The sequence below is a fragment of the Sinohyriopsis cumingii genome, chromosome 14, assembly GCF_028554795.1.
Source record: "Sinohyriopsis cumingii isolate HCF-2022 chromosome 14, ASM2855479v2, whole genome shotgun sequence".
Lineage (NCBI taxonomy): Eukaryota > Metazoa > Mollusca > Bivalvia > Unionida > Unionidae > Sinohyriopsis > Sinohyriopsis cumingii.
Genome location: NC_142974.1, coordinates 28469187 through 28541275, shown reverse-complemented (window position 1 = coordinate 28541275; position 72089 = coordinate 28469187). Strand labels below are relative to the sequence as shown.

The window sequence follows — 72089 nt, the reverse complement described above, 5'->3', positions numbered from 1 at the left end:
AAATGAAATAACATCTTTATGATCGTATTTAGTATTCCATAGTCCACCGTGTCCGTATTCGACACAGCTAGATATTATGTCATTGAGAAAATCAAACCTAGTTGGCTTCCACAAATTTTTCTTTCTAGCAAAATGAGCCGCAACTGACGGAACAGTAAAACAGTTGCTCAGTAGTTCGTCAGTGTCATCAGTATATTGCAGTGCAAGATTTTTCATTTTTTCGTGGAGAAGATCTGTTCGATAAATAACACCATTTTGTCTTACAAACTGATCAAATTCCTCTATGCATGATTCGTCTCTAAAACTCTGAAATAACCATACTGACACAGGATCGATTTTACTTATTTCGTTAATAAAATCAAACATATCTCCGGGATAACATTTAACGGTTCGATCTCGTGGAAACACTGTTACTGTGTTAGTCCACGCGTGTGCGTTATGATCAATAATTTCGATCGAAGCTCCTTTTGATTTATATTTCGATTCATACAAAATCTCTCCTGTTATCGTAGCTACGGTTATTGGAAATTTTAATCTTTTTCCTAACTCAGCGACATCTTTGATGGACGCCCCGGTATCTTTAACCGTTTCTCCCCACGTGTTTATTATTTTACGTCTTTTATCCGTTAGACCGTTTCCACGGGCCGCGTTTGTAAAATGTTCTATTACTCGTTCAGCCACACAATTTATTTTTGAAAATTTCATCGGCGCCAGTTTATCAACGTTAGGTTTTTCATTCATCACATACATTCCATAAATAACCGCGATCACAGGATATGCTCGTTCATAATACAGTTTGTCAATACCGGTCACGAGACCTGGTTTGGAATCTCTACTTAGTATGACAGTTTTTTTATCACCGTGGACAGGATCATATTTGTCACGGATAATCCAATCATCTGTTTCTGTCAACACGACAAATTTTATTCTGAAAAGATATTTGCGATTATCAAGATGGTTGATGATAATTGCTGCTCGTTTGTCGTTCATCTTAGCGTCGATGATATTTTTGTCGCGTATAATCTTGAACGTTGACCAGACATGAGATACACCATCTGCGTGAAATTCTTTCTTGGCGTCTGAATTTTATTAATCAAATTTTTGTTTTTCTTATCAACTAGATGTTTTATTGGTAAATCAGGAGATATGCTGTCGATATTAAATTTATCTACGCTCCAAGGCTTGATTTGGGATAATCTATCGAATTCGTTCATATTATATTTCAAACAAGTATTTAAATTAAAATATTATATTTCAAATAAGTATTTAAATTAAAATATTATGTATACAATGTCTCGATGCAAATGGCTCATGGTGGATTCATTGACTCGTTGCAATAAATCCTGTAAAAGGGAATTTTGCGGACAACACATGCAAAACGTTCATCGTGGAAGCTTAGGACCAATACCATGTCTGCGATGTGGTGTTGGAGTACGAGGCAAAACAGAGTTGTGTGCGTGTGGTGGTGGTAAACGATACAGAGAGCTTAAAAGATGTTATGATATAAAAAATGATGTCAGTGACGGAGCTATAAAATCCGTGGAGGATTATCTAACTAAGCTTTCAGACAAATTATGATTTAAACAAATGATATTATTATATAATGGAGCAAAATACATTTGTCCCGCATCCTATAATAACAGACTACGAATCAAATATTGATGGTATGATTAGAAATTGCAGGTTGAAGAGACCACTTGGTGTTATTAGTAATCATGGTTATCTATTGTTTACTGCAGCGAAGAAAACTTATCTCTGTCATCGTTTCACAAACGACTATTACAAGGGGTTGATCCAAGACGGTCTTGTGATCGCTCATATTGACGGGGATCCTGAAAATAATTATTTATCCAATCTTCGAGCTGTTACAGAGAGCGAGAATAATACACGCGGTAATATTGGGAGATGTAAAACAACCGGAAAGAGGGCGGTAAAATCTACAAACATAGAGACGGGTGAAGAGATTATATTTCAATCAATGAACGCGGATGCGAAATATTTTGATATTAATCCGCCTTCAGTACAACTTGTCGCGGAAAATACATATAAATCCACTTTTTCCATGAAATATAAGCAAAATATCACCTTCCAATATTGTTAGTGAGGTAAACTATCATCACTATCAAGTAATTACGTAGGATTATATTTATTAACCATTTTTTTAATTATTTATCCTTTTAGGCAGCATTTCCACCTTATACTACTGATTTTTCGATCATGGGAAACAGAGATTACCGCTGTAATATAGTTTTTCTTCGTAGATTTTTGATTTTTATGGTCGTAATTGGTTAATTAATCATCTACGTCGTAATTAATATCAATAATTATACCAAAGAAAGATATTTATGGTTTTTAGCTTACAAAATAGAAAAATAAACGTATTTCCCATCATACAGTATAGCGGAGTTACTTTTGGATCTGTTACGAGAAATCAAGGCAAAACACGCTGTCTTTAATGCAGATATTTACAATCTGTTATAATACAGAAATATTTAAACCGATCTGCAGGTGGTAAAACGTTTGATGGTGCCGTGGTAGTATTGTAAATACAGAACACGCTGTTTTAATGCAGATATTTACAATCTGTTACGAGAAATCTTGGCAGAACACGCTGCTCTCATTTACATATTTACAAACCGCAGTTTTAATACAGAAATATTTACAATCTATTCAAAAACCGCTGTTTTAATGCGGAAATTTACAATCTGTTCAGAAACCGCTGTTTTAATGCACAAGTATTTACAATCTATTCAGAAACCGATCTGTAGCTATATAATAACCTCTGAAATGTATATTGTTAAGAAGGTTAGATAGCTCAGTCGATAACGTATCTGGCCGTGATACTCACGGTATCTGGATCGAATCCCATGACTGACAACCGTCGGTGGTTACGCATATTAGCGATTTTTATAATTAATTGGGGCACCGACGGCCCCTCTACGCATGATAGAACCCCTCCAACCACACGTCACTGGTGGTTGATACATGTTTTGTATCACCCACGGGCTGATTATTGTGGGTGGGGTGGGGTGTTCTGTTATGCATAGAACATGGCATCAGATATGTTTGTGCCGTCATTCATTCATTGTATGTTTGTGCCGTCCATTCATTCATTGTATATACTCATTCATTGTATATACTCATTCATTCATTGTATATATTTCATCTCATTTATTCATTGCATGCTTACTGAACCTGCTAAAACACTCGAATAGAGGTTCATTCATTCATTTATATATGTTTGTGCTGTCCTCCTTCTTGGGCCTCTAGACCGTTGTTTGACAGGTTAGGGGTTCTCATAAGGGGTAGTATTTCGTGTGCCAGTTGAACTTGGTAGAATGCGTTGGCAAGCTACGAGTTTTTGGGTTGTGCTGTTCTTAATTCATTACATACTTACTGAACTTGCTAAAACACTCGAATAGAAGTTCAATCATTCATCATATATGTTTGTGCCGTCCTTGAAACATCCTCGTGAGCTCGCTAAAATACTCGATTTGGGGCTAACACGAGGATATATTTTTTTTTATTTAAATAAATATATACTAAATAATGAACTACGAAAATATTATTGATGTAATTGTTGCTATTAAAAAATTAGAAAAATAGTTTCTGATTTTGAAATTTTACAAGAACGCAGGAACCAAGGAATACATACACTACCATTTGAATACAAGTTTATGAAACAGATTCAAGCGGCTATGTTTCAGTCGCTAGCTACCATAAAAGAAGATCAAGTGAAGGAACTCGCCCATCTCTCTACCGCAGTAGAAAAAATTAGATTGGAGTTATCCCACGAATACAAGGCAAAAAAAATAATTCGGTTGTTTCGGTAATTTGATCTCGCATAAAAACACCTCTGAGGTTTTTTATTTTTAATCGTTTAGCAGCATCAAGTAAATCAAAATTTGATGCTGAACGTCTAACGTATTCCTGGAAGCCTCAGGCTTCTCCCCCAACGAGATCCCGGCAATCTTAGGCCGCGCCCTTTTTTGTATCCCTTTCTTGTTGCTTTCTTTAGAGCCATTCCATCAGCTGTTCCAACAGCACCTAACGCGGCTGCTTTTGCTACGGCTGGAGCGGCAGCAGCTATTAACGCTGGAATATCCGCGAGAAGTGGAAAAATACCACCTGTTTTAACCATGTCCTCGATGGCGCTCGGAGAAAAGATGAAATTGAACGCCGGTTTTTGATTCTAGGGCTTTATTAAGATGTTTGATCTGGTTATTTGTCAACGATAATTTGTTTGGACCGCCACAAGAAATTTGATCTCGCTTTAGTGATATTTTTGTTCCGCGTTTGTTGGTGTTTTTTGATTGTAATTTTTTTACCTGACCAGGAGTCAGAACAACATTAACATGACTGTATGACATTTTATGATAAATACTTGCCACGCTCCAAATAATGATTAAACATTTTCCACTAGTGCATCAACGACTCTCATTCGACCACTACCACCTTCAAATAACATTGCTCTATAATCAACACCACCTGTATTTAACGTCACTTTAAGATGTATATCAACGACAGATTGTTTTGATAGATCAAGATGCTCCAGTGAAAAATAATAAATCGGATACAAGGTTCTGAAATCATGTTGTGATGTTTGCAACCCAGTATCTACATTTTGATCACGTCCCATGAATGACATCAAACGATGATATACACGTCCTATATGATTTTGTTCATAATTTAGTTGTATATTTTCCTTTGGTTCTTGTTGTCCGTTTATCCGTAAAGAAATATCTGTGATACCTAGTTTATCAAATATCATATGAGTGCGTTCTTGACTATTTAAACGATCATGGTTCTGAAACGCAATAAAAATATGCCGTGGTGCAGAAACACCTTGTTGTGATGCTATATGCCATATAAACTGACCGTTAACGTCAGTTTGTATACTATCTGTGCTTGTTGTTAACCATGACAACAGGGATTTACCACCTGTGTCCATGAAAGAAAGTAATCGCTGTTCTTCTGCGACCGTTGGAGTCATTACCGGCATCCACAACGATAGTTTCTATAATATTACTTTACCAGCGTCACCAGCAGGTCTCCACAAAGCATTGCTATCATCACCCTTTCTTACAAGAACAACCGTGTGTCTAGCTCCAAAAATAACCTTTCTGATATTTCTACAAAATCCAAAAATATGCGATAGTGGAATTGTACATGAAAAACTTCTATTGGCTCCTAGCAACATATTTTTACGCGTTGAAAATCCCAAGTTGAAATTTAGGTTAGCACCATGAACCACTGGCCACACATCAGCATCAGCGTTATCGGCATTGTTTCTTGGTCGTCTTATATTATACGGATCGCTTTCAGGGTGACCAGAATTATCTTTCACAAACATCATTGTGGGACCTGCTGATCTTGTATAATCATCAGAATATCTTGCTAATCCTATTATAGTTGTAGCAACGTCGACATCTTTCTGAATCGATTCGATATTTTTTCCATCAATCATATAAGTGGCGCTATCAAACAGTGCCATAATACCATTGTTGACAAAATCAGCTTTTACTGCATCTGCGTAATTAGCATTAGTTGTTCTTACAATTGTACCTTCTATCTCAATAAAAGCCTCAGCGGGTAGAAAATATCTACTTGTGTCATGAACTTGTAGTTCATTTCTTCCACGTTGATCTGGTATTCGTGCGTCATAAGAATAAAACTGATAATCACGTACCGATTCATCTTTAATGACAGGTGCTTCCATGTCAAATGCTGTGTCGGACATGCGTTTGAACATTTTATTGCAATTATTTTCGTCTAACACGTTGATTACCGCGTTCGGGAAATTCCACCTCGGAAAGTTCTACTTCCTGATATCAAACTTGAGATATTATTTCCCAATTCACCAAGTCCCCGATCTGCTAACGTTGCTAGTTTTTGATTTGCAGCTTGATTTATTATTTTACTGACATCTGCGGGCATCACTTCAGTACTTGGTAATTTTACTGGTTGTCGTTTTCGTCTTATTAAACGTGCTAGTCTATCTTTGATCGCCGAGAACGCCTTACCAGCAGCATTAATAATTGCATCAGGAGCTTTTTCACGAACAACATCGATAGCTTTCATCGATAATTGTTTTGCAACAGGTGCTACTTTTGGGGCTAACTTTGTAAATAATCCCTGAATAACATCACCAAGTTCATCTCCGGAAATTGCTCGATAGATTGGTAATCGTGAGTTTACCGGTCTGACCGGTACAGGTCTACGATGATTATTGTGTACGATCATGTTATCCTATTTATCATTTATTTAACAACTAGTCACTGTAATCATCAACGAGCTCATCAATAAGTTCTCGGTAAATACCGATATCCATGATACCACCCTGAAATAATCGCCGACAAATATCAGCTGCTTCATTGGTTATTTCTGGTGAGTTATTTCCGGCACGTTTTCCCCCTATGAGAACTTCTAACCGTGACACATCATTGACGATATTGTCAGGACATAAACCAGAACCTTTTTTAGGTTCATCTTGAGGTGTTTTAAATACTGGTGGTTGCATTACCGGCGAAAATGAGTCAGTGATGACCGGGTGTGTGTCAGGTGAATCACTTCGAAATCCACGTGGTGAATCTGTCAGTGTAAATGTCATTACCGGAGCAGCAGAGGGGGCGAATCGGACATTTTGTCCAATCGTTATTTGGCTTAATTATTACTTTCTGCACTCAACGATCTAGTGTCGTCAGCGCCTGGTAAAAAAAAAACGACGACGTCGTTGGGGGATCGTCGCGTCGTCATTTGGTTTAATTAACACCTTCTGCGCGCCGATCCCCAGCGTCGTCAGCGTCCGGTAAGCACATCGACGACCGCGTCGATGTCATCGCCCCCTCTGCTGCTAAGTGGTTATTTACAATGAAAATTATTTACAACTAACCGAATATTTGGTCAAGTCCGATACGATATCGTGTCCGAGGATCATGTAAATTTATCGTTATGAATCCATGTGGGGTCGACTGAGCATGACTAAAAAAGTTTCGAAAAACATTAAAGTCCATGTCACCGCCGCACCATGTCTGCCAAATATTTCGTAGCGTGTGTGTATCAACGCCGTTGAATACAGCAAGAATATTGCAGTTATCTCTGATTACTTTTGGAATCTGAGTGTATCGTTGAGTGACATATATCACGTCAGTGTTTTTATGCCTGCCTCTGGAAAATATCCTAGCTGGGTTCTTTTGATTGTCTAACATAACATCATCGTACACGACTAGATTGTTAACGTCGCCATCAATATCATCAATACCCGGTGCATCATTGATATCTGTAATAAACTCAATAACATTTTTTTTAGCGATCGCTGATGCATTCTCGTTGAAATCTTTCAACACCTCGTAGCATCGTTGATCATCTACGCTAGGAGCAACCAAATACAACTTATCCCACTTCATCCATCTCATTATTAAATTGAGTAACAATTGCGTCTTGCCGGATCCAGATGGTCCGATGATAATCATCCGGATCGAGTTTGGTAACGCTGCAACATGCTTAACTGGTTCTCTTGTTTTAGTCGCCGAAAAATCAATTATATTCATATTTCTATACATAAATTATGGATCTATATTGTGTGAAGTGTAGAGTACGTACTGGTACAAATGATATGACAACCGCTACAACAAGAAATAACAGATCGGCCCTTACTGGCAAGTGTGTACAATGCGGTACAAAGAAATTTAGATTTATTTCTATTAGACCCGGAGATGTTTTAAAAAAAAGCGAGGAGGTGACATCGCAGCCAAATTGGCAAAACTCCCCGGAACACCGTGGGCAAAGTATCCAGGAGAAAAACACCTCCCAGGATATAACTACTGTGGCCCCGGAACACGATTAGATATTAGACTCGATGATCAAAATCAGCCCAAACCCGGTGAGTATCCAATAAACGCTATCGATAAGGCGTGTCATGCTCATGATGTTGCTTATAAAAGTAGCGATCTGCAACAGCGCCATATCGCGGATGTAAAATTAATTCACGCGCTAAATGCTATTCCTGATAAATCCGTCAAAGAAAAATTGGCCTCATGGTTGGTAAAATCGGCTATGAAAGGTAAATTAATGATTGGCGCTGGTAATTAATAACAATCATCCAAGAAAAACGATGGATTCCATCTATTATTCTCCGAGAGGATACTGGAAGGGGAAGGCCGCAATTGGTAAGCTTGCAAGCGCTGCAAAGGTAACAAAGACCACTGCGGATAATTGGTTATCCAAACAGGCTATATGGCAAATCTATCTACCACCGCCTAAACAAATCAACTTCTCGCGCTTTGATGTCAGCGTACCTAATGAAGTTCATCAGGCTGATATACTATTTTTGCCGCATGACAACGGTTACAAATACGCGCTAACCGTAGTTGATGTTGCGAGTCGATACAAACAAGCGGAGCCGTTAAAAACAAAGTCGGCAACTGAAGTAGCCGCTGCGTTTGAAAGAATTTATCGAAGAGGCCCTCTGCGCTGGCCAAATCTATTACAAGTTGATCCCGGTAGTGAATTTCGCGGCGCTGTTTTATCAACGCTGAAACATCATAGCGTCGCGATACGACGAGGTCATACTGCGCTACATCGTGATCAGGCAATTGTTGAACGATTCAATCGGACTCTCGCTGAACGGTTATTTGGATATCAATACGCGAAGGAATTCATCCAAGAAAAACGATCTCGTGAATGGGTTAAAAGGTTGCCAGGCGTAATTGCAGCGTTAAATAACGAGATTACCCGAGCAATCAACATGAAGCCCAGCGACGCGATTAAATACGAGTATATACCCGGAAAATCAAAAATAAATAGCGTTTCCAAGCCGATTCTTGGCGATGTCACTGTTAGATATCTATATGAACCAGGAGAGCTTGAAGGCGGTAAAAAAAGGGCTACCGATCCTATTTGGAGTGTTACCACACATAACATATCAACGATAACACGATCAACTGGTAGACCACCGATCTACAGACTGGATTCAACTGCTCCTCAGCGCGGATTTACACGCGAGCAACTACAAGTGATACCTAACGATACTCAATTACCCCCACGTGGTCTTAACTAGCGCCGTTGCGTCTATTGCACTCAAGACAGGTCAACCTCACATTGTTTTTGACATGACCGAGACTGTTATCGATCCTATCCACGGTAAATTGGCGAGTGTCTTTATCCGAATAACGCCAACTCATTATACAATTGCAACTCGCGCAGTGATTATTCTGTTGTTGTCGTAGCGAGATTATTAATTCGGCATCAATATCAAAACGCCGCTGTTTTTTTTTATCCTGTTAGCGGTAACCCGAGAGTTTTCTATCAATGACGCTTGCATCGATGGTGACTTTGTCGTTGGTGACTCCGTCACTGACTTCGTCAACAACAATTCTTCGAAGCTGATTTATCCTTCGTACTCTGGACACTGCAAGATAGACTAGATTCGACCATTCGATGCGATTATCAACTATCCAAACAATTGTGTCCGTGATGGTTAGTCCCTGCGAGGAATGTATTGTTGTTGCGTATCCTAGCGTCCACGGGGATTTATCAGCACGTAGCGCGTCCTCGACGACGCTGATATCAACGAGCACGATATCATTCAGCACGAGAATTTGTTTTTTTGCCCCCGACGCTGTCGGGGCTGGAATTTCAACTTCAATGTTCTGCCGCCGTGTGTCCGCGGGTCTATAACATAACGGCACTGGACGCGTTGGAAACCTTTCCTTATGCAACGTAAACAACTTCCGCTGAAGTGTGTCTCTGACTATCTTTCTACTCGCTACAATTAAATCGTTTGGTCTCCATGTTTCCCAGAATTCATTTAACGGCGTTTCCGGAATCACCTCGCGAATTATTTCACATTGAATTCTATCCGGCTGTAATCTGATTAGTTTTTTAACCTCGCGCAGTTGTTCATCAAGTGCTCGGTAATCAGTATCGGTTTCTTCATAATAGTCCACGAACCCGCTCAACCAATCATGTGGACCCTCGCCGACAAATGGTGGTGGTTGGCCATGGTCCCCACACATGATTACCGCTGTATTCGCGCGCAGCAACCACTCAAGAAACATTTGTAAAGTATCTAACGAAACAGTACATATCTCATCCCAGATGATAATGTCGGGAATAAATTTTTCCCCCATTCGATCAGGAGTCCACTCACCACCGCTGTATCGAAAAAAGCTGTGATAAGTAACGGCGTCAACATTTCGTTGTTTTATCTCTCGCGCTAGTCTATGGGTCGGTGTAAGCACGATCATACTTGCCCGCGTTCGAAATAATTCAATTGCCCGAGTCGTCTTTCCTGACCCGCCACAGCCGCTTAAATAAACCGTCTTGTGTCTACAAATTGGATCAGAACACGGTGGTGCATTAGACCATTCTGATAATTTATCACCGCGTAAGTAGTCGTTCTCAACGGTGACATCTGCTGACGGGGAATAATCGCGTCGTATTTCATTTTTAATTCTCCATGTACCCCAACTCTCGTCCGGACTAGTAAACTCGGCTACGTTTCCCTTATACGCTACGTCAACATAAAACGAATCAACGGCTACTCTAACCGCGGTGTCAGGAAATCTATTTATCATCGAGAATAAATTAATAGCGGCATAACCCAGCATAGACGCCCTCAAATGTGGATACGCCGGGCTGTCTCCATCGCTGTAGGTAACAACTGTACCCAACCTCGTTCCATTGGACAAGAAAGCTGTTTTGCAGTTCACGTATCTATTTTTTGCCACTGCGTCCTTGATTACGAAATCATATTCTGCGTCATCTATAATCAGCCGTGAGCAATATCGTTTGTAATCGCAGTTTTTTCCACCTTGTGTGAACTTACCAATTATTCTTCTACCGAGATCTTTTGCCTCGCGGTTTCGTTGGTTAAATATCCTCCTGGACCATTCGACGATATATTCCTCGTCGGCATCGATGTGTTTTTTGGACTCGTCAATTATGCTATCTAGACGCTCCGGTTCTGGTAACCAGACTTCAGTCTGTGCCCGGTATGATATAATCGCGTCACTGACAATCAACGAAACTAGCATGCTACAATCAATCATATACCGTAGCAGCGCTATTGGCAGCCACTTCTTTTCAGCCATGTGTCTACCGATCCAAATATAGCAACAGCGATGGAGTCCTGCCGCGAATTCAAATGATACTATGCGAGCGAATCCGGTTAAATCAAAATCGGGCAGTGGTCCATTAATAGCAACACGAGTCATTTCATGTCTGGGGTGTCCAAATCGTTTGAAATACTCAGCGGCGGATCCATACCCGAGAAAACTCGCTGGATAACAGGCAACCATATCAACCGAGATCATAGCGTCGCGGTTGTATTCAGTGTTCCATAGTCCACCGTGATAGTATTCCAAACAACTGGATTGTACATCCGGCAGAAATTCCTTGCGCGTTGGTCTCCACGCATTTTTCCTTGCTGCAACATGAGCTACAACCGATGGAATCGTAAAACAATTTGTTAACAGTTGTTCATCATGCTCCTCAAATTCTATAGCGGTTTTTTTCATCCTGTTGTGAAATGCTTCAGTGCGATATAATTCGCCGTTTGGTCTTACAAACTGATCAAAGGTATCCGCATCGTTTTCAGCGCTGCGAAGTAACCACACTGATACAGGGTCGTTTTTACACAAGTAGGCAATAGCATCAAATAGTTTCCTCTCCGCGAGAAAACCATCCCTGGAGAATTCTTCTCCTAAAAATTCTTCGGGTATATACTTTACTGTTCTATCCCGTGGAAATATTGTGATCACGGGCGTCCATGCGTGTTCGTTATGATCGATAATTTTGATTGGGGCTCCCTTCGATTTATACTTCGATTCGTATAATACTTCACCGGTTATCGTTGTAACGGTTATTGGAAATCTCAACGACGTTTCTAATCTCGCTATGTCGCTGATGGTTGCTCCACGCTCTTTTACGGTTAGTTCCCACTGGTTGATTTTGCTACGTCGTAAATCAGTCAATTTGTTTCCTCGACATGCATTTGTAAAATGCTCTATTATTCGTTCTGCTACACAATTTATCCCAGTTGACTGTTTCATCGGTTTCAGTTTTCCGATATCAGGTTTCTTATTTAACGGGTATATTCCATAAACAACTGCTGTTTCAGGATACGCTCGTTCATAGTATGGTCTATCAATTCCGGTTAACAACCCCGGCTTGGAGTCGCGGCTGACAGTGACTGTTTTCTTGTCGCTGAGAACTGGTTCAAATTTATCACGTATGATCCAATCGCCTGATTCCACCCGGACAATGAATTTTACTCTGAAGAAATACCTTTTACCGTCAAGTTGTGATATTATCGTTGATGCGCGGTTGTCGTTCATGGTAGCATCAACAACACCATCAATTCGAAATGTTGACCAACTATGAGATGCACCATCACGCTTGAATTCATTAATACAATCGCGTATTTTATTCAACAGGGTTCTATCGTTTATTAACGCTTTTGGTGTGTCCTTGAGGACTCTATCGAGATTGAACTTAATATTTTTCCGGGGCTTAATTGCTGCTAATCTCTCGAACTCATCCATATAATTAAAACAAGTATTTAAATGAAAGAATATAGTATAATGAATCACTGCAAATGGTTGATGATTGGGTCGACAACCCCGTGCAATAAATCATGTAGAGGTGAATTCTGCGGATATCATTTACAAAGCGTTCGTAATGGTTCTCTTGGCCCCCTACCGTGCTTGGTTTGCCACGTCGGTGTAAGAGGAAAATCCCAGTTGTGTATTAATTGTGGCGGAAAGCGATACAGGGAACTAAAACGCTATTATGACAAACGAATTAAAAACGCCGTCATTGACCCCACCGCTGACTCCGTCATCAAAACCCCCCAAGACTACGTTGAAAGATTCATAATTAAACCAAATAATAAATTAGACAAGTAGTATTATTATACAAATGGACCAAGAATTTCAGCCGCACCCCCTGCTCGTCAATTACGAGGCATCTCGCGACGGTATTGTTAGAAACCGCAGACTGAAGAAGCCGGTTGGATGGAAAAACAATCACGGATATTTGATGTTTACTGCTGGAGGGAAAAAATATCTCTGTCACAGAATCATCTATGAATGTTTCCACGGATTGATCAAAGATAGTCTCGTTATTGATCACATTGATGGATGCCCTCAAAATAACAGACTGTGTAATTTGCAAGCCATCTCTCAGAGTGAAAACAGTAAAAAAGGCCAAACTGGTAAGTACTCAAAAGCAACAAGGGGTGTCAAATCATTTGATACAACAACTCACGAGGAAAAAATATTTCAGTCGATGAATGAGGCAGGAAAATATTTTGACATTTGTATCACCTCAGTACGATTTGCTGCAGAACGAGTATATCAAACAGCGATCTCAAAAAGGACCGGACACAGAATTCGATTTTCATATATAACATCAAAGGGAGATAACTCGTTTTGTGATAGCGTCGCATGACAAGAGTTACGTCCCTTGAAGTCCAATTAATGTTGCGATTAATTAATCATTTTACGATGAAAACTAATGAAATACACGCTGTTATCTAACAGCTGTACTCTTTTTTTTAATGTTTTATTTGAGTATTTGGTTTCATTTAAATGCCGTGAAACACCATTAATAAGTATTTAAGGATTCAAACGATTCAAGGGAATTCAAATTAACACACACCTTGTGACTGACGCCGCTGTATTAGTCACTTTATATATAAGATGACTCGTTATAAGCCTGGGGCTTTCGAAAGCCAATTCAACTAATCAAAACTAACCCACGCTCTTGACCCGGGCGTGTGGTTGTCTTTTGTTCACAATCATGCAACCGGGTTAATTTAATTGGGTTGCTTTTGATTGGTTGAATTGGCCGTAGAGTTCCGCCCCGTCGTTTTATGTTCGTGCTGTCTTGTGTCGTCCCATCATCCATCAATCATTTCATTGTAAATATATTCATCCTTAATTAAGTACATGTAGTGATGTCCCCCAAGCATATCTTCTGGGCGGTCTACGATGACGTTTGTCACCCTAGGCCTCCCTCTCGGAGATGTATGCTTTGGGGTTCCAAGATGTGAATGTCCTTAATTAAGTATATGTATATGCCTGTAATCTGCCACAACACTCGAGTGGAGATCTACGGCATTGTACTGTCCATGTATGCCTGTAATCTGCCACAACACTCGAGTGGAGATCTACGGCATTGTACTGTCCATGTATGCCTGTAATCTGCCACAACACTCGAGTGGAGATCTACGGCATTGTACTGTCCATGTATGCCTGTAATCTGCCACAACACTCGAGTGGAGATCTACGGCATTGTACTGTCCATACAAAAAACGGGGTCAAAAATGACCCCCAATAATTTTATTAAAATTTTTGATATTAGAAATAAGATGTTTATAAGAATAATGAATATCGAAGACATCAATAATATATTAACTGAGATTTCAAAATTAAAAAATCAAGGAATTGAATTATCTGATGGTCTCGACAGTGAAAAAATATTATCCGATTATGAGATTATTAACGAACAGTCGAAACGGGGGCGTTTTACCCTGGCCCGCGAGTACTTTTTTATAAAACGATTACAACATACGATTAATGAGAACCTGTACCACAATGACGCAAATGCATTCATTGGACTATTTACTGCCGTTGAAATAATACGAAAAAAACTCGGACGTGTTTATGAACGACGCCGGGAGATTTCTAGTAAGATCAAAAACATTAGAAGGATTATAGACGAAAACTCCGTGGAGCCCCCGATGGTACACTCGGCGGAAAATTAGAAAATTGCGGATCAATTTACAATAATGGTAGGTGAATCACTTACTACTCGGCTAGCCAGAGAGCGGCTAGCAGCGCTTAAAAAGTTCATACCGTTACGAGACAGAGTGAGAGAGAAACTTCAAACGCGACAACAAATGCAAACCGATTTTATTGTTGGAAGCGAACAACTCTTTGCCCCGGTAACTAAAGCGACTAAGGATGTTACGGCGGTAACTGTACCCGTTCTTGGTGCGCTTGAAAAGATAGCGGCAGAAACAGAACAAACAAAAAGGTCTTTAGAAACACTCCCTGCAAAAATAGCGGCTGCTACAACACGGAGGCCACCACCACTCGCTATAACCGAACCACAAGAACCTTATGTTACAATGGCCGACGAGGAAGAACTAGGCGCTGCTGCGAAAGAACCAGAAGAAGAAATACCCGAAGAAACACCAGAAGAAGAAATACCGGAAGAAAAAGAGGGGAATATACCCCGTATTGTACTCAAGAAGAGCACAATAGATCAAATTAGAGACTTCAGCAACAGGGAAGAATTAATTAATTTTGCTGCCAACAATTTTGCTAAGAGCATACGAGATAAGAAGCATATCAATAGCGGTTACGAGAAAAATATAAAGTCGTTAAAGGACTGGGCAAGAATAGTGTATTTAGCGAGTAAACATAAAGATGCATTACCACATCGTAGTAAATCCGATTACGACGCATTCCACAAGGAAGTTAAGAGTATAACACCAAAAAAAGGAAAAGGATACTCTGTTGGTAAAGAATCCTACGGCGTTACCTGCCCTAATAGTGTTCTCAGTGATATATCACGGCTGGAAGTACTAATCGGAGGAAAACGAGCCGGAAATAACTCTACGGAAATAATCAATGAGGCCGCTGATATTTGCAAGCGTTTATTTGCAGGCGGTATTATGGACATTAATGCATATCGAACGCTCATAGACGAACTCGTGGATGATTAATTGGAAAACTGGTGTTTTTAATAAGGATGATCATACACTACAACCATGATAAACCAGTACTCGTCTACGTGGTAAACTCGCGATTGCCTGTTTACCGCGCGTACTATGGAGATGGTCTCGGTAGTACCATTGCGGGGTTATTTACAAGAATGGCTCCAAAAGTAGCGCCGTTAGCCAAACAATTAGGAATGAAGGCTATTGATGTTATTCGTGATAAGGGTATTAGTGCCATTGGAGATGTTGCCGGAAGGGCGTTTTCTGCCGCACGAGACAAACTAATGTCGTTGGTAAAATCCAGGAGAAAAAAACAGAAACCACCGGTAATGCCATCAACGACAGTGATGCCTGCAAATGTCAGTAAAGTAATAAATAACGCCGTGGAAGAAAAACTAGAGTCGTTGGCGGCTCAGTCATCCACCAACGCGCCCATGAACGCAATAGCGGGGGAGTGGTCTTAAACAGAATTCAAAGAAAATCGCAATTGAAAACATCAACATGATAAATAATAAAATGTTTGCGCGAACCGCTGATCCCGCGTTTGATATGGATGCCCCAGTGCGCAGGGATGATTCTGTCCGCGATTATCAATATTATTCTTATTATGCAGCGCAACCTGACCTACGATCGCGAATTGAACTTCAAGTCCAAGATACCAGTAGATACTTTCTGCCATGTGAAGCGTTTATCGAAATTGAGGGAGAACTCGTGACAAATGCTGCCGATAATGCACCATACGCAGATAACGATCATGTTCGAGTTGGTTTCGTCAACAACGGTATCATGGCGTTATTTGAGAGCGCCAGATATCTTATTGACGGGCGAGAAATTGAGTCAATAGAACGCGAGGTTGATGTTGCAACGACGATAATTGGGTTAGCGAGATACTCGGACGATTATACGAGATCGGCGGGCCCATCTATGATGTTTGCGAAGGACTCCGCCGATAACGCTGATCATTTTCAGTACGTTAACGTGCTAGTGGAAAAAGATACCGCAGTTGACCGGGTTGAAGCAACCAATCCAGATCGCAGAGCAAAACCAGGCGCTGATTTCACTGTTATAAAAAGTCTTAACGATAATTACAATGTGGGATTCGCAGCACGAATGTCGATGCTAAAAAGACCACGCCGGCAGTTTTCATGCGCGATTCCACTCCATCACATATTTGGATTCTGCAGAAATGTCAGGAGGGTTATCTATGGGGCCAAGCACACAATCGCGCTGACGCGAAGGGGCGATGATAACAATGCAATATGGCATGCTGCTGGCGTCGCTGCCGGTAAAGTCGTTTTAACTAAAATGGCATTGTGGATGCCGGTGCTGACTCCATCAGTTACCACGGAAGCACGATTGTTATCATTTATGGAACAGGGAGGGAAATCGTTGTTGAGTTGGCTAGCGGTAACAACTGATGCTAAAGAAGATAACGTCGCCGATACGTTTACATGGCACCTGGCATCAAAACAGGGTGTTTCAGCCCCGCGTCATATATTCATAGCGCTACAGAATAGGAACCGATTGGGCAGTCAAGAACACAGCCATATGATATTTGATCAATTAGGAGTCAGGGATGTTTCGCTGAGAATAAACGGACAACAGGAACCATCCGAGGATATACAGCTTAATTACGGCGACAACCATGTCGCACGTGTGTACCATCGATTGCTGTCATATATGGGTCGTGATCAAAACGTCGACACTGGTTTGCAAATATCACAACTTGATTTTAAAAAGCTGTATCCGATTTATTATTTTTCATTGGAACATCTTGATTTAACGAGACAATCCGTCGTTGATATACACTTCCGAGCTCGTATAGCCCCGGGTAATGTTAATTATAGAGCGGTTGCTGTCATTCTCAGCGATAAATCAATGCTGCTAGAAGGTGTTGGTGGACGAATGAGAATCATTGATGCACCAGTAGAAAACATGTAATTGAAAACACAAACGCGTTTACAATAAAATGTCGTATAGTGTAGTCAGTGTAGAGTTGACTGATGGTCAAGTCAAGAAATTACGATCAAAGTCGGCTAAACAATGCGGAACCACAATAACGCTGAAGCCGTCGCAGATGGCGGGTGGTAATCATAAGATATCGTTGACGGCGCGTCAAATAAAACATTTCAATAATGCGATGAAGAACAGAAAGGGTGTTCAGGTAGATTTCTCGGCCGCAGCAATTAAAAACATGGAAAAGACCGGTGGGATATTTCCGCTGTTAGCTGAGATTCCGGCATTGATTGCCGCGGCGGCTCCAGCAGTGGCTAAGGCGGCTGCGTTGGGGGCCGTTGGTACCGCGGCGGGGATGGCATTGAAGAAGGCAACCGGGAAAGGCTACAAAAAAAAACGACCCGTGGCCGGAAAGGGTCTAAGACTACCGGGAACCCCGTATTCATGGTACTCGGGAAAGGGTCTAAGACTACCGGGAACCGTTTATTAACTCGGGAGTCAATGACTCCAATGTCTAATTTTGATTTAATAGACGCCGCAAACGCGCTAGCGATAAAAAACTTCAGAGGTGTTTTTATGAGGGATCAATTACCGGCGGCCCCAAGGAATACTGAAACAGGCATAATTAACCTCGATGGGTCCTCCGGAGCGGGAACTCATTGGGTTGCGTACGCGATTGATCCGCGTGCAATCGTCTATTTTGATTCATACGGGTTAGCCCCGCCGAAAGAGTTCATGCGGTATGTCCGGGCGTGTTCAGCCCGGGCGTGTTCAGCCCCGGTTTTTTATTCCACGCTGCCAACACAGCAGTTAAGTGACCCACCGATATGTGGCCGTGAGGTATTGAACGTACTTGCGGCGATTTCATCATCGCGAAAACCACCTCATATGGTTGTAAACGAATACACTAGTGGGGTCGTAGAAGCTCAACGGATTTTAGAGAATAACATTTACAATAATAATGATTGATATCTGGGGGCGACCGGTTTCGGCGCTGAAAGAATCCACGGAAACGGCCGCCGCCGACATAAAAAAACTAATTGAGGATGAAATCGCTGATATGTTGAATCTAACAAGTGTTGACCCGGGCGAAATAGTTGTATTTCAAGACCGCCAGGGTAAATTGAAATCCGGTAATGTGTCACTGAATGACGTTTTAATACGACAGCGTGATGCCGCCGAGGACACTATCGCGCTGTATACCAGCGACGGACGACTCAAACCGGGTGAATCCATCTTGACGATAAATGGAAAAATAAGTACACTTGGCGACAATTATATAACCATGTCAAATTCGTTAAAAGGTTTACGTAGTGAATTTAACTTGCATGAAAAACAGTTCATGTCGACGCTAACGCATTTCGACGATGTGCGACACATTGTCGATAGTTTTTTTCGGGGGCCCCCGACGGCAACCGAACCGAATTTTATAATAATAACAAATGCTATTTCGGATCTTATGGAGATGTCGGCCAATTTACCCCCGTTGCGAAAAAATGTTAACAGGATCGATGACAACTTTGATAAATTCTTTGGTAAAAAAAATACCAAGCCGGATGAGATTACAATAACTATAAATGATATCACTGCGTATGGACAGGAAATAAAAACAATCAAAACTGATGTTGCAACAAACAAAAGGAGTGTAGACGCGCATGAACGGGAAATAGAAACAATCGGCGCTAATGTTGCAACGATCATAAATAATGTAGACTCGCATGGACGGAACATAGAAACAATCAAAACTGATGTTACAACGATCATAAATAATATGGACGCACATACACAGGAAATAGGAACAATCAAAACTGATATTGAAGCGAACAAAAAGAGTGTGGACGCGCATACAAAGGAAATAGGAACAATCAAAACTGATGTTGAAGCGAACAAAAAAAATGTAGACGCGTATTGGCGGGGAATAGGAATAATCAAAACTGATGTTGCAGCGAACAAAAAAAGCATAGACGTGCATACATATGAAATAGGAACAATCAAACTTGATGTTGCAGCGAACAAAAAAAGTATGACCGAGAATACACGGGAAATAGAAACAATCAAAACTAATGTTGTAACGATCATAAATAATGTAGACGCGCATGGACAGAGAATAGAAACAATTAACACTAATGCTATAGCGAGCAAAAAAAGTATAGACGTGCATGAAGGGGAAATAGAAGTACTCAAAATTAATGTTATAGCGAACAAAAAAAGTATAGACACGCATATACAGGAAATAAATACACTCATTACTAGGGTTGCAGCGAACAAAAAAGATGTGGACACGCATATACAGGAAATAGGAACGATTAAAACTGATGTTGAAGCGATTAAAGACGGACTACCGAGAGTAGCAGAGCAATTCGAAAAAATAAAAATCCCTCATGAGAACATCATCAACACAGTATACACAATTCGGCATGGATCATTCGATTGGACTCCTACACAGAATACAGTAAATATTACCGCAACTGTCAAGGGTATTTATCGATTGACACTGGTTTCAATGATGCAGTTTAATATATTATCGTCGAGTTCATCCGGGTTTAACAATACAATATCAACAATTATAGACAGGAACGCAACTGAACAGTTTACAATTTATGCCGTTGATAGAAATCTAGCCCGGGCAAACATTACATGGTATGTGGAATTTGCAGCGAATCTAAGTAATTAAAAACACTAGCTCTTTTAAAATAAAAATGACCACCAAGGAAATTGAATCAGAGGTATCACCGACGTCACATCAATATCGATTCGATACCGCAAAAGAATTTTCCGCGAACTTGAAAACGCTTTCCGAACAATACCGTGCAAAAATAAAAAAATACCGCAGAAAAATAACCGCCATCGACGCGGTCGTGTACTCGGTATCGGGTATAGTAGCTGGCGCCGGTGTTATTTTATCCACGGTGACCACGATAACCCCGATCGCTGTTCCAATCGCTGTCTCCGCAATGACAACAGTTGCTGGAGTTGCCAACGCAATCACTAGGAAGATATCATCGTGTTTTCAGAAAAAACTCAACGAGTATACAGTAAAACATCAAATAGTATCCGACGCATACTCGAAATTATCCGGGTTGATCTCGTTATCGATTGATAATTTGTTCGTATCCGATGTTGAATTCTCCACAATGGTCCAGTTGTATAGCTCCGCGATGTCAAAAATCGAGGATTTTCAACTGGAAGCCGGAACCACCTGGTTGTTAAAATTAGACACTAAAAACAACGAATAATAATAATGTCGCTGAACCCCGAAGGGTCTCAATTACTTCAGCGGATCGCGGAGAATACCACTCCGGTACAAACAAATATGATATCGATAACATCAACGAAACCCGAATTCAGTGTAAACTTTCCATCACCGGTTCCAGTAAAGGAAATAGCGCTGGCAAAATTGCGAGTATATCACAGTTGGCCTAATATCCGAGCGGACGCATTTAACGGACAACAACCTAATAACTCGCTGGTTTTTGCACGGAAAAATAAACCCGATGGGACCCCAGACTGGGAGGAGGTTACAATACCAACTGGGTCATACCAAATAGAGCAAATCAATAAAGAATTTCAACGCAGAATAAAATCGATCACAGGAAAGGAATCAAAAATCGCTATTACGGTTCATGAACCGACGTTATCGTCGACGATTGAAATAAGCACACCGGGGTATATGGTTGATATTTATAACAGTTCAATAAGAACCATACTAGGATGGCCTAAGAATCCACCCGCGGATGCCACCCCCATCAACTTATATCCTCAGACACGATAACGGAGATGATGGTAGGCATATTGCCCCGTACAACGTAAATATCGCATCGGTGATAGCGATTAATCTAGTGTGTGATGCTATCGAAGGAAGTTACCAGGTGGATACCAAGCAATCAAATCAGGCTCAACAGGGATATATCCTTTATTCATTTTCACCAACAGCCCCTCCGGGATTTTTAATCGTTGAGAGTCCGATTAATCCGGTCTATATGCGATGCCATGATCGGTTTTTAACGAGAATTAATTTTAGAATTACCGATCAGTCAAATAACCTAATTGATCTGCAAGAGGAGGAGTTAGTGATCACTCTGTTTGTAAGATCATTGTAAATAACCACTTAGCAGCAGAGGGGGCGATGACATCGACGCGGTCGTCGATGTGCTTACCGGACGCTGACGACGCTGGGGATCGGCGCGCAGAAGGTGTTAATTAAACCAAATGACGACGCGACGATCCCCCAACGACGTCGTCGTTTTTTTTTTACCAGGCGCTGACGACACTAGATCGTTGAGTGCAGAAAGTAATAATTAAGCCAAATAACGATTGGACAAAATGTCCGATTCGCCCCCTCTGCTGCTACCGGCGTAGAAATTGTTCTACGTTGTAAAGGTGGAGGAAGCTGATATGAAAATTCCTGCTGCGGTGGAGAAAGTTGATATGAAAATTCCTGCTGCGGTGGAGGAAGTTGATATAAAGGTTCCTGCTGGGAAAGTTGTTCTTGCTCTAGTTGTTTCAGTCTCTCTTTATAAAGTCTTTTTACTTCTTTATCAATATTTTTGTATTCTGGACCTCTAGCCTGTTTTTTGTTTCTATATACGCGATATATCCATCTAATAAGATTATCATTACTTACTTTTTTATGACGGGATTTTAAAATATTATATTTATTAAATATACCAAATAACATTATTTTGGGTAAATCAGCTTTTTCAGTATTTCTAATATCTTCGATAAACCCTTCGTTAAATTTTGCAATTAATTCTAAGTTTTCTTCAACTGGTTTAGGTTCAGATGCAAGTTTTTTTCTCACGTCGGAGACTTCAGTACGAAGTTTTCCAATACCTTCACCACCGGGTGGAGGTTGAGCTGCAGCTATATCAGTTGGAAGATCTCGTAAAATCTTTTTTGTTTGTTTGGTTCTTCTTGCTATTTTTTCAGTCTGCGCTGCAGTTTGTTCTAATACTGGAAAAATACCCTTTTGCCTCTTCTCATCATCCTCAATATCTCCCCATATGATTTATTCAACAGCCGCTGTAGCTTTCTTAGTAGCTGCAGTGACGGGTTTAAATAACCTTTTAGTGTCTTCTTCGTACTCAACTTGTGATTGTTGCTGCGCTTGTAGGTTTTCTCTAAATGAATCTCTAACAGGAAGAAATTTTTTGATTGCTTCTAATCGTTCTCGAGCTATCCTTGCAGTATGAGATTCCTGGATGTACCATTTTATTATAACATAATGATTTAATTAATATAGCAGCAGGGAGGGTGGGACCTCGCGAAGACGTAATTGTGTAAAGCGCGTGCATAATAAACTAGAAAAAAATCACCAACGACAATGGAGTAATATTAACTGGAAATTCCATAGAGATTTTCTCAGTAAAGTATCAACGCTTTTTTTTTTTTAAATCTGTCGACGTTTTGATATATTTCGATTGTTCGTAGGAAGGCTTATTTTCAATATTTGGACGTTCCTACAAAATGGTCTGTTCACCCTCCCTGCTGCTGAGGTTTTATTCCCTCTCATCAGAGTTTAATTCCTCGTATCCAGGTTGCCTCTTTTAGAAGTGGTACTTGGGTTATTTCGATTTTGTTGGGTTGGGTTTCATGTTCTTCGTTTTCTTTCAGATTTCCACTTTCCTCGGAGGGTATGCTATCTTCCCCCGAAAGGTCTTGCAGTGCATGGTATTTATTGCGCTCTAAAAGAGCTGCTCGTCTTTCTACCGCTCCCTTATCCTCTTTGTTTGGACTGGTTGAAAAGTTGCACCACCACCGTTGACTGAGATTGACCCACTCCATACCTTGAGAAGATTCAGCGGTTTTGTTGTGTGAGGTGGGTATGTCGTTCGGGTCTATAAATGCCTCAGTGTTGAAGGTTTGATCTTTGTCTTGTTTTACGAGGTCTGTATTTTGGTTCCCCCTCGTTTCTCCTACAAATTCTTCAAGGACCGTTTCCTCTATTGTCCCTAGCTCTATAGAGAGATGAAATCATTTAAGGTATAAATACACGTGCATTACGGCAATCACTTTTGTTGTGGAGTTTAACGCCATTTTTAGGACACAGTATATATCACATTAGCCCTAGTAGGAATGGATTGTTTTGAGAATGGACAGACTTTTAAATAGAAAGATACACAGCAGCTGCATCAAGTAATACTGTTAATGTGTGACCTACTGACGATTTCGAAGGACGCATTAGAAAGTTTGACATGATACATGATAGATTAGAGGCGATTGTGGAGATAATGTTTGTATGTGTTATTTGATTGATCTCGTTGTTTCTTATACAAAATACCGGGCTTCATTTGAATTGCTTGTAGCCTTCGCAGATCGCTGCCAGGGCCGGTATAAAGGTATTTGGCACCCTACGCGAACCTTCCACCTTGCGCTCCCCCCCCCCCCTCCTCCCCGGGGTGGGGGTGGGGGCATCGTAAATAAAAAAATTTTCATTAGTACTAATACACATTCGGATTGATTTATACATTCGGACATGATGTTACATGTCTGCGGCATGGTGCCGCAGTGCTAGACATTAGTATAAACTGCTACACTGCAGACGTCGTAGCGAGATGACTCATGCTACTAAAGCTATGTTAAAAGTAACACTAAATGACACTAATATTAATCGTGTGTGGTCACTGGATGAGAATATTTCTATCTGTATACCACCCCTATTCCATTGCATAAAGGTATGTGTGATCATTGAATGCATATATTGCTCTTTAAACATCAGACTTTCTTGGGCTGAAACTTTCAATATGATGAACGTCTGTTCTTTTTTCAGGCCAACAAATTATTTTCCTCCAGGTACCACACCAAACTTCAAGTAAGAGCCGTTTAGGTGGTGCTCTACAGTTTCGTATTTTGCTTAGGGTATGAATTTTAATTAAAATAATTTCCCCGTGTTTCCTCACTGGTTATACTGGCTATTTAAACAAAGACCTTGTATATCTCAGTTATTGTTCAAAGGAACCTTTAATTTCCTTTATTTTGGTGTATGATCGATGCGTGAAATATGGGTTATATATTATACAGCTTGGCCTTACTTCAGATGTGCACCTCTAAAAAAAAAAACCTGCTAACTCCGCTTGGTCATTTTCACATTCCGCACTTCAGAGGTAAATGGTTAAAAAAGACCAGACAACTTTTTTCCCACATTTTATATATCTGGTAATTCATTCATTGCACTTTCTGAAGTTGGTATCGTCTAGTCTGGCAAAATTAATTTTCCCTATTTTAATAACTGCTAAAAATAGTGTACTTTAGACTGATTCAGGCTGATTTTATGAGAACAAGGTTGCAGCCATTTATGAGCACAAAAGGGTGCAGTCATTTTATAAGCACACGGGTGCAGTCATTTTAGTTAGCTGTGCACTTAGATCATGTACATTTTCAACAAGTACAATATCCAAAGAAATTTCAGCCACTTTACAGGTAAGTAACATAGTCGTCTACCAACATTCTATCCATTTTGCATGTTGCAAATGCAAACAACTTCACCTTACAGCCAGGGCCGGCGCCAGACCCTGCCAGACTATCTGGCGCCCTAGGCAAAGTTAGATTTTGGCGCCCCCCCCCCCCCCAATATATCAATTTCAAAGTTTATAAACAATAATTTTTTAAAAAATGCGCCCCCTGAAATCAGCGTCCTAGGCGGCTGCCTAGTTTGCCTATATGGTAGCGCTGGCCCTGCTTACACCCGCCAATCTCTCAGAAGTTTATAACAGCTGGAGAGCGTCCCATTAGGACTCCGTTCCAGGGAAATAACTCTTTTCTGTATTGGAAACAGTCATTGGAATAGTTGCCTCCTCTGACCTATTGCACCTTAGTAACTCGAGTTGCCATTATCTGCAAAACTTTCAAGTAATAAAATCGTCTTCTGCACAAGATTGTCAATTATACGAATAAAGGTAACCCTCTCTGTATTATCCCTCCCCCATCCACACACTCATATTACATAAAGACTAACAGAGTAGGATTTAAGTCAAGCATTATACGAAAGTAGGTGATACGTTTCGTTGCACGTTAGTGAGTGCAAACAGGTATAAAAAGCGACCGTTCAATGAACATATCCGAATATCAGATCCGAAATGAAAGTTCGCATCTTCATCACCGTAAAGTTTTCTAGATGATTGATGATTATTAGAATTATTGATGTAGATTTTATTTTAATTTTGCGTCTTGCATAAATGTGTATAGAAAAGCTTGACTCGGATCTACTTTTGATCCTGATTATTGCAAAAGGTGGCCATGCTGACAAAGAAAACATTCAGTTTCCAAACGTTCATCTTGGCTATGACTCAACCAACGATTTTGTTATGAATGAGTTTTATATCTGTAATATATAAGCAATGGGATTAACGGGGAATCCAACTTGGCCTAGCATGCTTTATTGTGACACTAATATAAAACATGACCTTGTTTATGCGCAGGTTTGGTTATTACGCCATGAATGATATTGAATCAACTTCAACCAGAACATGCAATTTAATTTTCTTTCTGTTTTAGTTTGCAAAACTTTACTTAAACATGACAAAGTCTAAAAGAGTTCAAGAACGTTTTAAACAACGGCTATACATGTACAAGAGAGCACATAAGCTACCTTAAAAATCCAAATCACACACACACACACACACACACATATACAAACACACATGAAAACAAAATATCAGACATCTTCACACAACAGGGCTCATCAATCGTTGATGTTATGGGTGATTATCCTCAGTATAACAACTATGTTTATGGGTTTATTTTAAGACGGAACATTTTATTCTTGTTTACTTTGTCAATTCATAATCCAGTCATAATTCAAATAACTACTAAAGGTAGCATACTGTATGTGTTGACTTGAAGAACACCAAGCAGAATTTACAACAAAGAAACCCCATTATTTTTTTTACAAACAATTCTTATTTATTTTGCCCATTAGAATTTAGTATGTGTATGAGTAAGGAAAAGAGAAACAAATAACGTAGAATAATCGATTAATTGATTTACCAATAAATTTCTTTGTATTTATTGAGAGTTAATTCATAAGGTATACTGTTTTCAATTAATATATAATTTTGTACGAAATAAAATAGAAACGGAATTTTATGAATAAAACAAATGAAATCATATAAAATTATTATGAGAGAACGCTCCCATACATACATACATACATACAAACATATATACATACATACAGACACACATACATACATACAAACACACACACATACAGTCATACATGCATACATGCGTACATACACACATAAATACATGCATGCATGCATACAGACAGACAGACATACATCCGTCTATTCATCCATCCATAAATGTAATTAACTTATTTAACTAAAAGTTGATGACATCTTGACTACAGCAATGTTCTGGTTCCATTTGCAGCATGATTATTAACTTATGTTGGGGTGATTATTAATGGATAAAGGTGATTATCTTCAAGGTCACATGAGATATATTTTCACCATTTTATCATTCACGAATCAAAATATAATGAATAAAAAAAATAAACGTCCCAATAAAACATTGCCAATTAAAATTAAAAATAAGTTTTTTTGAATTTTTATTATGTTGATTCATGTGCATAAAAAGACTTGCTATCATCTTATATGCCATTCAGCATGTGTATTATTTGTGCACAAAGTAGTGTAGTTTCCTATTAATTTTACTTGTATTAGTGATAATGAAATGAGATCTTTCGTGACTGAAGGAAATTCCTCTTGGTTTTTGTGGAACTCCGGAAACTATGATCTGGAGTGTAACGCCATCTGATGATACTTTATGAATGTTGTTAGAGTCGTGTCCCACAACATATACATTGTCATCTCTGTCGAGTGCTACACCCCTTGGAGACTTCAGGTTGCTGCATGAGTAGACAAAGAACTGTTTTCCATCTCTCAGACCAAAACAATACAATGTATTATCACCATCAACAGATATGTAGACACGTGACTTGGACATATCTAGAGCAGCAAAAGCATATAATGGCCCGTGATAATCAAATTCATGGTGAAAGTTCACATGTCCATTTTAGTGATAAGGCTCCAGTAACATTTGTTTCTACTCAATGTTTCACTACAAAGCCCTGACACAACAATCTCCTCCTTGCTGACGGCATCCACACCGATACATTTATACTTGGTCATTACCGTCCCAGTGTATCTGATGGAACGGTCCCAAATGGACAAAAACTTGATGGATTTTGTATCAGGCATTGTTACAGCGAATTCATTGTCTCCTATCAGACAAATGCCATCTGGTTGTTCAGGCAGTATGAAGCTTGTGATGAAATTATATGATGAATCATACATGCAACATGCCATGTTCTTGCTGTCTGCCAGAACTATGTATCCGTCGGGTAACTGGACGATACCAAAGTACAGTGGATGTCCTTTATTTGGACACTGAAGGTCAATAACTCTCGAAAGCTCCACAGTTCGTTTTTGAAGAGGTATCATAAGACTTGTGAATTGCAAATCCTTAGCCTCCTCTTGACAGACTATTTTCACCAAACCTACCGAATCTTTAGAAAGTACCGCTTTCATGTTGCTATCGAGTTCACGTCTTATTCTGATGTTATCCACTCTTTCAAACTTCTCTTTAATCTGATCACCGTAACACTGTAGTTGCTTCATCATCCTGCTAGTCACCAAAAGCTTTTGTGTATCGGACCCAAACTGGCCAACGCTCTCTAAAAGTGCATGAGAGTTTCTGATGGCACTTACCAAGGACTGACAATGGTGATTTTGTTCTTGTTTTTTGATTAACCATTCCTTGCAAATTCGATTTCCCTCAAGCTTTACCATCTTCTCAATATTATCAAGTGCAGCATTCAGATTCTTCCTGATATCTCCGATCTCTGTAGAAATATTGCTTACATGTGACTCCAGAATGCCTATATTTTCTTCATTCATCTCCAGAAAATTCTTGAGATGATCCTCTAATTTCCTCATTTGTTCCATTATTTTATGTGGATCCATCTCCTTCAACAGAAGTGGAAGATACTGTTTCAATTCTAGCACATCCTGACACGCTTTATGATTAAGAAAAGAACATGTACCACAACAGGCAGTCTCGTGGCTCCTGCAGTAAAACTTTATATCTTCATTATCATGTTCCGGGCATCCAAATCCCTCAGTACATCTTATTCGATTTTTAGGATTATTTTCCAAATCCTTTGTGGTAATAATTTGATGGCTTTTACTCATTTTCATATTTTGATGACAGACGGCACAGTTATCACACCTGAATTCTTCACATGCAATACAGAATTTTGTAGCAAGGCTTTTAGATATGTCTGATGAATTCAAACATACTTCGCAGGACCGTTCTACTTTCGATTTACCCATTAGAGGAAATGGACTGATAGGGAATAAAGAAGCTCATTTTCTTACAGGACTTTCTTTATTTGCCAGCTTTGTCACTGCTCTATATACAGGACACATAAATTCTTCAAACGTTTTATCGGTACTACTAGCCTTTTTTGTTATATAGTCCATGAAGGCAGTGTTCACAAAATGAGTGTAAGCACGGCAGCTGACGGGGAGAAGTAAATTCGTCAAGACAGATCGAACACCCATGTCCGTCTTTGAAGGAAGAGTCTGGGATTGCAGTAGCCATTCAGCGAAAACAACACACAATTTATTTGCAAAGAGAATAAATCATAAATGTGTAGCTAACACTGTTAATTTGTATTAGTGTTTCTATTTATCTGCCTCCAACATGTATATCACATTCAGGTATCTTCCGGGTTGACACGAGTATATTGTTGATACAAAGTTTAGAACCGGAATGAGGTATCTAAAACGTGTTCCGGATGTCTTTATCTTCTGAGACTTATCGGCAACACGTACAAAATATCACGAGACAGACACAAACATTTCACCAAATCTTTCACAATCTTCCTCCTTCTCCCCCCCCCCAGTTTCTCATACAGGTTGATAACTGAAATATAACTTGAACATAACTGCTCACACAAATACGTATTTCTGATTAAATTTTAAATAATGAATATACTCTATCTCTTTCTCTCTCTCCACAAATTTCCATAACTTGCTTAACTGAAATAGAACTGCTCACGCAAATATGCAATATATATATATATATATCTATATCTATATCTATATATATATATATATATATATATAATAATAATAATAAGGTCACGTTACTAATGCAAATACTGTGACAATTGTTAAAATAAGCGAATGAGTTAACTCCCGCTTTTGATAGATCCATGTATTTAATGTACAAAATGCCAGCAACACAATCTTAGAATAAAATTGTGTATAATAATTCACCATTAATTCATATTACATGTTTGAAATAAATCCCATGAAAGGCAGAACATTTCCTAAAGTAATGAGACCCTAATTGTTTCAAACAGAATATTTGAAATATGCAGACAAATGTAAGAAAATATAATGTAATCCTCACAAGTATGCTATTGAGAATGTTTCAAATGTCTGCCAAAGATTTTGTCAATGACATTACCGAAATTAACATAAATCAATAAACTGCAAGCCTGGAGAGAAGAATGGTGGCCAAACCACTTATTTTATTTAATGGAGATAATGACTAGATTCATATTCAGAATATGAAAAAGCAAGATTTACATATACACCGTCTTCGTTACTTAGTATATAAGTACATGTAATGTCTTGACCAAATGTCCTAAATAAAAGCAGGTGTTAAGCACATTAAATGTGCTTGTTCTGCTTAGGCATTTTTATGAGGGAATTCCATTAATCATGACCCAGACCCTAATAAATATGCTTGCTTCTAAAATTAAACCCACATTCCTGTGAAAATATTAACAATGTATGATTTGTGTACCAAAATAAAAACATCATCAGTGTCTATAGTTAGCAACACAGTGAACCTGATTTTGGACAAGGTCATGTACAAAATACAGTTATAACTTGCTGGGTATAGTCATGGAGAAAAACTAACAAATAGAAATTAAATATACATAACATTTATTAAAGTAAAAAATTCAAGTTCAGTTCTAGCAAGGTGCAATAATTGTTGATATAACAATACAAAAATTGGCACTGGAAGTCTTTATTTCTAAAGTCATATTCACAGAAAAGAAGTACATGCTTATGGCCCAGATTATTTGTTGTACTGGGAAACATAAGCATAAAACTCTTTACTGACTCAAACAAGTTCCGCTAACTTAACAATAGGTTATTTCCAGGGTAGATGCTGAATATAGTGTCTTCACAACATTTGTAGTACCGGGTAGATTGAGTGCACAGTATTGTCAGTATTTTCCAGCAGTGTTGGATGGAAGCTATTAGGCCAAAACATTGAATTTATGCTCAAAACCACATTATCTTAAACTTGCATTCTTAGATGAACAGCCTCAGGTTACATTATTGATGGTTTCTCCATGCATTTAATCTAAGTCTTACCTTCCCTCATTTATACATGAAAATCTTTAATAATAAAACAAATTCTAAAATGTTGTGCATACAAATTAAACAACTTCCAACATTTGAGCTAAAATCAGTCTAGACTTTAGAGTTTCCAAACTCAGATATGCTATATGTTCTCTCCAGTTTTGTCTACTTCATGTTTCTTTGTCTGCTTTTGCCCTCAGAATAAAGTCAGGTTTATCTAATATACTATATCTACTGTTGATTCTGTTACTGGACATAGTAGATAAAGAAATAGTCTTGCAACTAATTTGTGATCTTTATTTTATTTGATATTTACAGGTCCATCTAACAGCAGCTACAGGACATACCAAAGTAATGACCTTACTGCCTCCTGTTAATAAAGTGATTGACATGGTGAATCTACCATTTACCTTGCAGCACGATTCAGTATACCATATTATTTTAACTAGTTAAGCTGCAACAGGGCTCAGTATGCCACCATTACCAACTACCCAGCAACAAGACACAGTAAATGATATCACCTTTACCAACTACCCAGCAACAAGACTCAGTATACCATATCGCCATTAGCAACTACCCAGCAACAAGACTCATTATACAATATCAACATTGCCAACTACCCAGTAAAAAGACCCAGTATATGATATCACCATTTCCAACTACCCTGCAGCAAGATTCAGTATACCATATCACATTACCAATTACCATGCAATAAGAACCAGTACACCATATCATCATTACCAATGACTCAGTATAGCAAATCACCATTACCATTACCATGCAAAAAGACTAAGTATACCATAACACCATTACCAATTACCCTGCAACAAGATTCAGTATACCATAACACCATTATCAACTACCCAGCAACAATATTCAGTATACCATATCACAATTACCAACTATCCAGCAACAAGATTCAGTATACCATATCACAATTACCAACTACCCAGCAACAAGATTCAGTATGCCATATCACAATTACCAGTTAACCTGCAATATGACTCAGTATACCATATCAACATTTCCAACTACCCTGCAACAAGATTCAGTATACCATATCACATTACCAATTACCATACAATAAGAACCAGTACACCATATCACAATTACCAGTTAACCTGCAACATGACTCAGTATACCATATCACAATTACCAGTTAAGTATACCATATCACCATTACCAACTACCCAGCAAAAGACTCAGTATACCATATCACCATTACCTTGTAAGAAGGCTTAGTATACCACATAGATAGTTTCAGAGTATTACCAATACCAATTACCCTGTGATAAGATTTGATATACCACATGGATAGTTTGACATTATGCATAAGTCCCAATTTTGTTCATCTATGATAAAGTGTTGTTTATTTGCCTCAACATGTAGGGTTTCTGGAAGTCCAGGTCCCTTATTCTGTGTCTGATTGATAATGAGACAGTGTGGTTTGGGTGCTGATCCATTACACAGTCAAGTCATAGTCAAGCCTTAATCTTACAAAAGTCCATTAGAGTAAGAACTTCCACTCTGCTCCCCATAATTTTAAGAAAGGGTGGGAACTACCTTAATGCTAAACTTTAAATATTTACAAAAACAATAGGCATGGAGTGCACTGGACCCAGATTGAACAGGTTGTTGAACTTCTGTGTGGTGTCATAAGCTTTCTTTATGTAAAAAAAATGGCTACTACAGGTTCTTTCTTTATGAAATCTTCTCTTATAAATGTTTTAAGTCTGACTGGATAATGAATTGTGCTTCTTCAGCTTCTGAATTAACAATGAAGGTTTGTTGGAATCAATATACCAGAGGAGACTGTCATCCAGCATTCAAATAAGGAGACTGTCATCCAGCATTCATTCAAGGAGACTGTCATCCAGCATTCAAAGAAGGAGACTGTCATCCAGCATTAGGAGACTGTCATCCAGCATTCATTCAAGGAGACTGTCATCTAGCATTCAAAGAAGGAGACTGTCATCCAGCATTAGGAGACTGTCATCTGGTATTCATTCAAGGAGACTCTCATCCAGCATTAGGAGACTGGCATCCAGCATTCATTCAAGGAGACTGTCTTCCAGCATTCAAAGAAGGAGACTGTCATCCAGCATTAGGAGATGAGACTGTCATCCAGCATTCATTCAAGGAGACTCATTTATTATTCACTGAAGGAGACCATCATTTCTCATTTGTTCAGTGTTTTTTTTTAAATATGGCTCATTAGTGCTATGGGAAAGTAGCAAAGGTTGCTGTGCACTTTGCTAGGTTTGGTTAGTGATTTCACTTTGCTTATCACCATACTGAATATATTATAAAACCAAAACATTAACTACTGTAGTAAGCATTTAGATTTTGTACCTTTATTTACTTGTAGAACAGTTATCTACCACATTAGATATATCATGTGTCAAACAATGCAATATATATTCTGAAATGGGCAGACATGCAATGTAGTATATGAATGTAATTCTTAAATATCCACTTCCAGATGAAGACATAAAGATCACTGTACCTATATGTTACAATATTTACCTTGGAATGTAGGGTATATAATAAATATATAATAAAAATTTGAAGACATAACTTTGTTTCTCTTTAGACTTGTTAATTATTAAGAAGATGGGAATTTGGTCTGACAGCAGAGAAATGTCAAGAATTCAAAATGTCAACTGTAATGAACCTTTATAGATCATTATGACTTTGGCCCCACCCCAACATTCCCACACCTTTACAGATCATTATGACTTTGGCCCCACCCCAACATTCCCACACCTTTATAGATCATTATGACTTTAGCCCCACCCCAACATTCCCACACCTTTACAGATCATTATGACTTTGGCCCCACCCCAACATTCCCACACCTTTACAGATCATTATGACTTTGGCCCCACCCCAACATTCCCACACCTTTACAGATCATTATGACTTTGGCCCCACCCCAACATTCCCACACCTTTACAGATCATTATGACTTTGGCCCCACCCCAACATTCCCACACCTTTACAGATCATTATGACTTTGGCCCCACCCCAACATTCCCACACCTTTACAGATCATTATGACTTTGGCCCCACCCCAACATTCCCACACCTTTACAGATCATTATGACTTTGGCCCCACCCCAACATTCCCACACCTTTACAGATCATTATGACTTTGGCCCCATCCCAACATTCCCACACCTTTATAGATCATTATGACTTTGGCCCCACCCCAACATTCCCACACCTTTACAGATCATTATGACTTTGGCCCCACCCCAACATTCCCACACCTTTACAGATCATTATGACTTTGGCCCCACCCCAACATTCCCACACCTTTACAGATCATTATGACTTTGGCCCCACCCCAACATTCCCACACCTTTACAGATCATTATGACTTTGGCCCCACCCCAACATTCCCACACCTTTACAGATCATTATGACTTTGACCCCACCCCAACATTCCCACACCTTTCACTAGCACTAAGTCTCAAAGTGAAAATTATTGCATCAAAAGACAAATGATAACACTGTAATTCAAGCAGAGGCTAAAATCAAATGTTTGAAGACAGACACTTCTCATCCTATTATAGGACTATGCAACATAGTATTATAATTCAAACAGGGCAAATAACAAATGTTTGAAGACAGACACTTCTCATCCTATTATAGAACTATGTAACATAGTATTATAATTCAAACAGGGCAAATAACAAATGTTCAAAGACAGACACCTTTTATCTTATTATAGGCACATGCATGACGAAAATGTAATTCAAACAGAGGTTAAAAACACCTGACCAAAAGTTAACAGACAGACATTTCTTATTCTGTTACTGGCCTATGAATGATAATAAGCATATCCACAATTTTCACGATGTTGTGACAAATTTTCATTGAAGAAAGCCTTTCTCCTGATAATCAGCTCACTTAAAAAGGATTTACAATGATGGCCCTCTGGGCTAATTATTGGAGAAAAAACTTTTTTCTGTAAAATAGGTTGTACCCATTTTTTGTGTGCAAATTAAGATAACATGAGAAATTGGCTTTTTCTGTCTTATTTGATTTTTGTTCGTATAATGGAGAATATTATTATCTGAACTGATTCTGAACTTCAAAGTTTTAAATTAAATGCACTGTGAGAATTTTGTTCAACTATTGAGAAAATGTGATATCTCAGGAACCTAACAGGTCCTTTTTCCAAAAGTCATTAGGTTGTAAAGGAAATGACAATACTAAAATTGTCTAACTTCTCAGCCTCAATCAACTGAAATTAAATGTTTGAGTTATTTCAAAATTATGAACTTGGCAAAGTTCCCTATTAACTGCGTTTGGAATTCAATAATTTGGCTTCTGATAATCTGCGATTATCACACATTTTGTTCATATTTGTTTGTTTTACCAAGTAATTTCCTAAGGATTGTTTCATTTAATATAAAAAAAATATACGAAAGGGTACTCAGAATACCGAGTTCAAATAAAAATGATAAATTTCTAAATTGCTTCTACTGGTGACTATTTCATGTTGAATGTGCCTTCCTAGAGTCCCAAGTATGGTTTACTGGAACAGCTCTCATTTAGGTTCTGTTACTGCTGTTGAACGGCTCAATAAATTTTATTCTTTATTCTTTCCATATGAACCATTTTTAATAACATGTACTAGACTAATAAATAAATAAATAAATAATAAAGTACAACTTGTACCTTTTCAGAGACAAAATTATCTTTCTTACAAGCTTCTGGCACTCTTCTAGGAGCTTTCATCAAGTGAAGGATAATTGCTGAAAGCTCATGAGAAAAATATATTTTGAATCTGTACAAATCTAAATTAAAATTTGTACTGTATCAAGTGAATATAAAACTTTTGACATTTTGCTCCATACTCTCATAAATTTCTTTGCCAAGCTACATATCTTTGTTATCTCTGCTTTTCTGTCTCCTCAGTATGCTGTAAGAATAAGGGAGATAATCCAGATTTGTTTTTGAACCAATTCATTTGTATTGAGTGAGTAAGATAACACTGGAAACACACATATAACCTAAGCTGATGTTGTTGTCTTTATTATTTTTATCTTAATGAGTCAAGTACATATTTAGGTATATACAGATGTATTTGTGTGCATGTATGTATGTTATTTGTACTGTTTTAGAACGCTTGGTATATTTCAGCAATGCACTGTTAGTCAACTTGCAAAATGCGTCCAAAGATGAAAGGAGATAATCCAAATTTTGCCTTGGAACTGGTTTATCCTAATAAAATAACTAAGGAAGAAAATCAATGACCAAATTTTGCCATTGTAATATCTTCCGTTTCATATGAGAAGGTTTTGGAAGGAAAGGAATTTGGATAAAAATCTAACTGCATATAAAGGGTTTGGAAACAGATGTGCAACCATATATTCTGTACTAGTGTGATCTATGTTATTTCAAACATATCACACATGCAAATTCTGAGGATGGCATATCCAAATATAATTGTATTTCTTCTTTTTTCTTCCTTTGAAGGCAGGTAACATTTTAAAAAAGGGTAATGAACAATATTTGTATAATATTTTTCAATTTGCACAAACCATAATTTGAATTAGATAAAAAGTATTCTTTCTGAAAGATGAATGCTCATCACAATGCCTTAAAAATGGGGCAAAATGGAGAATTTAATTAAATGGGATTGACATTATCTTGTCCATACATTCATCTGTAATTCATGTTGAGACATAAAATACCGTGCCAATTAGAACATATATGTGATAATGTTTTTACTTGTACAGAATGAGTATGAAATTAAGTAATTATTTCTTGGTCTGTCAGCATCTAAGCAAATGAAACTTTGTCTAAGTGACTGTAAAGTAGCTATGACATCACTGAAACAAATAATGAAATAAAAGGCTATCCATATAAAATACCTTATGGGGATCTTCAAACTTTACTTCCATCTCTCCGGCAGAATGAAGCAGAATGCATTAAGCAGTCTTATCTTTACAAACATCTCTCCAGAAGAAATGAGTAGAATACATTAACTTTCAGTTGTTAAGTAAAGGATCTTTTCAATACTTCGATTTTTTTTAATGAGAAATAAAGTAGAATACATTAAATTTCAGTTGTGAAGTCAGGGGTCTTCTCTTTATTTTCATCTTTTCTGAGAAATAAAGCAAATTAACTTAAATTTCAGTTGTGAAATAGGTATTTAATGAAGCTCAAGTTTATGCTGAATAATTCTGTGTGCTCATGCTGCATAGATGTGAAGCACTGCACTTTTTTGTAGAACAGCTAGTGGCTTTTTAATGAACCACCATCTACCTCAGAAATATATGAAAAGTATTGCAGCTTTTGGGGATGAGGAACAAACCAAAGAGAACATAACAATAAGCTCAGTCACACGATGAAATATGGCAGGAAAAATAGTACAAGGTTAAAGATATTACAGTGATTTTATCAAATTATTGGCAATTGAAAGATAAATATATACTAAACAATTAAAGATCTTTTTTTAGCCTTAGTTCATTTCGATCAAATAATTGCTGATGGAAGGTTTGCTAATGTGTGTTGTTGTTGTTGTTGTTGTAGGGTTTAATGCCATTTTTCAGCACAAGACAGGCTATACATGGCAGCCAGTATAAATGGTGGAGGAAGAAGCTGGGGAAATTCCGGAAAGAACCACCGACCCACGAGAAGCTACTGGCAAGCTTTCTCACATATCCACTACTGAGTGATGTCACATAAAATTGTTTAGCAAAATAAAGAATAGGCAGACAAAACGAGTCTGATATGATATTAAGACAGGTGAAAGCCATTAATCAAAGACATATATGTATGCCATATCAAATGAGTTTTTTACCCTAACTTGACACAAAACACTAATGTAGTTTTGTATCTATTTTAAATACCCTCTCGTTTATGCTCTCCAGATATTTTTTTAACTATAGAGTGTGAATGGAATTCAGATATTTTTCACAATACAATGTGAATGAAATTCACATATATTTCACTAACAAATGTTAATGGAATACAAATATTTGTCACTACACAATACATGTATTAATGGAATTCCAAGAAAAATTTTAATTTATGGAAATTAAGTGTCATTAGGAATATCAGTAAACAGACCTGAGTGAAAACATCAAACTATTTCTAAACTCAAACTTCAAAATGATAAATCAAAAATACTAAAATTGAAAATTTGCAAAACATTAAACATATTAATATGTATTTACAATATGTATCTTACTACACTCAGTGTAAACCCAGATCTGCCAGTAAACTATGCAATGGCAGATCTGTCTGCCAGTATACTATGCAATGGCAGATCTGTCTGCCAGTATACTATGCAATGGCAGATCTGTCTGCCAGTATACTATGCAATGGTAGATATGTCTGCCAATATACTATGCAATGGTGGACCTGGTTTAACACTGTAATCAGCTATATGATACACATGTATAGATTAGCAAACATTCTGGAAGAACAGTGCACATGTAAGCATTGATTTGTTTTATACTGTAAATCAAACTTTTTTTTATTTACTTCACACAAGTCACAACAGGAATTTATTATCAGAATTAAATAGCTCAAAACCTGTATTGTTCATGTAAAATTTAGAGAAATGGATTCCCACTACAATGCAACATCTGATATGCTGATACCACCATGTATGATTTTCAGTGATTCAATGAATGAGAGAAAATAAGTCCAATACAAAACTTTTACATATTCCATAGAGTATGAAAAACAGGTTGCTGTGACCTCTTTTCTCTCAAATTTATTCATTTTAAAAAGTCTGATGAGAAGATTAGAAAATAAATGATATAAACACCAAAGACAACCTTAAATGACAGTTGCAAGTGCATATAGATGAAAGAAATATTTTCGAATCCACAATTAATGAATGCCTTGTCACCCTCATCATGTCAAACAAACAAGATGAACTTATGAGTATGACTTAAAATGAAATGCTACTAAATTAATTTTATATTTTATTTATACTTGTATTATTACATTCCACATAGGTGGCTGTGACTCTGATTACACTGGTCAACAGTGAAATCATTACTGACTTGAAAAGGCCCTAATCTGTAGTATTTTGGTGTGCCGAACACGAATATAACTGTGAAAAATTTGTATTGGCTCTCGTTTTGAAGATATTCATATACCTCATTTTCTATGTTTCACTGTGTAAATTTCTCCAGTAGGACTGCAGCAACATCCGGAATAATGATGTAACATTGCATAATACCATCATGCTCACATCATCCACAGTTGATTGGATCATTTTCTCATGCAATGCAATACTAATGCCATGCGGCTGCTGAAGTAAGTTGACGTCAGCAGTGTACTATACATGTGTAGGCCTATTATACTAATGCCAGGCGGCTGCTGAAGCTGACGTAAGCAGTGTACTATATAAAGCCCAATCAGATAGGTTCAGCATTTAAAATATTTTAGACGTTGTGCGAGACACTTCAAGCTACTGTTACATAAAACTTATTATTTTATCCATTTACGTACAATAAAGAACAGTAATGCCTCGAAAGTGTGTTAATACCACGGACAATTTTTGCTATATTTGTGGGGAAGTGACATTTGCCAACCAGAAGAAAAGTATCAATTCTCAAGTGAAGAAGGCATATCATCTTTACTTCGGATGCAAGGTTGGTGACCAAGACAAGCCTTGGGCTCCGCATATATGCTGTGCTACATGTACAACACAGCTTTCACAGTGGTTGAATTGCAAAAGGTCATCAATGCCGTTTGCAGTCCCAGTGGTGTGGAGAGAGCCAAGCAACCACCTAAATGACTGTTACTTCTGCTTGGTTCCTCCTCTTTCCGGCGGAATAACGAAGCGAAAGAAGTCGAGAATAGTCTACCCAAACATTCCGTCTGCATTGAGACCAGTTCCACATGGTGAGGGACTTCCTATTCCAGAACCTCCAGCAGAATATTCTCTTGATTCATCTGACGAAGACAAAGGTGAGTCGACCTGTTCTTCTCCTGGTCCATCAGCATGCAGTGATCCAGATTTTCACTGTGGTGCATCATCAACCCCACACAGAATAACACAGGAAGAACTAAATGACCTGATTCGTGATTTGGACTTATCAAAGAACAAGGCAGAATTGCTAGGATCAAGACTCCAACAATGGAATCTTCTAGAAGAAGATGTCACAATTACTGCATATCGAAAGCGCCACCAGCAATTGGAGCCTTTCTTCAGAAAGGAAAGTAATCTGATATTCTGTTCCGATATTGAAGGCCTCATGAATGCTTTAAAAATCACTCATGACCCACAAGAATGGAGACTATTTGTGGACTCTTCGAAACTGAGTCTCAAGGCTGTGCTTTTGCACAATGGAAACATTCTTCCATCTATTCCAGTAGCGTATGCTGTCCACATGAAAGAGACATACGATAACTTAAGGCAGCTACTGAATTCCATTGAGTATAACAAGTACAGCTGGCACCTCTGTGGTGATTTGAAGGTAGTTGCCCTTTTAATGGAACTGCAGCAAGGATATACAAAATACATGTGTTTCTTATGCGAGTGGGATAGCCGAGCAAGGGAAATGCACTACATGAGGAAGGAATGGACTCACAGGCAGAATGTAGCCATTGGAGAGAAGAATATCCAACACCCAGCTCTGGTTGAGGCTCAGAAAATCTTGCTACCACCCCTTCACATCAAACTAGGTTTGATGAAGAACTTCGTGAAAGCCATTGACCGGACTTTGCCAGCATTCCGATACCTGCATGAAAAATTCCCTCGACTCAGCGAAGCAAAGATTAAAGAGGGAGTTTTTGTGGGTCCTCAGATTCGAGAGCTTTTCAAAGATGACCGGTTCAACAACTTGCTGGAAGGTGACGCGAAACAAGCATGGAATGCTTTTCGCCTAGTTTCTACAAACTTCCTCGGAAATGTTAGGGCAGAAAACTATAAGGAACTAGTAGAAGACATGTTGATGAAGTATAAGAAACTTGGCTGCAATATGTCTCTAAAGATTCACTTCCTTCATTCCCATTTGGATTTCTTTCCTAGCAACTGTGGTATTGTTAGTGATGAACACGGCGAACGTTTTCATCAAGATATCGCAACAATGGAACAAAGATACCAGGGAAAATGGTCCACTACAATGCTGGCTGACTACTGCTGGACACTCCTCAGAGATGCTTCCGAACAGCTGTACAAGAGACAGGCGAAGAAATCTAAGATGTAGTCAATGACTTGATTTTTTATAGGTAGGCTATTACAGTTGACCTTTTACTATTGGAATGCATTTCGTTATGTAAACATTAATTTCTTGCAGATTACAAAAAAACTAGAGCCAATTTTGCAATTTGACTGTCATATTCGTGTTCAGCACATAAAAATTGATAAGAATTGACTAATTTTATTTCAGTAACATGACTTTTGTAAAAATTTGTTGTCCAGTGTTATCTATATTTTATCTATGCTTGTATTATTATATTATAACATCTCTCATAGTCAGGCGTGATTCCTGTCATTTATGGCATGAATACCCACCCACCCCTTGTCTTGAAATAAACAGTCTCATGTAACTTTATCTTTAATTACACAACAGTTGCCAGCAAAAATTTATATTATTGAATGTTTTGCAATACACTGATTTGTTGTCTCTAAAACATCGAAATCAAAGATCCACTGAAATTGAGTGATACTGAAATACCATAGTTTATAGTATTTATCACAATTCTAAATGCACGAGTTTTCTTGAAACATTCACTTTGAGCATACCATAAAAGCACAGTGGTAGGTATCATAAAAATAATTGCTGGAGCCAGCTTTTGGATGGATGGAGCCAGCTCTCTTCCTAAATACATTTTTTTACAAACAAAGTACAATGAGTATTTTACATAATGATGAATCATTAAAACACCACTTTTTGTGTTACAAGAAATTATGGTCTCTAACTCAATTCTTATCTTTTCAAAACTTTGCCTTATGCTGGCAGCAGGGGGAGTCACTTTACCTAAAAGTTTTAGTCCAGCATGACCACTGGAACAATGACCATGGAAATCATCAATGTGTGTGAAGCGAAATATAGAATCATACTTCTTCCTCTTTACACTACTTATCTAGTTTTGCCCCCTTTAAGGATGGAATCAGCACTCTCCATTAATATCCTTGATTAAAGGTCATAAAACCTGACTGGTACAGTAGCAGCTAGGATTTTGTTAGGGCTGTTCCATTTAAACATACATGGTACTCAGGGAAGGCAGTTGGTTTAAAATATATGCCTGGGTACTTTGATTTCAGAGAGTTTATATTAAAATGATAAGAAATTTATAAATTGCATCTATGGGTGAGTACCCCACTTTAAAAGTGCCTTCCCTGGGTCCCATGTATGTCTTAATAGAACAGCCCATACTTAAAATGCAAAAGGGAAGAACGTGTAGATTGTATCTCACTTTTGGGAGGGAGTTGTGTTGGGAAATCAAAATTAGGAATATGGGCAATCAGGGACATAGCTCATCTAGATTTGTGACATGGAATGCTGGAAATCATTTAAGATCTCTTCCATATAACAGTGCATGATAAATTAGGTAGAAATTCAACAGTCCTTAGTAAAGATATGCTGTGGAAACAAAAGGTGCACAGGCAGTCTGGGACCATACCTCTTGTACACGATAATGTCATATGCTGCAAATAACTTGTTCAAGGTCCTATCATTGTAAAGCTATAACCTGCAAATGAAGCTCGTGTTCATCCACAACAGAATAATTCAGTTTGCTTAGGCTACATATATATGAAGCACTGCAGTTCTATTTTAAACAGCTTGAGACTTTTAATTGAACATCCACTTCAATCACACCATGAAATATGTCAGGAAACATAGCTCAAGGACAAAGATATTATGGTGATTGTGTCAAACTATTTGCACATGACTGGTAAATCTAAATTATATAACGTAAATGTGAAATTTTGGTCTTAATTGATCTCTGTCAAATAATGGCACTGATGAAATACACGAATGAACTGATTAATGAGTGATGTCTATTGTAATTATTGGAGTATGTCTGCACTCTTAAATGGAGGAAGCCTTGCAGGGGGAAGGGAGAGGAAGTGCCTATATTATGATTGGGTTAGTATTACTGAAGGAAGACACTTTACATCCCTAAAACGATGAATAAAGCTAACAAGATTTCAAAACGGCCACTAAGATCATCATAATGGAAATCAGATCAGCATTATTTTCAGCTGGACCTACTAGATATGATAAAAAAAATCTTTTAGGGAAAACCCCACACTGATGTGACCATTCATTCAGGAGAAGTAACAACAACATGACTTTCAACATAGCTGTTGTGGTTGCCATATTGAACAACAGATTAGTACCATTTCAGGACCAACTTGATTTCATAAGGCATCTGGTGAAAGCCCCATATCCACATAACTTTCTGTTCAAGACAAATGGTGACAACAAGATTTTGAAGATGGTTACTCTGGCTGCCATGTTAGATGCTTGAATACCACCATGTTCATTAAGGACCACTTACACATAGGATGAATGTGTGGGTAAAGGCTTATGCCTATCCTCCAAGTAGTTTAAGAGGAGCAGTGAGAACAAATGTTTGTGAACAGATGAATGTACAACAGTCCATACCATAAGCTATACTGGTCTATGACCAGTAGAGCTAAAAACATTCCCTAAAGGGACTGATGTATGAGAAGAACTTAATGTAAATCATGATAAGTCCATTTAATTTCTACTATTCTTGAGCAAAATGATTTTAAAATTGGTCACCATATTGGATGTACTACTGGCACCATTTTCATTTAGGACAAAACAGACACCATTTGAACACTTTTGGTAACCACAAAATGTTGAAATGTGAATCATTCGATGAAATTATTTTTAAGATTTTCAATATGTTCAGTGTAACAGCCAGATTTGTGGTCAGATAACACCATTTTTATTCAGTATCAACTTGTTATTATCATTAGCCTTGTGATGACACTGTTTTATTTGGATATCAGATCAGTACCATTGTTATTTACTATCATTTATGACATCACAAGAAGCATTCTGGTGCAAGCCATGTGCCAATATGACTTTCTGTTTAGAATGAGATAATAAGACTTTGAAGATGGTTGCCAGGCTGTATGTCAGATCAACACCATTTTTGTTTTTTGACGAACTATCATATTGTCATTATTCTTCCTTTTTTCTTCATCTTTTATAAGTTCCCTCCTCCTTCTTCCTTTATTCCTTTTTTATTCTTTCACTCTTCACTCTTTGTTCCTTCCTCCAACTTTCATTTCTGCTAGTTCATTCTCCCTTTCTTTCTTTCCTTCTTATTTCATTCATTCCATCATTTATAAATTTTGATGACTTTTTTGTAACAAATATAGACTGACAAGTATTATAAATAAAACAGTAATGTTGAAGGACAGGTATTTATCCTTATAATTCCAATTTTACAAATCTCAAGATGCAGCTGCAGAGGCTGCTAATAATAGTAATATTAACTGTAGCATTAGTCATATTAGTAGTAGTAGTCTTATTATCAATCAATCAATCAATCAATCAATCAATCAATCAATCATTTTTGTATCTGCAAGAGTATAATCTCCACCCTGATTTGAAAGAGAAAATATTTTATCTAAAGTCAGCTTAAGTTTATAAACAATTTTACTCTATCAGAAACTAATTTTTTAATGTATTTCTCTTTCTTAAGGGATTTTGTGTAACAAAAGAACAACACGCTAAATGAAATAATACCTTATCTTTGGCAAACTGAAAATAAGTAATAAATAAATACAGGACGTCATTTTCTTTTAACCAATTAGAGGACAGTATTTCATTCAGCGGGATCTCACTTGCATATTAAGCGGCCGCGATAACGGCCATGTCGAGCAGTAGCGTGAGGAAATGATTTGGCATTCCTTAAAGGCATGATATTATGTCAAACTTTTGATAGGGATACACAGTCGAATGCCGGAGCTAAATATAGGTACCAAATTGATTAAGCTACGCAAAGCGTAGCTTTAAATACAGCGTTTATTCTTAAACAGGTCGCGCGAGCAAGGAGACAGGTGTCCTCCCTTGTAGATATTATATAGTACATGTATGACAGGTCAGTTGTTAGCAACGATATGAGCCCCTGTGGTTCATGCTTGTTTTTGAAGCAAATAGTATACTCCAACGCTGTATTATCGTGGGCTCTATATTATCGCAGCAAACGGGATTTTCCGATTAATTTTAGACACGCGATGTCTAGCGGTTGTTTACAGATGCAAAACTGTAGCCAGTAAGGACGCAATTATCTTATTGCACAATTTATTCTAAAATGTCAACATTTGTCATAAGTTTAAGGTGAAAAAGAATGAGCGTCACTTTTTTTTTATAAAGTACATGCAATTCCGTTGATCACCATATGCAAAAATCCATTCGAGATTGCTATACCTGCATTGACTTGATTACGAAATATATTGAGTATATCGTCTGATGTTTGATGATTATAGGTCATATAATGATGAGACATACGTGTCTTTACAAGGTTAAGGTTAGCAGCAGAGAGGGTGAACAGACCACTTAGGGGAATGGTCACCCTTGTGTTTTACCAAAAAAAATAGTGACCACTCATAGAGGTCAATTACCACGTCTACGATTATTGTTTGTCCCAAACAGAATTGTAGACGCCCCTCTCTGCTGCTATCAATATTGGGAATCATCATCTGAATCATGGGAATCTTCATCTGTTTCATCTTCATCTGAATCTTCGGAATTTGTTCTATGTTTCAAGTAATATTCAAGTTCTGATGGTGGTTTTTCTATTTTTGGATTTATGTTCTTTCTGTGTTTATAATATATCATCAAACTTCTGTATTCCTCTTCTGCTGATATTAATTAAATTATCATGTTATAATAAAATGATACATCCAGAATCTCATACTGCAAGAACAGCTCGAGAACGATTAGAAGCAATTAAAAAATTTCTTCCTGTCAAAGACTCATTTAGAAAAAATCTACAAGCGCAGCAAGAAGCAAAAGTTGAGTATGAAGAGGACACTAAAAAACTGTTTAAGCCCGTTACTGCGGCTACTGAACAAGTTACAACTGTCATCAAAGAAGATCTTCTTCCGGTATCAAAAAAAATAGCAAGAAGAACTAAACAGACAAGGGAGATTTTACGAGACCTTCCAACTAACATAGCTGCAGCTCAACCTCCACCTGTTGGTGAGGAAATACTTGAAGGTATTGGAGAACTTCTTACTGAAGTCGCCGATGTGAGAGAGAAACTTGCATCTAAATCCAAATCAGGTGGAGAGAGCTTAAAATTAATTGCAAGATTTAAAGAAGGAGTTGTTGAGGAAATTAGAAAAACTGAAAGAGAGAAATTACCTGAGATGATATCAAAAAATATATCTAATAAATCTAATTTTTTAAAACCCTTTTATGGAAAAACAAATGATGATGATTTCATTAAATGGATATATCGCGTATATTACAATAAAAAACAAGCTAGAGGTCAAGAATTTAAAAGATTTAATGAAGAAGTAAATAGACTTAGAGGGAGACGGGAACAACTAGGACAAGGAGAGTCCTCCCAGTATCAGCTTCCTCCACCTCTGCAACAAATATAACAACAGCAATCTTCTTCGCCGCAGCAAAGGTTGAAGCCGGAACTTAAAAGGTCTAAAGAGCTACCTGGAAAATCAGCAGAGGAAAGATCACCCTTAAGACTATTTAAGAAAACAGCAGAAGAAGGAGCAACGGGAAGTGGTCTGGGAAATAATTTTGTTTGTCCTGATAATATCATTAATGATGTGTCACGGTTAGAAGTTCTCATAGGAGGAAAACGTGCCGGAAATAATTCACCAGAAATAACCAATGAAGCAGCTGATATTTGTCGGCGACTATTTCAAGGTGGTATCATGGATATTGGCGTTTACCGAGAACTTATTGATGAGCTCGTTGATGACTAGTTGTTAGATAAATGGTAAATAAAATAAGATGATTGTGCATGATAATCATCGTAAACCCACACAGGTTAGAGCGGTAAACTCACGATTACCAATCTATGAAGCAATTTACGGAAATGGACTTGGTGATGTCATTCGGGGATTATTCACGAGGATAGCTCCCAAAGTAGCACCTGTAGCAAAACAATTATCGATGAAGGCTATTGATATTGTTCGTGATAAAGCTCCTGGTGCAATTGTCAATGTTGCTGGTAAGGCGTTCTCGGCGATCAAGGAAAGACTAGCACGATTATTGCGACGAAAACAACAATCACCGGTGAAACTGGCAAGTACTGAGGTGATGCCTGCAGATGTCAGTAAAATAATAAATCAGGCTGCAAATCAAAAACTAGCGGCGATATCTGAAGAAGCAGAAAAAAATATAACAGCAAATTTAATAGCAGGAAGTGGTCTTCGTCGACGATGATCATCATTTGGAAAAATGGTAACTATAATAAAAATGTTCAGGCGCGAATCAGACCCAGCATTTGATATGGAGGCACCTGTCCTTAAGTACGAGTCAGTACGTGATGATCAGTTTTATTCTTATGACGCAAGACAACCAAATCATCCGGGGAGAATCGAATTACAGGTTCATGATACAAGTAGATATTTCTTGCCCGCTGAAGCGTTTATTGAAGTAGAAGGTAGACTTGTAACGAATGTTGCAGCTAATACGCCATATGCTGCTAATTTGCGTGTTGGTTTTGTCAACAACGGGATTATGGCGTTGTTTGATAGCGCCACATACATGATTGATGGAAAAAATATTGAATCAATTCAGAAGGATGTTGATGTTGCTACAACAATAATTGGTCTGGCGAGATATTCTGACGACTTTACAAGATCAGCTGGTCCAACAATGATGTTTGCTAAGGATATCACCGACAACGCTGATCATATCAGGTACGCTAAAATACGAACACCAGTAGGTACTGCATCTGATCCACAACCGATTGCTGATGGTCCTGAATACGCAGCCAGACCAGCTGCTGCTTTTGATATTGTAAAAGGTGATAGCACGACTTTCAACTTAGGATTTGCAACACGCCAAGCAGCGCTGTCAGGAGATAATAGAAATTTTTCGTGTGCAATTCCATTATCTCACATCTTTGGATTTTGCAGAAATGTTAGAAAAGTCATCTTTGGAGCTAAACACACAATTGTGCTCGTAAGAAAAGGTAATGATAATGATGCAATCTGGCGAGGTGCTGGTGTTGCTGATGCTGGTAAAGTAAATATATCAAAACTTTCATTGTGGATGCCAGTAATGACTCCATCTATTACTGAGGAACAAAAATTACTATCTTTTATGGATCAAGGCGGCAAATCATTGCTATCATGGTTAACAGTAACCACAGATGCTGCTCAAAGCAATATTAATGGTTTATTTACATGGCATATAGCATCACAACAGGGTGTTTCTGCACCACGACATATTTTTATTGCACTACAAGATAATGCTCGGACGAATAATCAACAACGTTCACATATGATATTTGATAACCTTGAAGTTAATGAAGTTTCCTTGCGAATAAATGGACATCAAGAGCCAGCCGAGGATATACAACTAAATTTTGATCAAAATCATGTAGCGCGCGCATATCATCGTTTAATGTCATTCATGGGACGTGATCAAAATATAGATACCGGCTTGCAAATATCACAACTAGATTTTACAGGTCTATATCCGATTTATTATTTTTCACTAGAACATCTTGATTTATCCAAACAATCTGTTGTTGATATACACTTTCGAGCTCGTGTTACTAACCCTCCTCCTGATATACCCGGTCCACCAGTTGTTCCCGGCGCCTACAAAGCGATCGCGGTCATACTTAGCGACAAGGCCATGTTACTTGAAGGTGGCAGTGGTCGAATGAGGGTCGTTGATGCACCGGTGGAAAATCTTTAATCGTGTTATTTAGAAAAATATATTTTATATAAAAATGTCGTATAGTCATGTTAATGTTACTCTGACCCCCGGTCAGGTAAAAAAGCTTCAATCAAAAACCGCCAACAAATGCGGAACTAAAATATCACTAAAACGAGATCATATTAGTGGTGGTCCAAACAAATTATCGTTGACAAATAATCAGATTAAACATTTCAATAAAGCCCTAGAATCAAAAACTGGAGTTCAATTCCATCTCTCCCCGAGCGCCATCAAAGACATGGTTAAAACGGGTGGTATATTTTCACTACTTGCGGCCATTCCGGCATTAATAGCTGCAGCTGCTCCAGCCGTAGCAAAAGCGGCCGCGTTAGGTGCTGTTGGAACAGCCGCTGAAATGGCACTAAAGAAAGCAACAGGGCAGGGATACAAAAAAAAGGGACGCGGTCTAAGATTACCGGGATCTCGTTGGGGGAGAGGCCTAAGGCTTCCAGGATCATTTCGTTAGACGTTCCAGCATCAAATTTTGATTTACTTGATGCTGCTAAAAAATTAAAAATATCCGCCTTTAGAGGTGTTTTTATGCGAGATCAATTACCGAAACAACCAAACAAACTTGAAACAGGTATTATTAATCTTGACAAACGTTCCGGACCCGGTACTCATTGGGTATCATACGCGGTTGATCCGCGTGGAATTGTTTATTTTGATTCGTACGGGTTAGCTCCACCTGTTGAATTTATCAAGTATGTCGCACCACTCCACGCAACAACCAGAGGTTCCAAAGTTTGGTATTCAACGCTACCCACACAAACAATGACAGATCCGCCAATATGCGGCCGTGAAGTAATTAATGTACTCGACGCAATATCAAAATCATCCAGGCCGCCACATAAAGTCGTGCACGATTATACAAGCAACCGATTTGTTGCGCGTAAAGCATTTTAAACAACGGATCTTATTATAATGGTTGACATTTACGGAAGATCTTCTACTAGTAAGAAAATAAAATCCGACGTTGATCTGTCAAAGTATGCGACCAAGGATAACCTCGCTGATATTATGAACCTTGCTGGAGTTGACCCAGATGAAGTTATTATTTTTCAAGATCGATATGGTAAACTAAAAACCAGCAATATCAAATGGAATGATATAGTCCGGCGAGTACTCGGTACAGTTACAGATAATATTCCCGTGTTTACTGATAGCGGCAAAATCAGAGATTCAAGTGTATCATTAGCAACCATCAGAGATGAAATTGCAAAAAGTGTTGCTAATCGCGTGAGAAACACCGGTGACACAATGACGGGTGAACTCAGCATGAACGGAAATAAAATAGTAGTTTTAAGAGATCCAACATCTGACGAAGACGCAGCAACAAAAAAATACGTCGACGTCAACTATGGCACCGTAGACGGTAAATTATCCACGTTACGGGCTGAGTATGACGTTCACGCAGGAGCTTTTGGAAGATTTCGAAGAAATTTTCAAAAAACCGATGATACCATAGATAAATTCTTCGGTACTCCACGCGCCATTGACATGAAACTCGTTGATATCAAAAATAACCTAGACACGATCAAACAAACACAGCAAGACGTCGTAGCGGGAATTCCTGAGATTGTCAGTAAAACCAATTTGATTAAAATTCCAGCTTCAATAACTCCCGGGCATATCACAAACATCGTATGCACGGTATCATCGGGATTTGCAACATGGTCGCAGCAAAATAATACTATCAAATATACCGCAACAGTCACTGGCGTGTACAGGCTGTCTGTGTTTAGTGCTGCAAAATTTGAAATATTTACAACGTTTCCATGGCGTCATTCCACAGACAGGTTTTCCGGGGGTGTATCTGTTGTATTAAATAGCGGAACCGAAGAAATATTTATTCTGGAAGCAGATGATAAGAAATTAACCGCAACATCCTTCTGGTGGTGTTTGGAATTTGTAGCTGAAACACCTCAATTGGTTACGGCATAAAAATATATATGGACGGTGCACAATACAGATACAATCAAGCGCGTGAATGGCAGGCGGCGCTAAAAGATCAAGTCGATCAATATACAGTAAAAGTAAAAAAATATCGACGACGATTGGTTATCGTTGATGTGATTGTTTATTCAGTATCCGCTGTTGTTGCTGGAACCGGTGTAATATTATCAGCGTTGACAACGATGGCACCAGTAGCTGTAACTATCTGTATTTCAGCAGCAACAACTATTGCAGGTGTGCTTGGTATCATCACAAAAAAAATATGTACTTGTACGAACGAAAAATTATCCGATTACAAAATAAAATTACATACAGCGACGGTAGCATACTCGAAATTATCCTCGTTGTTATCAGCGAGTCTCAGTGATGGAATTATATCTGATTTCGAATTTTCAATGATGACCAAAATATACGATGAAGGTATTAAAGATACAAGTATCAATAATGACAGAATTACTCCAGCAGATCGTGACCAACACAACTCCGCCAAAGATAACGATGATCTCGGTAAGTTCAACTAATCCTGAATTTAGTGTTAATTTTCCTATTGCAATTCCAGTAAAAGAAATAGCACTAGCACAATTACGAGTATATTACAGCTGGCCAAATATCAGATCAAAATCATTTAATGGTACACCAGCAAATAATTCGCTCGTATTTACTAACAACAACAAACCCGATGGAACACCTGACTGGGTTGTTGTTGGAATACCAACCGGCAGTTACCAGATTGAAGAGATCGGTGAGGAATTTGCGCGTAGAATAAAATCAATAACAGGAAAGGAATCAAAAATATCAATAAACGTTCATGAGCCGACGTTGTCCTCGACGGTTGAAATAAACTCGCCTGATTATGCCGTTGATATTTATCAATCTTCAATCAGATCCGTGCTAGGATGGCCTGAAATATCACCACCGATAACACCGATACCACCAGAACCGAAAAAGTCTGATTATGTCACGGATAGACAATCATATCATGAAATTAATCCATCATACAGGGAACATCTACGTATTATAAAAAATAAATCAATGTTTCACGAGTTTACCTTCTTCGGTGAAATTGAGGCATGGTTTTTTAAAAATCCGGGAGAAACAGGACATTTTAGGGGTTTTTATCGAGAAACGATTATTGAATTTTTTCAGGAAATCAATCAAGAGTGTAAAAAACAACTAGATCAACTAAATCAATATTTTAACGAACATATTTTTGACATATCAGCGTCATCGCGTGAAAAAATCATCACGCGTGTGGAAATATTAAATCAGCTTATATCAGATATGGAATATATTAATAACCGAATAGTTCAGGCGACGGTTAGTCTTTTAAAATCACCTGAAAATCCTGATGTATATAAATGGTTAGAAAAATATAAATTAACAGAAGCCGATGTACCGAATTATAAATTTCCCGGGTATAGTGTAACCGAGTTAAGAAAATCTATCAATGATGTCATTGATGAGTTTTTTCCTAAACTACTCGATGCATGGAGAAAATTAATTCCACCTCCAATTGTTCTTAGACATGATAATGATCCACATGGCGGTGGAAGACACGTATCTCCGCGGATCGTTAATATAACACCGACGGTCGCGGTCAATCTGGTTTGTGACGTAATCGATGGCAGCTATCAAATAGATCTCGGAAGATCAAATCAAGCTCAACAAGGATACATCCTGTACACGTTCACACCACAAGTCCCCCCTGGAAATTTAATCGTGCAAGAACCAACTAATCCCGTGTATTTGCGGTGTCACAATAATATGTTAACACGAATCAATTTTAAACTCACAGACCACCTTAATCGCTTAATTGACATACGTGAAGAAGAGCTTGTAATAAATCTGTATGTAAAGTCGTAAAGACTTCCGTCGTAAGGACTTCCGTCGTAAAGACTTCCGTCTTAAGGATTTCTGTCTAAGGACTTTTGTCGTAGATCTTCAGAATCAAATTCGATCAACTTAAAAAAATATTTTATTATTACTGGCACAAATTTGTGTTTGGTACAAATTAATCGGCCTAGGCAACTAAAAAAGCTAGTCGATGAAAGTAAAATTAAAATTTCTATCACAAAAAAAATAATATTTATTAATTTTCCTGATTTTTACTGAAATTGTACAAATTACTTGATTTTGACTACCAACTACCCCCTCAGAAACATAAAAATGCACGAACTACTTGATTTTGACTACCAACTACCCCCTCAGAAACATAAAAATGCACGAACTACTTGATTTTGACTACCAACTACCCCGTCAAAATCAAGTAGTTCTAACCTTGTCAAATTGTTCCTAATAAATTTTATTTATTATAAATTAATTTTATTTATTAATAATATTATTTTTACTGAGATTTTTATTTTTTTTTTACTAAAATACAACGAAATTGCTCAATTTTCCTGATTTTGACTACCAACTACCCCGTCAGAAATCAAGTAGTTCGTGCATTTTTCTTTGATTTTGACTACCAACTACCCCGTCAGAATCAAGTAATTTGTGCATTTTTCTTAATTTTAGTAAAAAAAAATAAATCCTCAGTAAAAATAAAATTTATAATAAAATTTATAATAAATAAAATTTATAATAAATAAAATTTATAATAAATAAAATTTATAATAAATAAAATTTATTAGGAACAAATTTGACAAGGTTAGAACTTTCTTGATTTTGACTACCAATACACGTGGTCAGCGTTGACTTGGACCCCAGTTACCAAAACTTTCATTTTCATTATCATCAGTAACGAGGTTACCTTGGATCGTTTCACCAGTAACGGGGTTACCTTGGATCGTTTCACGATCTGACATTATTTTTCTTAATAGTCTTATGCGAGTACTAATCGTTTTCTTTGCCTCATACTCGTGGGATAATAACGACTTAATTCTTTCTACGGCGGTAGAAAGAGGAACGAACTCCTTCACATGATCATCTTCTACGGTAGCTAGCGACTGAAACATTGCCGATTGAATCCGTTTCATGAGACTGTATTCAGATGATAGTGTGTGTGTCCCCATGGTTTTACGTTGTTGTAAAATCTCAAAGTCAGAAACTATTTTTTCAGGATTAAGTTCATCAGATATATTAATTCCATCTTTTTTTAATTTTTTAATAGCGACAATTACATCATTGATATTTTCATGGTTCATTATATAATATATAAATCTTTAAAATAAAAAAAATATCCCTAGAACACCTATCGAGTGTTTAGCGAGTTCGTCGGGATGTTTCAGGGACAGCACAACATATACAATGAATGAAGAGCTCCTATCGAGTGTATTAGCGAGCTCAGATTATGAATGAAGAGCCCCTATCGAGTGTATTAGCGAGCTCAGATTATGAATGAAGTACAAACATATAACTTAACTAAGGAAATGGATATATACAATGAAATGGTTATATACAATGAATGAAGAGCCCCTATCGAGTGTATTAGCGAGCTCAGATTATGAATGAAGTACAAACATATAACTTAACTAAGGAAATGGATATATACAATGAAATGGTTATATACAATGAAATGGTTATATACAATGAATGAAGAGCCCCTATCGAGTGTATTAGCGAGCTCAGATTATGAATGAAGTACAAACATATAACTTAACTAAGGACAGTACAAACATATACGCTCAGCAAAATCACACCCACAATAATTAATCCAGTGGGTGATACGAAAATATGTATCAACCACAAGTCAATATTGTGGGTGAATTTGCTGAGCGGAGGGGTTCTTGCGGTTCCCCCCACTATTATAAAAATCGCAATTATGCGCACCACCGACAAATTGTCAGCCATGGGGGTTTGATCCTGGACCGCGAGCGTCACAGTCCAATACCATACTGATCGAGCTATCAAACATTGTTACGAACATATGTTTCGGAAGTTAATATATAGCTAGCTATATAGCTAAGGAACCAATATTTACAGTAAACAGCGGTTTCTGAATAATAACGGTTTCTGTATTTAACAGTTTCTGTATTTGTAGCGGTTTCTGGATAATAACAGTTTCTGTATTTATAACAGTTTCTGAATAATAGTTTCTGTATTTATAACAGTTTCTGAATAATAGTTTCTGTATTTGTAGCTGGTTTCCTAAGCAGACCGAAAATCAATAATAACAGTGGCATTAATGCACAACTGCAGGTCGATTACAATGAGCAACGGTTTCTGTTTCACACACAGCTTCCTACGGATCAATAATATTATCATGTGTTGTATGATGGGAAAATATTTAAAAAACATAAATAATACTTCTACGAGTAATTAGTTACGATGTAATTAGTTACGATGTAATTAGTTAAACTGACTAATTACGATCATAAAAAACCAACCATCTACGAAGAAAACTATATATTACAAAGTAATCTCCCCTTATGTAATCAAAAATTCAGTAGTGTATGGAGGACCTACTGTGACATAAATTAAAAAAATTAATTCAATGTGGTGGTGATAGTTAATAATGTGGTGATGATAGTTAATAATGTGGTGATGATAGTTATTGATACTGAAATGTAATTTTCTGTTTATATTTTTTCGAGAAAGTAGATCTGGTTATATTATCTGCGACGTATTTTACCACACGCGAGTCAATATCAAAATATGTCGCAGCCGCGTTCATAGACTGAAACATAATTTCTTTACCGGTTTCTATGTTTGTAGAAATTACCGCCCTCTTTCCGATTGTCTTACATCTTCCTGTATTACCACATGCAGAGTTCACGCTTCGAGTGACAACACGAAGGTTGTGTAGGGAGTTATTTTGAGTGTCCCCGTCAATATGATCAATAACAAGACCGTCTTTGATCAAACCCCTGTGACACTCGTATGTGAAACGATGACAATGATAATTTTTCTTTCCAACTACAAATCTAAGATAGCCAGTATTAGAAACATAACCAACTGGTCTCTTCAACTTGCAGTGTCTGATGATACCATTAATATTTGATTCATAGTTTGTTATGACAGGATGTGGGACAAATATATTTTGCTCCATTATAATAATATTATATGTTTAAATCATTGTTTGTCTGAAATCTTAATATATAATCCCTCACGGATTTTATAGCGTTTTCACCGCTATTATTTTTTTTGTCATAATATCTTTTAAGCTCTCTGAACCGTTTCCCGCCGCACTTCCCACATAATTCTGTCTTTCCTCGCACTCCAATACCACACCGTAGACATGGTATTGGTCCTAGACTTCCTCGTCGTATGTTTTGTGAGTGCATCCAACAAAATTCCTTTCTACAGGATTTGTTGCATCGATTTACCGAGCCGATCATCAACCATCTACATTGGGACATTGTATATATATATATAATTTTCTTTATTTAAATATTTGTTTTAATTATATGAACGAGTTTGAGAGATTATCCCAAACTAGGCCTGTTAAGTATAAATTCAACCTTGACAGATTATCTTCTGACTTGCCAGTGCGAGATCTGGTTGATCCGAAAAATAAAAGTTTGATCTCGAAAATTCATGACGCTAAGAAAGAATTTTACACGGATGGTGCATCTCATACATGGTCAACGTTTAAGATTATACGCAACACTGTCACGGACGCCACAATGAACGACAAGCGAGCGGCAACTATCATTAACTACATCGCTGAATACGAGGGCAATCAAAAATATTTCTTCAGAGTAAAATTTATTGTATTAACAGAAACAGATACTTGGATTATCCGTGACAAATATGATCCTGTCCTTGGTAATAATAAAACTATCATATTAAGTAAAAATTCCAGACCGGGTCTATTGACTGGTATTGATAAACCGTATTATGAGCGAGCGTATCCTGTAACAGCAGTTATTTATGGAATTTATGAGATAAATAAAAAACCCAACGTTGATAAACTAGCGCCGATGAAATTTTCAAGGTTAAATTGTGTAGCTGAACGAGTAATAGAACACTTTACAAACGCGATGCGTGGAAATGGATTAACTGATTTAAGGCGTGAAAAAATAAACTCGTGGGCTGATTCAGTTAAGGATACTGGTGCTACAATAAAAGATGTTGCTGAGTTAGGAAAAATATTAAAATTTCCAATAACTGTGGCGACAATAACGGGAGAAGTACTGTACCAGTCGAAATATAAATCGAAAGGAGCTCCAATAAATATTATCGATCATAACGCGCACGCATGGACTAACGCAGTAACAATATTTCCACGTGATCGAACTGTTAGATTTTACCCCACAGAATTATCTGTGGCAGATATGAGTATGTTTGATTTTATCAACGAAATAAGTAAAACCGATCCTGTATCGGTATGGTTATTCAAAAGTAATGAGGAGGGTGAATTTGATCAGTTTGTCAAACCGAACGGTGAAATATATCGCACAGAATCCCTCCATGACGAGATGAAAAATCTTGCGACGTTTTCACAGTGCAAGCACGCGGAAAATACTGACAAATTACTAACTAATTGTTTTACCGTTCCATCTGTTGCGGCTCATTTCGCCAGAGAACGAAATTCATGGAAACCAACACGATTTGATTTACTCGAGGACGTACGCGCAAGTTGCGTCGAATATGGACATGGCGGATTATGGAATACCAAATACAATTACAATGATGTTATTTCGGTTGATATGGTTGCATGTTATCCAGGAAGTTTTCTGGGATACGGAGATTGTTCTACGTACTTTGAAAGATTTGGTCACCCTACAAACGAGATGACGCGAGTGGCAATTAATGGACCATTACCTGATTTTGATCTGACTGGATTCGCCTGTATTGAGTCGTTCGAGTTTAACGAAAATCTTCACAAGATTTGTTATGTTTGGTTTGGCAGACATTTTTGTGAAAAACGTTGGGCACCTATAGTTTTGTTACGATATATGCTAGATTGTGCGATACTGACATCGTTGGTGGTCAGTGAGGCAATTATATCATATCATGCACAGACCAAAGTTTGGTTGCCCATGTCAGATTCTGAAGGTATTAGTGAGTTTAAGGAAAAATATCCTGATATTTCCGAAGATGATATTCCTAATAAACTCAAAACCGCAAAAGATCTGGGTAGAAAAATTATAGGTAAATTTACTCAAGGTGGTGCATATGATTATAAAAGACATCACGCACGATTAATTCTAGATGATGCCGAGTACGATTTTATAATCGCTGATACAACGGCGAACAATACATTTGTAAATCGAGAGAGTGTTTATTTATCCGACGGAACAAAATTAGGTACGATCGTTAGTTACATAAATGACGTATCCCCGCAATATACTCATCTAAGATCTTCCATGTTGGCTTATGTTTCTATAAATTTATTATCGATGATTAATAGATTTCCTGAGACCGCAGTCAGAGTCGCAACGGACTCGTTTTATATTTCAAGTAAATATTTAGAACCTGTTATGAAATTTACAAGTAATGATGAACGATGGGGTTCGTGGAGAATAAAAAAGGAACTATTACACAATTATGCAGAATCAGCAGATGTTCCAATGAGAGATGTTTATCGTGAGGGTAATAAAATATCAGAAATGTCGAAAGCGCCATCGTTGAGTGATCCAATAACCAGATATAAGACAGTATATCTCAATGGACCTGGTGGATGCGGCAAAACAACTCGAACGATTAATGTTTTTAGAAATTCAGATATAATCGTGCTGACACCCACACATAGACTCGCACGTGAGATGAAACAGCGGCAAGTACAATCGTGTACGTATCATAGTTTCTTTCGGTGGCGCGGAGATACATGGACTCCTGAGCGAATTGGAAAAAAATATATACCTAAAATAATTATTTGGGATGAGATATGCACGGTGTCATTGGATACATTAAAAATGTTTCTTGATTGGTTGTTGACGAAAAATACCGCCATAATAATGTGTGGCGATCATGGTCAACCTCCGCCTTTTGTTGGACCATCTCCACATGATTGGTTAAAAAATTTCGTTGATTATTACGAAGAAATAGATGATGATCATAGAGCTCTTGATGCAAATTTGAAGGAGTTTAAAAAATTAATCAGATTACAATCAAACAAAATTCAGTGTGAAATAATACGTGGAGTGATCTCAGAGACATCAATGAGTGATTTTTTGAACTCATGGAGACCCAACGATTTGATCGTAGCAAGTAGAAAAATAATCAGAGACGCTTTACAACAGCAGTTATTTCAACTACATAAAGAACAATATTCAGAACTACCCGTACCGTTGTGTTATAGACCATCAGATACACGAAAACAGAATATTAATGTTGATATTCCAGGACCCTTGACAGAGTCAAGGAAACAGAATCTCGTATTAAATGATATTGTCGCCGTTGATATCAGTGTGGTCGAAGATGCAATACACGCTGACAAATCTCCATGGGTGTTGGGATACGCTATGACGATCCACTCGTCTCAGGGATTAACTATTTCTGATACACGAGTCTGGATTGTAGACGATCGCATCGAGTGGTCAAATTTAGTTTATTTAGCGGTATCGAGGGTCAGAAATATATCTCAATTACGTAGAATTATAATTCCTGAAATCGTTGATAAATTTAACATCATCGATGATGATATAATAAGAAAAAAATTAATCGGATACAAACAATCTGACAAAAAAAATAAACGTGACTTTGATCTTGATGTTGAATTTATTATTGAGTTAAAACAGCAGCAGAACAATCATTGCATCAGTTGTAATTGTATAATGTTATGGCGGTATTCGAGTAATGATTCAAGACAATTCACCGTAGATAGAAAAGATAATAGTCGCGGTCATACACGAGAAAATACCATGTTAACCTGTCTTGAGTGTAATCGACGTAGAGGCGCTAGCGCCTTGGGTGCTGGCACTAGTGCTAGTTAAGTGATCGAAATCACCGGAGTGATCGCGGTGGTAGTTGTGTATCCGCGGGAATTATTTGTAGTTGTTCACGTGTAAATCCACGTTGAGGAGCAGCTGAATCTAATCTGTAGATTGCGGGTCTGGAAACGCCTACATTTCTTCCAGTGGATCTTGTCACGGTAGATATTTTGTGTGTCGTAACACTCCAAATAGGATCAGTTGCTCTCGCGCTACCACCTTCAAGTTCACCAGGCTCATATAAATATCTGACTGTGACATCACCTAATATTTTTTGTTTTCCAGCATCTTTCCGTTGTGTTGGTATATTTTTTTTTGTGACCGCGCTAATGGGTTTCATGTTGGTTGTTCGTGTGATCTCATTATTTAATGCAGCTATCACGTTTGGTAATCTTGCAACCCATTCACGAGATCTTTTATCCTGAATAAATTCCCTCGCGTATTGATATCCAAATAACCGTTCAGCAAGTGTTCGATTAAATCGCTCAACAATTGCTTGATCACGGTGAATTGCAGTATGACCTCGTCGTATTTTGGTATTATGTTGTTTCATCAACGATGATACTGGACCAAGAAATTCCTTACCAGGATCAACCTGTAGTAGCTGTGGCCATCGTAGACCACCTTGTGGTCCACCACCTCGTTGATAAATTCGTTCAAACGCATCGGCTACTTCAGATGATGTTTTCGCTGATAGCGGTTCTGCTTCTTTATATCTACTTGCAACATCAACTACGGTTAACGCGTACTTGTACGTTTTTCCACGTACAGTATCATGCGGTAAAAACAGAATATCAGCTTGATGAACTTCATTAGGAACACTGACATCGAAATACGAGTACTGAATTTGTTTAGGACGTGGTAGATAAATTTGCCATATTGCTTGTTTAGATAACCACGTTTTAGCAGTAGAATGTTTAACCGATGCTGCATCAGCGAGTTTACCAATTGCTGCTTTGCCTCTCCAGTATCCTCTCGGCGAATAATAAATTGATTCCATTATTAATTACCAGCCCCAATCGCTAATTTACCTTTCATCGAGGATCTTACTAACCAATTAGCTAATGATTCTCTAATATTTTTATTTTTTATAGAATTTAATGAATGAATTAATTTTACATCTGCAATATGCCTATCTTGTAGATTTTTACTTTTATAAGCTACATCATGAGCATGACAAGCTCGATCAATAGCATTTATTGGTTCCTCGCCTGGTTTTGGTTGATCTTGATTATCGAGCCTGATATCGAGTCTGGTACCAGGACCGCAATAATTATATCCTGGTAGATGTTTTTCTCCGCTGTATTTAGCCCATGGAGCACCTGGAAACTTTGACATCAAATTAGCAATATCACCCCCCCCCCCGCTTATTAGGTAAAAATGAAAATTTCTTTCTACAGCATACAGAACATTTTCCACCGTACGCTATTTTTTTATTTTTTGTTGTAACTGTAGCTAAATCAATAGTTGGAGTTTTAACTCTACAGCGTAAACAATATAAATTCATGTTATAATATATATGGATATAATTGATTTCTCAGCAACTCGGCAGCGAGAGCCAGTTAAGCATCATCCTGCGCTACCGAACTCCATCAGAATGATTATCATAGGACCATCTGGATCGGGTAAGACGCAATTATTACTTAATCTGATAATGAGATGGTTGAAATGGGATAAGTTGTATTTAGTAGCACCATCCGTTGATGATCAACGATGTTATGATGTACTTAAAGATTTCAATGAAAACGCGCGATTACTGGATGAGGATAATGATGTTATAGAGTTTATAACCGATATTGATGAAGCACCATCCGTAGATTCCATAGACGGATTTATTAATAATTTAGTTGTATACGACGATGTGATGCTAGATAAACAATCAAATCCAGCCAGAATATTTTCCCGAGGGAGACACAAAAATACAGACGTGATCTATGTTACTCAACGATATACACAAATACCAAAAGTGATCAGAGACAACTGCAACATTTTAGTTGTGTTTAATGGCGTAGACACACACACGTTGCGAAATATTCATCAAACTTGGTGTGGTGGTGACATGGATATAATTAAATTCAAAAATTTCTTCTCACGAGCGCAAGCTACCCCGCATGGATTTATAACAATAAATTTACATGATCCAAGAACAAGATATCGTGTGGGTATTGATAAAATATTTGGGTAACAGGGGTGATGATAAAATTAAATTGAATTAAACAGATATCATTAATATAATGAACAACTGTGCGTGGTTACGTCAAGGAACCACTAACAATTGTAATAAAAAATGCCGTGGAGAATATTGCAAGAAACATAATTATCTTATAAAGAAAAATCCTCATGCTGGTCCACGAGGTTGTGTTGGTTGTAACAACGGTGTTAGAGGATTATATCAGATTTGTAAAAATTGCGGTGGAGATCGATACAGAAGTTTGATGAACTATTACAGAAAAAGAAAAAACATAAATCCAAAAATAGAAAAACCACCATCAGAACTTGAATATTACTTGAAACATAGAACAAATTCCGAAGATTCAGATGAAGATGAAACAGATGAAGATTCCCATGATTCAGATGATGATTCCCAATATTGATAGCAGCAGAGAGGGGCGTCTACAATTCTGTTTGGGACAAACAATAATCGTAGACGTGGTAATTGACCTCTATGAGTGGTCACTATTTTTTTTGGTAAAACACAAGGGTGACCATTCCCCTAAGTGGTCTGTTCACCCTCTCTGCTGCTAGGTTGCAATTTCATTCCATGGTGGCCAATATGGACCAAATTTGACAAAATGTTGGTTATGACCATACGACTCATACGTAAATAAGAATACAATAACAATTAAACTATCTTGAAATGAGTAAATAGTTCAATAATAATAATGATATTAATAATAATTTCTTATATATTTATATTTCTTTGCCCACAATGCATTTAAAATTAATATAAAGTTGTATTGTTTTTTTGATTAGTAATGTTGTTGTTCATGGAGTTCCACCTTTATTACATTTCTGTGTTTGATTTGATCATTGGATCCTTTCCTTTATTGTGCAAATATTCTGCTAGTGCAAGCGTGGACATTCCTTTTCAGAGGGAAGTTGACCGCTCCGGTGGCCTAGTGGTTAAAGCGTCCGCGTCGGAGGTCGTGGGTTCGATCCCCGTCCGAGTTATACTAAAGACTTACAAAAATGGTACTAAAAGCTGCCTCGCTGGGCGTTCAGCATTAACAGGTTAGTGTTAGGACTGGTCGGCCTGGTGTCAGGATAATGTGACTGGGTGGGACATCATGCTACATGTCTGCATCATAATTCCCCAGTTCTAGACATCACTATAAGCTGCCACATTGCAGACATCGTAGCGATATGACTGAAAAATTGTTGAAGCTACGTTACAAATCCAAAATCACACATCACAGGGAAGTTGCAATTTATGTTTATTATAATACATGTGTACTACCACACGTAAATTAGGCAAATGCCGCGATAATATAGATTTGTTCCCCTATGATACATTAATGTGGGCAGCTACCATATGCTGTTTATTTACATTTAAGCACTTCGATTGACAAAGATGTTTTACAGGAATAGAAAGAGGGAAAGTCATTGAAACTTTACAAATTATAAGTGAGCAGCAATAGCAAGAACATTAAGTTGTTGTTGTTGTAGGATTTGACGCCATTTTTCAGCACACGATAGGCTATACATGGCGGCCAGTATTAATGGTGGAGGAAGAACCCGGGTAAACCACAGAAAGAACCACCGACCCACGAGAAGCTACTGGCAAGGTTTCTCACATACCCACATAAGCCGAAACCGAGACTTGAACCCACGCAGACAGAGGTGAGATGGCAGTGATCCCTAACGGAAAGCGCTTTAGACCACTCGGGACCCCAGAACATTAAGTACCGCGTTAATACAGCGTTCCAGGCTAGTCCGATAAATCTCCTCCCCAAACCTGTGTTGATACCAATGGACGATATGTGGGTATGATGTCTTCTTTTTATAAAAATGTGCAATTTTGCTGCACGAAAATCTTTCCAGAAAACCTGCGTACAGTTTAGACAATTTAGGATTCTTGGTAATATCCATATCTAGCGCGAAATTCAGAATGGACACAGTATAAAAGATTGTGCTATTCCATGTGGATTGACAAGCTGCCAAACATAGGATTTGATCCGGAAATACATATCGCCAAAAGCACCCTTTACTCGACTGTAGCTTAATAGCGGGAGAAATATTGGCAAGTGTATAACATTTACACCCACATGAGCAGACAAGATTGATTGAAGATTTTTGCGGTTAATAAATAGGCGATTTCAGTTCCTAAACCACCAGTCAGTATCATCTTAGTTGTGGCGCTGATTTATTGGCATACGCCTATAGTATTCGCACACCATCCCATCTGTATCTACCTACCGATTTTGAAAACAAAAGACTTCAAGGATGTAAATAAAATGCACAAAACGTAGTCAGTTCATTCATTAAGTTACAAGTTCTAACCTGGTTGTCACCAGGGGTCCCAACACTGTCAACTTGTCGTTTCGAATCAAACAGGAGTGTCATTAATAACACGGGCCCATATTTGCATGAGCAAGTCTGTTTTTAAGCAACAGACGTGATGTAGATCATCGTCTTTGCTAAACTCAGTTATTCAGTTATATCTGGTCTTAGATCTCTTTGAACACATGTATACAAGAGTTCCTCCATTTTATTTATTCAATTTGTTTTTAAAATACTAAAACTAGATATTGAGAAAAATTGGATGTAGACGACAGATTTTACATAATTGGCCTGTTCTGGAAACCAGAAAAGGATAGTGAGCAGTCTGTCTTTTTTTTTTACATCAGTAACGTCCGTTTGCTTTGAAAAACATAAGTCAACAGTGTTAGCGATCCGTTGGCAACAATTTAGTTAGAAATTATAAATCAATGAATGATATGATTAAGTTTATTTTTGCATTTTTTTATATTGTTCATGCTTGTCGTTTCTAAATCGGTTGGGGTGGGTGGTTTACGAACAAATATGAGGGTCTGCGAATACATGGGTCTGATAAATCACGCACCCCCCAGATCTGTGTTGATTCGGATGGGAATAGTCCACTTGGTGCCACTGTGTTGATTGCATATAGATTGTATATCCGACCAATGGATGTCCACTAAATTGTGAACCTTGACAAGAGTGTATATCCTGCCAGTGTCCACTGACACTAGACTCTAGACACTGAAACTAGAGCGGAGCGGAGTCTGCGAAGTGCTACGCTGGCTTTGGCAATCCTGGTGTTGACCTCATCGTCTATGTGGACTGCTTGTGAGTGGGTGCTGCCGAGGCACGTGAACCTGTCTACATTTGTGAGCTTTTGGCCATTGACAGTGATGTATGGTTCCAGGTAATCTTCTCCAAGTGCTAGCTGATGCTGAACCTCAGTCTTGCTAGTAGAGATGGTGATTCTGAAGTTGGTGCACGCTGTGGAAAAAAGCTCCAATGCTCTGTTGCATGCCTGCCTCCGTGCTGAAATTGAGCTCACAGTCATCTGCAAACAGCAGGTCGCGAATGTTTTCAACTTGGACTTTGGTTTTTGCTTGAAGCCTCCTCAGGTTGAACAACGTCCCATCCAGACGGTATCGGAAACCTACTTCCATATCACTGACATTGAAATAATCGATCAACATTGCGGAGAACATGATACTGAAGAGAGTGGAGCTAAGAAGCATCATTGTTTCACACCTTTAGTAACTGCAAAATGTTTGGAATAGTTACCCTGGTCCTGGAGTCTGGCAAGCATGCCGTAATGAAGATGTGTCACCATTTCAATGAAGACTTCCAAATTTGGCCGTGATCTTCCAAAGGCCTTCCCGGCTGACAGTGTTGAATGCCTTAGTCAGGTCCACGAAGGTGGTGTATAGCTGCACATTTTGTTCAAGAATCTTTACTTTACCCTCGCAGCAAAGATCATGTCGATGGTGCCTCTTTCCTTTCTGAAGCCACACTGATTTTCTGGCAGTAGATCATGATCAAGGTGCTCTTTGAGTCTTTTCAGCATTAGCCTGGCAAGGACCTTGCCTGCAATGCAGAATTGAGAGATTCCTGTATGGTTGTCGCAGGACTGGCGATTGCCTTTGCGTTTGTAAATGTGGATGATGGATGCATCTTTAAATTCCTGGAGTATGCGTTTCTGCTTCCACATCCCACAGAACATCTTTGTTAGTCTTTCCATTAGCTTAGGCCCACCAGGCTTGTAGATCTAAACTGGGATGGAGTCTGCTCCTGGATCTTTCCCACTAGACAGGAGCTCAATGGCTTTATGAGTTTCCAGCACTGTTGGAAGTTCAGCCAAGCTCTCGTTCATCTCCACCTGGGGTAGACAGTTGATCGCTTCATCGTTGATGGAAGAGGATATGTTGAGGACACTGTCAAAGTGTTCTGCCAGTAATCCAGTATTTTCTCATTCTTGGTTTTGAGAGTGCTGACATCGGAGCTCAAGAGTGGGACTGTGCCTGATGTTACTGGGCCATAAACATCACGAAGAGCACTATAGAAATTCTTCATGTCGTGTCTGTCGGCACAGAACTGAATAGTGTGTACTATCAAATTAGTTTATATTGATTACATAAGAATTTATTTCTACTTCTACACATGTTCTCAATAGCGCAGATGTTCAAATAATGAGATCTTTAATGGCGGAAGAAACCAGAAAACCTGGAGGAAATCACCAACCTTGGGTGGTTGACTACCTATGATTGTACATATCACAACCTGGTTATCTAATCCGTGGAAAAAATTACACCACCATCGATTAATTCAATATTTTCCTCTTTAAGACTTATTTACAAAACACTTCATTACATTTTATTTCATTAAAATATTTTCAACAGCAGATGAAGGTAATACTCACTATATTAATTTTCACTCTAATAACTGAAAATGTAAAAACATTTCTCTATGAATTTTACTCTGACGAACAATGAGTCTCAATTTAGGCAACAAAACAAACAATATTAAACTTTGAATTGGTCAGTGAGAGTCATCCAGTAGTTCGTTAAAATATAGCAAGTCTCAATATAGTGAACCAAACATAGCGAGTCTTCTAAACTCACCAATGAGAGTCCACCAACACTTTGTCGTTATAGACATCAAAACATACTGATTATTTGGTCAATAATTGCCCTTCATTGTTGTGTTAAGGCTGCATCTGGTGTTGATATTAACACATTTCCTTTAACACTTTTTAAGTAGGATATTAAAAAAAATATAGAAATAAATATAAATCAATTGAAAGAAAGAGAAGATAGAAGCTAATATAAAACTTGCAAAAACAGTCAAAGTCATTGGTATCAAAAATGTTAGTACTATTTTTGGGTTGCTTGGATGTTAAAGAATTGCATACAATTTCCATTTTATGTCAATGAATGATTGTATAATTTATAAATACTATGTAAATTCAGCGGTTATAAAAGTACAGGTTTGACTTTTTAAACTGAATACATTTTATTGGTTATTATGATCTCAAATTGTCAAGTTACATTTTCCATAATTTTATTTAATACTAAGTAGTGTCAGTTATTTGCACATTGGGCAGGAGTTGTTTTAGTTGCTTAGTGTGGCATGCAGTAATATATCCCCAATGTTATGCATTTACTTTGTGTATCCGCATGAGGCATACCATAATATAACCCTTATGCTTTATGTTTACTTGGTGTAACCTTATGTGCTATACCATAATATGGCTGTCAGGGTGCATGTTTAAATTTTACCTTATTTTCGCCTTGTATGGTGTACAATAATAATATAGCCCTTATTAGGTGTTTACTTTATGTAGCCACATATGGTATGCCGTGATATGTCCCTCTCGCTGTGTTTTTACCTTTTGTTGCCTTTTGTGGCATACCATAATATATTTCATGATGTCATTACCATTTATCCTTGTATTGGATATATATATATATATATATATATATATATATATATATATATATATATATATATATATATATATATATATATATATATATATATATCCCATACAAAAGTTGTGTGCTAGTTATTTATAGGATACTAAATCATGTCCTTTAAATTTCATTTGTTTTGTTACATAAAGGTATTTGGGGTATTTTTATCTCTCGAAGTAAAAGAATACTTTCTTTTTGGTCTATCTTTCCCACCTTAGAAGAAAGGTCTAATAATCTTCCGACTGAGCCAATAATGTCCCGCTAGCCCCAGTACATCTGGTTTCAAAATCATGCCAGGCATATAATGTACCGTTCATTCTGTCAATTGTAATGCCACTTGCATGTTAGTCTTTCGCTCTCTTAATTTTCTCATCATGATAGTGAAAGTCAAATTGGGTGGCTGCGTGTGTTTTTTGACAGTAAATTGCTGGAGTAGGCATGACACGCTAAACTCACAGAAAATTAAATAACACTAGCAGAAGTGGATACAGTTGATTGAAAGGAACAAACAGTCAACTCAAACATGTTATAAACACAAATTATTTCTTCAGAAACTATGAATTTAAGTGTAACCTTACATTGTTTTGTGTATACTTACCCTGAGTACTGTTAAAACATCAAAATTTAGTAAAATATGCAAGTAATTTAACTGAGCTTTTTTCCTTTTGAGGGTAGAATAGGTAGTGAACTAGTACATTAATTTTTACAATGAAATGACTGCCTCCCAAAGTACCTATGGCAGAACATGGCTGCATCCTCCCAGGACAAAAATATACTTTAGACAATTATTTAGATGCACTTTAGTCTGAAATATTTAGATTTACTTTAGACTGAATCATTTAGATACATTTTGGACTCAGTTATCCAGATATACGTTAGACAGGATTATCCTGATGCACTTTTAGACTGAATTACTTAGATACAATGTAAACCAAAATCAAGATACACTTTAGACTGAATGATCTTGATACACTTAAGACTGGATGATCCAGATACACTTGTGACTGAAATCAAACAATATTTGCACTAAAAGAAACTCTTCCATCTAATTTTGAATACAATTGACAGTCAATATTTGATTCGACATATCCAGATTTATGGCAATATGATGTACCCTTGATTGATTCAACCTTCTTCCTAACAAATAAATCTGTAACTAAACAGCTCCAGCTTACCTTGTATGCTAATCTTGCTAAATAATCCAAAAGCTTGATATAAACATATCTTATGTAAGTTCAATCTTGACAAGTCAAAATTTAAAACCATTATTTCTTCTACGTGCACCATATACAAAAACCACTCTTTGTGCCTTATCTAACATCTAGCAACCTTTTATACAATGTTAAATGTATTCTTACTACTGTACTAGCAGGAATAAAACACCATATCTCACAACAAATAAATCATTATTAGTGATATTAATTTATTAAAAAGACACATCACATAACTTAGTCTTCATAGTAGTACATTTATAAATATAACTATGTAACAAAAACACTTCTTAGTGTGCCTGGTCAGCTAACATAATACATGTTTCATCAAATGGTCTGTAAAATATGACATAAGAAATTGCATGTTAGCTTATTATTTACAGTTCTGTGTCACCATAATAATTTTCATACTTACTGGTAAACAGCCACCATTTCTAAATATCACGAAATTTAAAATATTCACCTTAGGCTTCCATCTTTTGTAATACTCAACCAAAATGTCTAAACTATTTTGAATACCCGTACAAGAACTTGAAAATGTAACTCGGTCATCAGCATGTAGTAAACGAAAACATTGCAAAATAAGATACATGAAAGACATTCATCCAGATTCACTCCAATATAAAAATTTATTACTAATCATGTTATTATGTCAAACTATAAATTTAACAATATCATACATAGATATAATAACGTTCAAAATATTTCCCAGCCCAATTTAATAAGATCTTGACATGCATTATCTTTTATGATATAACGATATGTTTTAGTAAAATTGATACAAGCCTTAAACAATTTTAGTTCTTGATTAATTGTACAAGTATTTCAAAAAGTCCATGCAAAAGAAAATTGTATGAGCAGTATTCGTATTTTTTTCTTCTGAATCTTGCATGTGCTTCAATAAACGTGTGATAGTTTTCCATCCAGTCACATAATTTATTATCTGTTATCTGAGTAAACAAACTAATAATGCAAATTAGTAAAGTTATACCTCTGTAATTGTTAATGTCATTCAAACAACCTTTCTTATGCAAAGGGATCACCAGTTTATCTGTTTGAAAGATTATATTCAGGATGCTTGATAATATTTTTCAATAGAAAATCTTTACCATAAATTAGAAATTAACTGATACATGAATCTGGACAACCACTTAGATTAGGACCGGCCGTTGATGTGTCTTCCACTTTGACTTCCAGGTACAAGTAACTGCTGTTCAGATCAATGTAATCTTCGGGCTGTCCTTTGATTTCAAAATCGATGGGAGCTGAGGCTGTCAAAGAGGAGATGGGATGAAATTCGACCCATTGGGATTCTTGCATCGTCATCATGGTTGGTGGCATGGCAAACAAAGATTATCGGTGCATCATTTTTCTGTTTCTCAATAATTTATTAATCGAAAACGTCTAAGTCTCGAACGGTTCTTCTTTTCTTAGTCTTTCCAGCTTTAGAAGTGTGAAGTCTTGTGAAGGGGTGTTTTCTTTGTCGTCTCTTTCTGTCTTGTCCTTGCTGTTTCGTCAGGGAAGTAGGAATGCCTGAATCGGCAGCTTGCAGGGCATTTATAGGTGTTTCTCGTCGACCTAAAATGTCTTTGCCCGTTTGCAACAAGACATTTGTCCCTGCTCTCATGAATGCTTCTTTAGGGTTTTGTTTGTCGATGATGACATTTTGGAGAAATTCTTTACCGTGTGTCAATGCCGCATATTTCAAAGCGTGCAATCCGCGTGTCACCATCGGTTTCAACATCGGATCCACCGAACGAAAGGCTAATTTTAGCATATCTCCTAAATCGTGTCCTCGCTGTCGAGCAAAGCCTTGGTACACTGGATGCATGACTTACATTTCGTTACAGAACCGTTTTCGAAAATGGAGTTTCACCGTGACTTTCCCTTTGGAGAATGGAATATTTTGTCCCAGACCTCCTTTTATAGTAATGTTGACAGTGTCCAAATACGACTTACTGACGGGCAAATAGTGAGGATGTACAAATTCACGGTGTACGTGATAGGTGTTTGCACTTCCTGGTCATTGGCTGTGGTACTATCCACTTTGAAAGGAATGACACTCAGTAACGGCTCGGAGGTGTGTCCCACCACGTTATACTCCACCACATCGGAATACACAAAGATAAAATTCAGTCCTTCGTTCAGTTCTACCGGGTTTCCAAAAGCTCTGTAAAAATCCATATTACTGTTGATCTTGGGGCTCAAATTGGTTGTTACTATTTGTGCATGTCCACCCAAAATTTCAAACAAACTACCATTAAACCTGAGGGACACTGTGTCCGTATCTTGAAATTTGATCATGAGGCGATGAGCCACTTTATGGTACTCAATCTTCACACTTCTTTTGGCTCTGTTCAGGGCTTTGCCAAAGGCTAAGTCGAACCTGTCCGCAATAGTGTCCACCAAATGTTCACCCCTGAAATAAAACCCTGAAGGAATTTTCAATGTGTAGATACTGAAGGATGGATTGCTTACTGGTCCTGAGTCCCCTTAAAACCGGATTTTATTTATTTCTTCTTGCAATTGGGCATTCAGGATTTCCACCTGGAAAGTGTTTTCTTTTCGGTGATGTTTTTGATTTGTGTCGGGTGAATGATTTCTACCAAAGCCACTTCCCAATGGGCTTCGTAATCTAATTTGATGGCCTGAGGTAATTTGGCCGTGTAACAGCACAAAGTGTTATTGGGAAACACCTTCATGGAACTGTCACTGGGTAAGGTTAAGTAAAATTGGTTATGGTGACTCATAATTCGAGAGTTCTGTGGCTGTCCGAGGGGTTACTGGAAGTCAGATGAGTGTCTCCGCCCAAAATGGGGTTGTTGTTGTTGTTATTGGAGACTAGCACTGGACACAAGATTCCCGTTGTTCCCGTTCGAGGTGAATTTCAGAGAGGGATTGGGAAGAAGGTAACCGATGCAACTGCTCAACAAAATGGTCCACAATTGTTCGTCTCCTTGTTGCAAACTCAAATTGGCAATGGCTGCCCCGATGACACAATACACCACAAAGATTTGACAGAAAAAGACGATTTGCGTTTTAATCACACGTTCTTCACACCACACCCACAAGGGTTACTTTTGTAAATCTTGCAGAGAAGAACTGGGTGAAGGAGTGGTCGCTGCACTGATAGCAGTTGCTGAGGCTGGGTGAAAGGGCATGATGATCACTTCTTTTTAT

At 37.8% G+C, this 72089-nt stretch overlaps 1 protein-coding gene across 1 annotated transcript; it reads right to left on the bottom strand.

Moving 5' to 3' along the window:
- Positions 1-26561: 26561 nt before the first annotated feature.
- LOC149783490 (uncharacterized) lies at positions 26562-29443 on the bottom strand. Its single transcript, XM_089933126.1, has one exon. The coding sequence runs from the start codon at positions 29023-29025 to the stop codon at positions 27694-27696; it is 1332 nt and encodes a 443-aa protein (XP_089789252.1). The 5' UTR covers positions 29026-29443; the 3' UTR covers positions 26562-27693.
- Between the last annotated feature and the right edge of the window lie 42646 nt (positions 29444-72089).

What these genes read in the sequence shown, in the direction of transcription:
- LOC149783490 (XM_089933126.1), bottom strand. Translation starts at nt 29,025, where the DNA reads ATGGGTAAATCGAAAGTAGAACGGTCCTGCGAAGTATGTTTGAATTCA.